The 72089-nt window shown below is 36.3% G+C and overlaps 1 protein-coding gene and 2 pseudogenes across 2 annotated transcripts; all 3 read left to right on the forward strand.

The window, feature by feature from the left end:
- Positions 1-12180: 12180 nt before the first annotated feature.
- LOC143573206 (cytochrome P450 CYP749A22-like) lies at positions 12181-16102 on the forward strand. The gene is made up of 6 exons (XM_077058148.1): positions 12181-12454; positions 12567-12740; positions 13642-13691; positions 14602-14834; positions 14927-15308; positions 15377-16102. Exons 1-6 carry the CDS (start codon positions 12181-12183, stop codon positions 15803-15805), a joined length of 1542 nt encoding a protein of 513 aa, XP_076914263.1. The 3' UTR covers positions 15806-16102.
- A 7459-nt stretch (positions 16103-23561) lies between these two features.
- LOC143573217 (cytochrome P450 CYP749A22-like) lies at positions 23562-25802 on the forward strand (annotated as a pseudogene). Its single transcript, XR_013142390.1, has 5 exons — positions 23562-23872; positions 23981-24203; positions 24519-24751; positions 24834-25212; positions 25302-25802. The product of XR_013142390.1 is annotated as a cytochrome P450 CYP749A22-like (transcript).
- Positions 25803-28745: 2943 nt separating this feature from the next.
- LOC143572687 (receptor-like protein kinase FERONIA pseudogene) lies at positions 28746-29411 on the forward strand (annotated as a pseudogene).
- Positions 29412-72089: the final 42678 nt, after the last annotated feature.

The raw sequence follows: 72089 nt of genomic DNA on the forward strand, positions 1-72089 counted from the left end.
CATCACGGGTGATACTTTCAACCAAATATCAAATAAAAATAGGTTAAGAAATGGATAGTTGGAGTGTCCATGGGTTGTCATGGATTATTCACCTAACTACACATTTTTAAAATAATCAAAATAAAATATTGGAAGTTTTTCCCAAATTTAGCCACGAATCACCGTGAATTCGGTGTTTTATAAAAGGAATGTAACCGTTGAATCGGTCACGTTTGACCACTTTTGGTTCTGGTCGTATGACATCTTGTTCCGCTTTAGCCGATAAGATCGAGTACCGTGGTCAGGTTATTCTCTAGGTAAGGAATAGCGTCTTACCTTGGGTTTTCGGAACCGTTTTGCCAAGGCCCGACTCACAGTTCTCTCCCCCTTTCAGTGACTAACAGGAAAATGTCATACTCCCATGCCCTATGGTGAGGGAGTAAAAACAAAACACATAAATTCTTAAGGAATTTCCAAAATAAAAGACAATCTACTAAAAATAAAAGGATTTAAAAATATTTTGAAGATGAGGCATAACCTCGGAATTTGTGTGTGTGTGCACAATAAATAAAATAAAAATAAAATAGTTAGCTTAAATAAGATGTAAACAATTAATAGGCACATAAGGCAGTCAGATAAGCACATATGGGGTCCTAAGCATATGTCTAGGACAAATTCTAACGACCTATCTTAAAACCTTCGGCTTTAATACCAATCTGTCACACCCCAACCTAAGGCGGAAATGCCGGGGCTCGAACTGATTGTTCACTGCTCAAAGGTACTGTCATAAATAAAAATATGGCAATATCTATTAAATTAATTATTTCAAATTTAGATGCACAAGTATTCAAACATGTCAATAAAAAATCCAAACAAATACATTTAAATATTTTTCATTTTATTTTCTAAGGTCTTTTTATGCAGTCTTCACCTTAGCTTCAAATCAATTGTTAACCTGCATATGCGTAGAAAATAAAGAGATTTGTCAACAACACATGTTGAGTGAGATGATCACAAGTTTTCATGTACAATAATAATATATAGATAATATATAATAAATGATAAATGTGCAAACAAAATAGTGTGAGTAATAATCAATCAAACCATAAACAAATAATGTGATTGTTGATGCCTCACGAACATGGGCTATGGTTATTAAGACAGCGTATGATCATACTAACATGCTAGACTTCTGATGGACCCCTCCGAATCATGATAGAATATAAACCCTTAAACAAATAGCAATTAAAATTTAATTTAATTACACACAATAATTATGTTTGCGAGTTTGCGTATATATGATATAAAATATGAATAGGTACGCATATGTACCCAAAACGTTTAAAACAATAAAGTAAAGGGGAATGGTCACACTCAACTTATTGTGTAGGCGAGCGAATAGAAATAAGAATTAACGATGAATAATTAAATGAATCGTCCTCTAACGTGTCGAACGAAGTGAGTCAATTAAACCTGAAATCGTTCCAAACGGATGGTTAGAACTCCAGTTATGAGAATTTAAACGTTTAAGCGAGCCGAACTGACCAGAATATGAACAGTGCCAAGTTTTGGTCAGTAGCCTTAAAATCTCGATACAAAAATAAAAGTCTTTTGGACCGAAAGCTGGTTCCTACCAGAAGCATGCGAAATTGATTGGTCAAAGATGTTGACTATTATGCCCTTAAACGGGTTTTAGTCAAATTGACCCATCAATACCCCTCAATCTTATAAATTGATTTAGCTTTATTGACTAAGTAATATTAATAAATGATTACAGCAAATAACTTACCCAGAATGTGTATGAATCGATCAAAAAGTGAAGTCAAAGGTTGAGAATGCTTGAAAGTCAAACACGAACACTTGTATCTTGAGTAATGATGTGCATCGGATAACCCTATAACAATGACCCTCACAACTAAGCTTTAATAATAAAACGAAAATCCTAAAACCACACACAACCGGCAAGTGTACCGATCGCAAGTAGTATAGACCTAGGAAGTCCGAGTATCGAACACGTGGACACGTAAGACGCTAACAATCACTAACCCTAGACAAGACCTACCTAAGAATAATATTTAATTGATTTTTGAATTCTTTTAACTTAACTGAACTAACTAGACTGACTGACAAAACTTACCAAAAATAGAAAACTTAACGGGGAACTAACTGTGTTAACTTTGGATGGAGAAAAACGTCTACCTAGGTTTGAATCAAACTGTAGGCCTAACAAGCTAATGGATTGGATGACTTCAAGACACCGGTCCCTAAAGATGACAAGACTAAGGATCGCTCGGGCTCACTGGATCACCTCTCGGTCTCACTCAACAAGCCTAAACTACTCAAAATCACCTAAAACGACCAAACCGGGAAACAATTGTTAACGTGTTCTAATGTTGACTCACCTATCGGTCTCACCAACACTCGACCCTAATGGCCATGAATACTACACAACCTAAGATAGATGAACAATTCAACTTAAACCAAAATAGATCAACTAGTCGCTCAAAACACCTAAACCTGACAAGAAACGAACACGCTCTCGCGCAATCCTTATTCTAGCATGCAAAGGCAATGAGACAACCCTAACTTCCTATCACCTCTCGATATCAAAGAAGGTGTTTAACCGCTGTACTTAATCCAATATATCATTCAACAAAACCCTACGGTGGTGCCTACCGCAAACAAACCCTAAACACAAAGTCTAGAATCAAACAATGCACCGATCAATCAATACAAAACTAATCAACCGAAACACGGGGTTTATGCAATGAATCACCAAAATTTTCAGCCCTTAAACACAACCTATTTTATGTCTAAATCAAACTTTACAATAACAATATACGTCTATCAATCAAACAATCCAACAAGCTCATCAAACACTAACAATTAACATCATTCCCAGGTAGAACTAACAAGTTTAGCCTCTCATATTATTTGGACAGCAGCCATTGATCAATAAAAACATCAAATAAACCATTCCGATCATCATAACAATCATTCAATGACCAATACTAATCATAAACAAGTCAATCTCTCAATCAATTGCTCAACTAGTTAACAATTAAGCAAGAATATCAAAGTGTTTGAACAAAGTAATGAATGGAAGGATATAAGACGAATATGGGGCTGTTCTTGGCTGCCACAACTGATGGTAAACGATCCCGAAGCTTGTTCTTGACTCCTTCTTCCTTCCCTAGCCGCCACAAGCTTCATCTCTAAACCGAAAAAAGATTTTGGTCTTGGTTCCTTCTGCTCACTGCTTTGCTAGCACACTTAGGGTTTTATTTTTTTTATATTATAAGTATAATTTAAGACTTGGGCCTCCATGATGCATATAGGTCGGGCTTTGAGCCTTGTCTTGGAATCGTATGCGTATAATGCTCGTAAGCTCCTCGAAAAGTCCCGGTTTCTCTTCCTTGTAACCCAAAACCTACATGATTATTAAAACTATGTAAAACCTATATAAATCAAGTAAAAACACATAAAATATAATATAATACGTAGATAAAAGGCGCGGAAAATACGTGTGTTTTGCAACACATCATGTAATATGCCAAAAACGACGAAGAATACGAGGGTATGAGATAGGTGACAGCTAGGATATATTATTTAGGCTTTAGGGAAGATTGTGGCAGGGGAAATAAGCTTTGTTTATATAGGATATGCAAGTATGAGTCAAATTTGGTTAATATGCTCGATTAAGAAACCAAATAATGTTTTAATGATCAAATCAGCTATAAAATTACCCGAATTTCGTTCTTGAGGATGGGATAATATATGTGGAGATGTACTTAGTCTGAATTAGTTTTCTTGGGGCTTAAATCACAAGATACGGTCCAAAAATTAGCGATTTATCACCAAAAACGAACTAGGAAACAAAATAATCAAAGAAATCTGCATAGAGGTGCCATAGCACGCCGCGAGGGCCTCTCCTCCTTTGGTCGCGCAGCGCAGAGAGTCTAGGGGGGAAGGATTTTTTCGTTTGGTAGTTTTGGTTCTTGAACTTTCTCAGAAGGTTAATTTTTGATTATTTAAAAGTTTAAGGAAGAAATGAACAACTTTGAATAAATAAAGGGTAGGAAATGAAAATACATCAATGAATACATATAAATGTTTGATTTTACTAATAATAAAGATTCGAATATCGTTCCCTAATCAGGTTAAATGTAAACAAATACGAATAAGGAAAATCTGAGATGTTACAGTTTGTTACTTGCAAAATGAACCTTTTTCTACCCACAAGATTCTGTGAAGCGGATTTTGTCTTTTACCAAAACTAGATCCACTCCTTTCTGTGATATATCGACTATATACAACAAGCCCATTTTCTTGCCACGAGCACCCACGAGATTCCCTTTGACTACTTTCCACTGCCCATTCCCGAACTTAACATCGTGCTCCTGGTCATTCAACTGCCCAAACTGATATCTAAATGTTTCTTCAAACTTGGAATAACCCTCACATCTTTTAAAGTCCAAGAAATACCGGCTGAAGTTATCAAATCAATATCTCCCATCCCCGTAACCTCTAGAATATCATTGTGTGCAAGTCGAACCTTTCCAAAATCCCCAAACTTAAGATTCTTCATCGTTTCACTACTGTGAGTGGAATGAAATGATGCACCAGAATCCATCATTCAATCATTAACGTTACTCTCAACACTGCAAACCAAAGCCTCATCATTAGTGGCCATGTCATATGTGTTTTCTTCTGTAACGTTCACCTATTTCTTACCATTCGTACACTAGTTCCTAAAGTGTCCCGTCCCTTTACAACTCCGTCATCCTATATCTTTACGAGTCTTAGACTGACTCTTTTTTCTGCTCCCACTTCCTCGCTGTTTTTCCCTACCTTTACCTTCTGTGACTAACATATTGCCTGATGATTCACCAAAATTTCTGCGTCCTGAATCTTCTCCCAGAATCAGGTCCCGTATCCCATTAAAAGTAATTTTTGTAGACAAAATACAAACCGCCGTCACTGCATGAGACCAACTTTCGGGCAAAGAGGATAATAACAATAGGCCTTGAACTTCATTATCAAACTTAATGTCGACTGACACTAAGCGAGACAGGATTGAATTAAGATTATGGGTATGCGTTGTAACTGACCCACCCTCTTTCATTCTAGTTGTCACTAGCTCACGATAAGATAGACCTTATTCGCTGCCGAGGCTTCTCATACATGTTGGATAATGCCTCCATCATACCATGCGGCGTGGTTTCCTTCATGATATTAAACGCCATCTTCCGACATTAACAAAGTAAAACAAGCTCTAGCCTTCTTGTCTAACTTCTTCCACTCTACTTCTAACAACTTTTCTGGTTTTTCATCCTCAAGCACTACATCCAAGTCTTTCTAACAAAGTAGTGCTTCAATCTACATCTTCCACCAACCAAACTTTTACCCGTCAACTTCTTTATTGAAACCTTTTTATCATCTGCCATGACTACCACTAACGAAAACCTGGATAAAAACATAGACAGCCACAGCAATGGCATGGGTCTGAACTTGACGGATGTTTTACTGAACTCTATTAAACAGCTAACCTATTTTAAACGCAATGGAAATAACAAACTTTAATCAGAAACAAAAACTTCAAACTAAAACGAGAAAACCTAACAAACATGGCTGGCACCGGTTTTCCGTTTGTTTAATGTCTGTTTTGATTAACAAACTGCTCTTCAACAAAAAATAAGATTTTGATTCAACTGCTATTGGCTCGCACTTTACAAAATAGGATGTTGACCTAATAATTATATCTTACCCAAATTAACCCACTCAAATTAATGACAATGAAACTTAGACTAATACTTTGGTCAATGAATTCCCTTTAGTCAAACACCAAATAAAATAAAAAGAAAACTTTTCTTTCTTACTTTGATGTGACAAACAACAAGCACAAGAACAAGGAAATTGATGCTCCTTTTTCCTTGAAAGCCGAAAAAGAAAGTCAAATAATGCAACTTATTCATCTTCTCTTTCTCAAATTCAAATAAGAATAAAAATGAAATAATCTCGTTCCTTCGTTCCTTCAATTATCAGCAGATGATAGGATCTTTAATATATAAAATATATTAATTTTTCCTACATTTTTAACTGGTTTTTGAGCTAATATTTTTATATAATATTAGTCTCAAGTGGTCCATATTTGAGTTATAAAGGTTTTGAAGAGATAACGAGCTAAAATAGTATATTTAAACTAAAGTTATTATACTAGCTAAACGTTTATATAAATTAAACTAACATAAGTTGGAATAGTTGAAAATTGTCACGTTATTAATATTAAAAGTTAATATATGTCATAACAATAATGCATGTAATCTCAAATTCAATGTACATATATTCTTATTTTCTTTTAATAGAACGTGAGATGTTGTAGGTCATGGAAACCATTGCTTGGTGTGTTGGGCCCGCATATAACAATAATTGGTGCATGAGTTAAACGAAAAGCAAGCCAACCACATAATTACTTTTGGGCTCTATCATACGTCGGTGGACCAAAATGCTTTTTTGGTGTAAGACAAGAAAAAAAAAAGAAACCTAATTGATTGGTATATAATATGTGTGTCGGCAGAAGCTAAGGAGGAGAGAAAAAAAAAGTGGAAGAAGAAAAGTAAGAATGTAAGATATTATTCCTAGACACGATTATTACTGAGGAGAACACGGTTTGACGTGGGTGGTTAAAATCTGTCTTTGAGGAGATCGGATATTATTATTTTTGGGAAGGAAGTCATAGTTTTATTTTTGTAGTTTTTCCACAGCAGCAAGTTTGGACACGAGTATTTGGGTAGAAGACATCACCAAACAATAGGTTTACGAAATCTAGAGAGCAATTATTTGGAGTTCAAGGATTTATTACTTATTCGGTTTCAACTCTTTTATTTATTTTTCTATCAAATTAGTGTCATAAACCCAAATAATTTTGCTTTGTTTATTATTATTATGAGTAGCTAAACTTTTTAGAACTACTTAGGTTTGGTTGATTGACGATGTTTTAGCGATTGTTTTGGGTTGAATAACGAATATATAATTGATTTACTATTATCAAGTTCATATTATATTAATAATATGATTTTATTGCCTTCTGTTTCGATGTAATCCAATAAACAATTTATAATAATATTATATTGATTTTATTCTATGATTGCATGTTAGACTGATTACTTGGTGTTTCGGTTGTTTGTAGTAGACGTCACCATAGGGTTTGATTGATTAGAGTGCTCATCTCAGTAGTTCGTCTCCGTTTAGTCAGACCTAGACATTAGGAGTCAGTTTATCTCTTTGGTATAGTCGATTTAGTTAGCCATTGCGAGACCTCGATCGGTTTTCTAACCGTTGACTAGGTTATTTTGTAACCAGAGTTATTTAATCTTTAATATTGAATTACCCCTAATTCTCTAAGTTTGTTAGGATTATGAGCCTTAGTGGAATTTGTGATTTTGATACGGATCAAGTAATAAATCATTAGGGTACTTAGAAAATCAACCGTGCTTCATCCTTCTTTCTAGACGTTTTTAGGGGTCTTTAATAAAACTGACCGTGTGGACCTATTTTTCCTTGTCATTGTCTAGTTAGATTATCTTTAGAACCTGGTTTCATGTGTTCGTTGTCACTCGAGCTTCGTTAATAGTCGTCAAGATTCCTTACCTAGGTGGTTCCTCTTCATATTTGAGAGCTCCGTTAGTGCCGTTAAGTTTTCCCGTCAGTTTCGTTAAGTTATGTAAGTTAGATAAATTAGTTTAAATTGATTAAAATAAAATAATAAAAAATAATTAATTAAATATTGTTATTAGGCAGTACTTAGTTAGGGTTTAGTTGCGAACCGCTTTATATATATATATATATATATATATATATATATATATATATATATATATATATATATATATAATCATATACACACACATCAGCAGAACCTAACTGAACTCACCTTGCCTTCCTCTTATACTCGAATCTGAAACCTTGTCAGCGGTGGTTCTCAATGGCGTTGTTGGCGGCGATATGCTGGTGGTGGTGCAATGGTTAATTACTCGACTTTCATACTGAGACGAAATTAGGTTAGCGGTAGTTGTCTGCTAGCAAACCCCTAAAACGAAAGGTTTACTACCTATGCTTCTGATTAACTGACTGGTACGATGTTCTTTGTGTTTAACGAACCTAAGCTCCATACCACTTGTTAGGATTAATGCACACACGAAACCGAACGCAAACACGAAAGCAATAAATGAACATAAGGATTTAACATGGTTCGGTCTAAACTGACCCGTCCACAGGTGGCACTAGACATTCTTTATTGAGTGACAATGATTGCAAGTACAAAATATGGTTTAAATAACGACTGGACTAGGGTTTAAACTTATTAAACAAGATATCTAAACTGGCTGCGCTTGGGCCCGGCTTTCCATACCCGTCTCCTCTTTAACTTCATATAATAAACCGGCCTAAACAAGGCCTATGAGCCCAACAAAATTATAACTCTAAATATCAAATAACAGTTCACGTGTGAATTTGTATTAAGTTTCAACTAATTGCAATTTAGTTGAATATGCTAAGAGTAATTGACGGTCGGGTATAAATCATGTGTATATATATGTTATTTCATGTATTTTAATTGTTTATATATTAGGAGCACAATTACTTTGAGTTCTTTTATGATCACAGGTGTTCGAAGCTTAAACGATCTAATTCAGAGCCATCCAGATGAAGATTAAGCAAGCCTCGAGAAGAAGGAAGTATAGGGAAACATATATGGATGATTAAGAAGGATTCGGGAAAGGTTTGGATGAGAAACCCGAAGCCGAAGCAAAAACTGAACAATATAGGTTAACAAGAAAGTTTCTTTTAGTAAAGCGGGCATATCTCGGCCTAGAAATTGAGTTATGGGACCCATAATATATGAATTTCGGGTTTCTCAATGAGACAAATCTGAATATGAGGTTCTTTTTACTTCGCGCAATGCGAAGGGCTTAAAACGGGAAAAAAGAACACCAATCGATATATAATCACTTTTTAGCCCCTATACGACCTATCACTTGTTCTAGGAGCTGTAGAAGAACCCTAGGACGATTTTGCGTCTCCTAGAGCTCTTGGTTCATCCAACCATCACATCCTTCCATCCTTTCATGTTCACTTTATGCTAGGGTTCTTATGTAAACTAACCATGATCGGATTCTTTTTGTTTTAATGATTAAGAACTTGGTTTAGTTTGTTATTAATTTGATCTTGTTTTAACTTAGAAATTGATTGTTTAAACAGTTTATGTTTTTGGTTATCAACTTGTGCATCAACTACCCGGTTGTGTTCATCAGCATTTAGGATTAGAATCTTGTGTCATTGATCTAAAACCATTAGTCATTATATATCAATTGGTTTTCATAATATAAAACTGGTAATTAGGTAGATCGTGTTCAGCTGTGTCAACAATTTGGATAGGGTTTAGCTTGTTATCACAACTAAACTATTAGGTCTAGTAATTAGTGCACAATCAATTAATGAATCCGTGATTATTTTGTTATCGCATTGCTTGAACTTAAAATGAATCACCTTTTCTCATAATAGTTTACAAATATTAAAAGTAATATCTGGTTCACTTTTAACCCGAGCTTGACTACCTCCGTGACCGTGCCTTGACCACCTTTGTGACCCTATTCTTAACCATTCCCTAAGTTGTATGAACTATATCCACTTATTTGTTGTGATTCTTTACAATAATAGAGCGAATATCCTGGATCATATCTTGTTCTCGCTTTTAGAATACACAATGTTTGTTCTGTGAGCCAAATGCCAATTCCTAAACAAACCAGACTTTTAAATATTCAAATAAAAAATATGTTAATTGAATAGGTATCAAAAATATATTAAATAGGTATCTAGTTAAAATGAAAATAAAAAATGCTTTTAATTGCATGTCCACTTCATACGTGAAACACTTCACGTGATTTTTCACTTTGTACAAAAACTATTGTCTATAAATATAGTATATGTGCCAAGCTTTTACTAGTGCTGTGTCAATTTTTGTACAAAACAAGCCTTTGGCATATCTTGCATCTATAAGACATTCTCATCCTATCTCTTAAATTTTTTAAGGAAAGTTTGTAAATTATAATGTGAGGTTTTGAATAGTTATGAGTGTAAATTATAGGGTGGAGAGAGAAAATGTAGTAATTTTTTGTACATTTTGGGAAAAGGTAGTGATTTTTTATAATTATAGGGTGGAGAAAAAAAACTGTAATGATATAAGTATAAAAAATATTATTTAATTAAATAGGTGAGAAAAATGTAATGTTTTTTTAGCATAATTATAGAAATAGAGATCGGGGATAGGTTGAGAATGTTATAATGCATATAGATAAGTTTCCCAAAAAACACGATTAAACAATACGATTAATTAATCAATGGCTAGATTATTTTTTTGGGAGTTTTACGAATTTCTCCTTCTTAAACCTTTAAATTACATATATCCCCAATGTCTAAACCCTAATTACGTATATTTCCTCTTTTAGTATGAAATTACCCATTTACCCTTTCCAATTTACAATAACCTAAGAAACTATTGACAACGGCGATTTCTACCGGCAGCTTCTTTGCCGTTTGATTCCGGCATCCATTACCAACATCCACGAATTTGAAATACAAATCAAGGATCAGAAACCCTAGCTTCAAGATCTATAATATGGTTACGAATTTGAAGAGAAATATATAATTATTTGGATATGAATCAGTGAATCGGTAAGTTCGTATGATTGTTGTTAGTTATTAGATGTTTGCAGTGAATCTATTGATCGGATGCATTATTCAATGTTTTTAGAAAAGCTATTAATGGAAGAAGTCTGATGCGAAGGTTGTCATTTCATTTAAATTTTCATATTTGGTTTATAAGCATGAATGATTTGTTATGGGGTTGCATATAACATGTTTATCCATTTCTTTTGTAAGTTCTTAATTGGTATTTGTCATTTTTTTTGTGTGTTTTAATAGGATCGTTGACCATTGTTTTCAGTATTATACCGATGTTTTGCTTTCGGTACCGGTACCGTGCTGAGCATTTACGGTACCCGCACCATTTTTTGCAAATTTTGGTATCGGTATTTTTGGTACCGGTTCTGAGCTCATTCATTGTTCCGTGAAGCAAACTGTAGTTAGATGCTAATGAATGAACATGTGTAGAAGGTCACACAGATGCGGCGTAACTCCTTAGACATGAAGAAGTTGAAGATGCCTCTATATAGCAAGTTGGCGGCTCCTTATATGCAGCAGCCATTACTTCTATTGGGAATGAAAACAAGGAAGTTTCATTAAACCACCTCAACTTATATGAAAAAATTTAGTAACTGCTTATAAACATGTATATCTTATAATTTACGAGTCTCAATTTTTATTTTGTAGGAGCTTATGCGACAAACGGAACATCATCCCCAAATGATTTGATGATAAATAATCACAAAAAAAGTTGGAGAAAAAGTACATAGCTCGTGAAAGTAACTAATCGAAGGCGGCGTTGCAACACAACTCTGTACTTTGTCAAAAGTTTAGCATTTGCCTTTTTTTTTGAATTTTGAATATTTGTTAGTGAATCTTTTTTGGCTTAATTTTTTAGTACCATAATGAGTTAAATTTTTGGCATTAGCTTGTTTGTTCATTTTGGTGACTGTCCAAAATAAAAGAAGTAAAAAAAAAGATTGAAACAGAAGTAAAAACCGGGGGGAAAAAAGAACAAGAAAATATAATTACCTGGAAATGTGTAAATTTTAAGTTTTAGAAAAAAATGGATTTGTAATTTGTAAGTTTTAATATAAAGAGCAAAATAGTCATTTATAATTTATTTCTAAGAAAGTAAATCAAAATGAATAAATTTGATATTTTTAAATTAAGAAGATATATGTAATTGAAATTTTGGGTTGGGTATATATATAATTAAATTAAGGGTAAAATAGTTATTTAATTAGATAATTTTAACGAAATGGGTAAATATGTAATGTATGTGGTTTAGGAAGTGAAAATATAAAATTGCCTTTTTATTAGTTGGATAAATATGTAATAAGAGAACTTATGATGGAGTTATATATAAATGCCTCTTGTTTTTTTAAGAAAAAATTGGTTAGTCTATTTCAATTCCTTGCTCTCATGATTATAAAATTCATCATAGGTATACATAATTAAATTTCTACACTGCACACCAATACCCCATCTACTTCCAAAATGGTAACTTTCTTAGGAGTTTGGATAGGACTACTATGTTCTATAGTCCTCTTTACTCTTTTCAAGTTCTTTCACAAATTTTGGTGGGTTCCGATGCACATAAAGTATGTAATGAGCTCACAAGGAATAAGCGGACCTCCTTATCGTTTCATCTATGGCAACACCAACGAAATTTCCGATATGATAAGGAAATCCATGAGCTCGCCCATGGAGACATCTCACAACATATTTCCACAAGTTCAACCTCACATTGATTCATGGCTCCACATATATGGTTGGTTGCAAATACCCAGTTTTGTAGTAGCATTAATATATTGTCTGACGCTGTTGGTAGTATCTTAATGGATGCATACATATGTGCATTTTAAATGTTTTTCTTTATGCAGGGAAGAATATTTTATATTGGCATGGTCCTCAAGCAGAGTTACTTGTCACAGAACCGGAGCTTCTCAAAGAAATAATGAGTGTTAGGGAGATCTCGATGGAGAAACCAGACGTAGGGCCTATTTTCAACAAGATACTTGGAGGTGGTTTAGTTTTGTCTCAAGGTGATAAATGGGCAATACAAATGAAGAAAAGTGGATCGACTCACTGGTAGACGATCTACTTTCCTCGGGTGTGATTATGCTATTTCACCGATGGATCTCTGGGATCTGGATTCTTCCACCTACAAAATGAACAGCACCGTAAACTTACCCCTCAGAAAGGGACAGATGGGTCCTCTTTGGGGTAACCCTCCGGTGTGAGAATAAGAATTTGTAGGAGAAGATAATAATATGAGAGTAAGGAAATTGAAGTGTATTGCTTAATATAGCTGAATACTGTGTAATTGAGTTGTCCCTCCTTGTGGAGTTGATGTGGTATTTATAGTGCTAGGGTTTCCACTGATTGGGCTCAGCCTTGTTGGCCTCCTCCAATTGCTTTGCGCCACGTGTCCTTGGGACACCTGGTGCTTTTTCATTGGTTATAATCACGTGGTAGCACATGGGTTTTGCTGAGTTGTCCACCTTTCATTGGCAGCTGTCAACATCAGCATATTCTTATTCCTTAAAAAGATACCTTCTGGAAGGTTGTCTGACGTGCACAATCAAGGTTGCCCTAATCCTGATTTGGATAAGGACGAGGTTGATTATGTGCATGTGTGATATGCGCCTATCCTGAGGATGCGCGAGGTCTTCTCTTTATTCTCACGCGCAGATGTTTCATGCGCAGATGTGATATGCACAAGCATGTGATATGCGCCACGTACGGATGCGCCACGCGCAGATGTGATATGCGTGAACATGTGATATGCGTGAGCATATGTGATGCGTGAGCATATGTGATGCATGAGCATATGTGATATGCGCCATGCGCATAGGTTTTGGCTTTTTTCCTTTCATAATATCTATATTTCAAGTCTCTTGTCTATATGTTGTGGTTTGACCCGCCTCGCTCGGTGTTGAGGCGGGTACATACCTCTTCAACAAAGAAAAATAGCAATTCATGCTTTCAATGGCCAGAGGTTGAAGGTAAGTTCACACCATACATTGGCGATCCATTAATCTTGACAAACGAATGTCTTGTTTAAATAACTTTGGCTTTATAATAAAAGTAAAATTTGAGAAATGAAAGCACACTTATGCCACATATCGATCCCTTTTTAAAAGGATTATTGAATTTAAATACTCTCAATTTTCATCGTTTGTTTGAGAACACTCTCAACTAACGAAATGTTACCCACCACTCCCAACCATCACCTTATTTTCTTATGTCGCTCCCAAATTAACGAAACACTAACTCCGTTAGTTTTCTTGTTGACTTGACATTATTCTTGTTGACTTAGGCATTTTCTAATGGAATCTAATAATAAAAAAAAAATGGGTCCCATACCATCACCAACTCCATTACACCACCGCCTAACCTTACAAGCCTCCATAACCTCCACCACTCACGTCACCATTATCATCATCATCTAACATTATTAAGCGCCACCACCTACCATCACAACCCACCACGGTGGGTCCCATTGAACCCCATGGTTTAGGAGCTTCGTCCTTACAACCCTTGAGGTTCCACGGTGTCCGAAATTATAGTAGATTTGAACTTTGAAGCGTGTTCCACGCATCCTAATGCATATCAATGGTTATTTCAATTTCCCATTTTGTTTTAAGTAAATTTAGTTGTACTAAAATAAATTTCATGATGCTAAAATCACCAATAATAAGCACTCCAGTTCCAACTTCAAAACTGGAATTAGTCTATCTAGTCTAAAACTGACCAACACACTAGCTTTGAAATAAAAAACGATAAGGATTCATACTGATTGTGAATTTGGTAGATAAACCAATTCCAGAAAATGGGAAAAGAGGCATACTTGTTTAGGAAGAAAAAAAGGGGAAAAGGGACTAATAGTCACTTGTCTTATTCATCTGGCTGTAGAACATGGTTCCGACGATGGTTGAAAGTGCCAAAATGATGTTGGAAAGGTGGAAACATATTGACACAAAAGAGATGGATGTATATAACGAGTTCAAAATATTGGCATCGGAAGTCATTTCAAGGACCGCATTTGGCAGTAGTTATGAAGAAGGGATGCAACTTTTCCAAAAGCTTTGGGCGTTAGCCCAATTAGTTTCCAAAACTGCATACAAAACTAGGCTTCCAGGCATTGGGTAAAAATAAGTAATCCACCTTCAGTGTGTGTGTGCACCCGGATAGAAAAATAGAATTTAATAAATGATGATGTATGTTGTAAACTTCACAGGATGATATTCAAAGACAAAGATGACGAAGAATCTGAAAATTTGAAAGCGGGTGTTCATTATCTCATTATGCAGATGATAAAATACAGTGAAAAGATGATACTTTCAGGATTGAATGAAGACAACTCCACTACTGATTACCTCGGATTGTTTTTGAAGGCACATCATGAAAGTGATGGCAGTTACAAGCTCTCCATACAGGATATTATTGATGACTGCAAAACTTTTTATAGTGCGGGCCATGCAACGAGCTATCTGTTACTCACATGGGTTACTTTTCTTCTAGGAATACATACCGATTGGCAAGAGGTAGCACGAGAGGAGGTTCAAGAAATATTTGGTAATCGAAATCCAACATCAGATGGAATAGCAAAACTCAAGAAAGTAAGTTTATTTTTAAAGGGAAACTTAAATTCAAGTTTTGTTTAGTAATTTTTTTACATATCATGCAGATTGGCATGATAATCAATGAAACATTACGATTATACCCTCCTTCAATATCTATAAACCGAAAAGTTCTAAAGGAAACACGCGTTGGAAATCTGGTTCTTCCAGTAAACTTAAATTTACATATACCAATATTAGCACTTCATCAAGACCCTGGGATATGGGGAGAAGATGCTCATCTCTTCAAACCAGAAAGATTCTCAGAAGGGATTGCCAGTGTTATTAACAACAATCCAGGTGCATTCCTCCCTTTTGGTTATGGACCACGAATATGTGTCGGTTACAATTTCGCAATAAATGAAGTTAAAATAAGCCTCTCCATGATCTTACAACGTTATAGGTTCACCCTTTCCCCAAACTATGTTCATGCACCGGTTCAGTATATCTCGCTTCGCCCAATGTATGGTGTTCAAATCATGTTTCAAACCCTCTAAAGCTCCCACTTCTTGGGGCCAGTGTGCTTCTTGGGAACAAGATGACAAATTACTAGGATTTGAATCTATTGATGGCGGAAATAACGGCTCCTAGGGTTTGTGTCGTAGCTAGAGCTTAAGTTCATGTATATGTAAAAGATACTGGAATAATATTTGAATGTTGTGATTGCAATTGAGGGGACCCTCAATATAATGAAAGTTGTCTTTTCTCTATCGCCTAAACTCAACCCAGAATTACAGTTCTCATGTTTGTTAGTAGGAAAATATTCACTCGTTGGTACTACATTGTTGTATGGAAGAGTTGAAGTTAAAAGTCAAATATGCAAACCTTACGTCAGAAGCGTCTGTTGTTAGGAAGAGAGACAATGCTAGGTTAAAGACTTTAATTACTTTTACCATTAGAAGGTCATGGTCTTTATTTTAGTTGATATTTTGGATAACCATTCATATATAATGTGTAGGAAGACCATGACCTAAATATCTTCATAAGCTGCTTCATGATGTCATAGCGTTCTTGATGGGTTTGTTTCTGGAACATGCTCTTGAGTTGCTCAAGCATCTCATAGGAACCAAAATCTTTCAAGCCTTTAGCAAGCTCGTAAGACATGGTGGCTAGCATAATGCAGGTGACTTAACAGAGTTGTCTTTATGCTTGTCAAAATCCTTTCTGGTAGCAACAGTATTGTTTTTTAGGCTCGGTTGAAACAGGTCCATCGAAAACATAGTGCTTCTTTGACATCTTGAGAACAAGTCCCAAATTGCGGTGCCATTCAAGAAAGTTGGTGCCATTCAGCTTTTCTTTCTCAAGACTATTCTTGATGGTGAATGAGGAGTTATTATCAGTTGACATCTGTTAAATAAGCAAAAATAATTTAATTAGTATTTTCAATGTTTTTAATCTTATTATCAATGACCCAATAACATTAATAAAATAGGTACTTGAGAATCTGACGTCCAGTTACTAATGGCAGCTGTAGCACACAACATTAGTAAGTGGTTAGGCAGACAGACAATGATTGCCAATTGTGAATAATACATAATTCTCGGTTATGAGGCCTATTAAGACAACACTTGCCTAGTTTAGCCTCATCTATGCTCACCTTAGTCTCCTGACATGTGTAACACGTAACAGGAAAGTAAAGTAATAGTCGTCTTAGTATAGTCACCTGTGAAAGGGCCAAATCTATCAACAAAACCCTTTCACCTTAAAAGGATAGGCTAGAAATCAAGTGTGGTGCTATAGCTCCAAACACTTAAAGTTTCGCAGTATGTCTCAAGTGTGACTTATAGTAAGATGACATAGACAATTGATTTTAAAATTGGGATTAATTTTAAATATTACCTAATAGAGTAAAAGTCCAGTTTTACTGTATTAATCGGAACAACTTGATGAACCATTTCATCTTTCCGAACACTTAGTTTTATATAACCTATTAAAACTAAGTTTGACGCGATATGAATAACCTTTTTTAAGTTAATAGTTACCTATTAAGTTATTAGTTTTGAAAAATCAAATTTAGTTTAATTTCGTAAAACGTGATTGTTATAATTTCTTTTAAATCCAACTTTGTTTTAAAGACAAAATTTGACAAGTTGTAAAACCCCTTTTAGAACTTGTCATAATATGATTGTTTTAATTTTTTAAAACTCCTTTTAATATATATACATATATATATAATATTACCTAATAGAGTAAAAGTTTAGTTTTACTGTATTAATCGGGACAACTTAATGAACCCTTTCATCTCTCCGAACACTTAGTTTTATATAACCTATTAAAACTAAGTTTGGCGCGATATGAATAACCAATTTTAAGTTAATAGTTACCTATTAAGTTATTAGTTTTGGAAAATCAAATTTAGTTTAATTTCCTAAAACTTGATTGTTATAATTTCTTTTAAATCCAACTTTGTTTTAAAGACAAAATTTGGCAAGTTGTAAAACCCCTTTTAAAACTTGTCTTAATATGATTGTTTTAATATTTTAAAACTCCTTTATATATATATATATATATATACATATATATATATATATATATATATATATATATTGGTGTGAGGTCGGTTATTATATAACATTTATAAAAAAAAAGCAATCACAAAAGCAATAAAAATATGCAAATCTATATGGCCAAAATTTGTTCGATCTTGCTAGAGCCTATTAGCAAGACCGAACGGGTCACGGGGTCACAACACACAAACAACAACAAAGATGGACTTGAGTGCATCCAATCGTCGTCCCGAGCAACTCCCACTAACTTCGTGATTCCTGTTTAGTTTCCATGGTCTTTGTTTTCGCGTCTTCATTTATTACAATATTTATAAAAAATAAATATAATAAAAGAAAAACCCTAACTATTACAACTTTGAACCATCCATATGGCCAAAACCAAAAAACCAAAAACAAATCATCACAAACAACCAAAAACACGGTCAGACCAAATTTACATATTGCATGGCAATCACAAAAAATTCGGGCAAGCTTTTGGTCAAATGAAACAAAATAAAAGTTTGACCAAAATATAAAGTTGCCCTAAAGATTAATATGACCAGAAACTTTGAAACCTGTTAATCTTGTGTTCTAATTCCGATTAAGAGACCGGTACTGACTCGTACGTTGTAACCAAGTCTCTAATACGATTATTGGGTTTCATTGATGATCAGTCAAAATTTTATTATTAAAACCGGTTATGACAAATAATAATTAATCCAGTTAATTAATAAATGCGCGGCGAAATATAAACGAGTAATCAGCACCAAAACAAAAACCCGATAGGATCCGGTTACAAATCATACGGGCACAGTAATAACAACAACCAACTAAATATAATTATATAAACCGACAACATATATTTAATTGTACCTCGGTTAATAAATAACCGGTCGAGAAACCGAGAGTCAACTAGCAATGCTAGGTGACCAAACGAGACCCGACGGTGGCGGTGCATTAGGCAGCGGCAGCGGCGGTGGACTGTAGTGCGGCAGCAGCACACGGCAGCGGTGGTGGCTGGTGAATAGTAGCTGCGGAAGTAGCAACGAGGAAGCGATGGCGGTGGTGTGGGGTTCAAGGAACAGCGGCAGCGGCGGCAGGGTGGCCGGTGGTTGTGTGGGCTTCACAGGACAGCGGTGGTGGCAGCAAGAGAGGCGACGGCGGCGATGTGGAGTAAGGGAAGAGATGGATTATTTTAGGTGGCTTGGGTTAATCTAATTAATAATAGGTTAACTAGTTGATTAGTAAACTAGTTAAGCTAAAACGGGCCACCAAGCCCATCTCTCGTTTCCAAAATCCCAGTCCAAAAAAAATCTCGTTAATATATTTCATACCCGGTTAACTAACTTAAACGGGTTTCACGCTCGTTACCCAAGGTGTAACTCTAACGGGTCAAAACTCGGTCAGCCGCGTTAACTTAACCGAACCGGTCCATAAATCCAACACTAAGAAGGGTGAAATTGAGTCAAACCATACCGGCCTCTATTTCAAATTGAGGTTGTTTCGAGTGAAACTCTCGGCTCTAGAGAAGATATGCATACCAAGCGTAGTACAAAAACAAAAAGATGTATGTATGATGTTTAAATAGACCCGTTCACATATACGAATGCTTCACGTTTACAAAATGAAAATAATTAGCTAAGATTATCAATTTTGTTCCCTTGCGCATTATCGTTCATAACTGAAACTTTAATTTATGATCAAATGCTTGTTAACGATCCAAAAATATGAGTTTGCATAATTGCATTATATTAATACATTAACAAACACTGATATCATCGTATTAATCAAAGCTCATAGGATGTGTAAGTCCCAACAAATTTATATAAAAAATGAAGAAGCAGAAAAACAATAAAGTTGCATAACTACTACACAACCACCCCGGCCTACATAAAAATTGAAAAATTGTCATTAGCGTCACCATTATCATTTTAGTATAATAAGATGTACGTTAAATGATATCAAGTTAGATAAGAATACATATATTGAAGTGAGTGTGGCGTGCACACTCGTTATTGATAATTTTTATTTCATACAATCGCAAACCTTGTTTCAAGGGGAAGTGTCCCTTGATGGTGATTCGGAGGAATCATGACATAGGTTCAGCCACCCACTTTTGCAAATATGCGCATTCCTTCCAAGCATCCAACAACGCAAATATTCGGCTTTATACCTTTTGACCGTTGTACCCCACCATTTCAACCATTCACACCCAGCACCATAATGCCGCCCATCACTTGCCACCCAGACTTTAACGTCCAGATGTTAAAGTCGAGCCGTGTGGACTTGTCATCCCCCAATACCACCCACAACAACAAGCCTTATTAATTGACTGTGAAGTTTAGCCTAACCTAACCATCATTCTTTTCAGTGATTAATTATCGTTTATGGCGTATATTTTTTAGTTAATACTAACAACATAGACGAGGAACAATTTAATTTATTAAAATTAAATTATAAATATCAATATTAAACTTTATAGTAGACTAACATTTCCCACTCGAATGTTTTTATTTCTAGTTAATATTTTGCGGAATTATTAGTTAATATATTTGCATAATAATGCTTTTGGCTTGATTCTCGTATTAATTAATACCTTTATTTTTTTTCACGATTAATAATTAATTTGAAAGTTTTGTTGATCGTTAAAAAATATAATCGATGCTAATAATGTTAACTTGTATATACTTGTTAAAGCATTATGGGTAATCACTAAAGTTAGAAAAACAATAAATAGGTGGAGTAGACGGATTAAACAAGAGAAAATGACTTTGAGACAACTAGGAAAATGAAGTGTAGGTTAAACGGCCTGCTTTTTTTAACTATTTATTCTTAATTTTTAGAATATCATACTTAGATAATACATCTATATTTATACATAGGCTATTTATATATAGGCCAGAAACTCTTGTGCTACACAACTTGAATAAAAGAAAAATTAATTAAAACAGACCGAATTCACCTCAAATCAACAACAAACAAAACATGTACACCGTATTACAACTATATTGCTAGTTTTGGTAACATATTTCAATTGCTTTAATGTATTAATAAGAATTGTAAATTTAAATAACATTTGGTATAATAAATGTGATATTAAATTATTTTTTTTAGCTTAGTATTTATTTATTTTACTACGAAATATGTTTAGTACTTTCGATTTCCTGTATAATATGTTTAGTTTTTATTTGACTTTATTTTATATTACTTTATAATTCTATTTTATATTAGTTACTATTTTATTTGATTTTTTAAGAAAATATAGATACAATTAGGATAACTGTCATGTAAAAATGTTTGTTTAGAATATAAACTCACTATTTGATGTTGATGATCTTTACATAGAGTTATTTAACAGCTTATTACCTAGTGAAATTATCAACTATACTAATATGGTATAAAATATTTTAAACAAGTCAATTGATAATTAAATTAGATATGGCTCAATGGTAGAGCACCCACTTTACTAGTGAGAGGTAGGGGGTTCAATCCTTATTATCATCAATTTATATGGAAGATATGAGGGATGACCCTGGCTTGCCAGGGTTCGAGTCCTGATCTCACATGGTTTTACTGGCTCCTCGCTGTCATGCCCTTTGGCGGGCGTGGGGGTCGGGTTTTATCCGAGTATTCCCTCAATATGTGGACAGCTAGGGGCTCCGTCCGTCCGGACTCGTGGCCGGCTCGGGCTACCTTTAGCCAATAGGGCCGCGTACGGAGTACCCGGTGATGTTCGGTTCACTTGTACATATATTAGTATGTTAACTTAGTCGTTTTACTCGTTAAGTTTAGGAACTTTGGTACTTCATACATGTTTATTGCGTTTCAGGTCACAGGTACTTATCGCGCTTAATTTGGACCTGTACGAGCATGGAATGAAGACCCGGGATGATGTGTGATAGTGTATGATCAAAACTGAAGAATATGGGTAAAAGTTGGCTTCGCATATCATTTGCTGAAATCAAAGTATCTTATGCTATGTAGGGAAAGGACGCATATCAGGAAGTTTTAAACTATGATTTGCTGATTTAGAGTATCATACTCTAAAGTTAGAGTACCATTTTCTGACCAGAGTACCATTTGCTAAAACTAGAGTACCATATGCTAGACCAAAATAAACAACGTGAGTCGCTAAAAAAACCCTATATAAGAAAAAGTTAGGGTTTGAGAAAAGGGATCTTTTGGAAGCAGTTACCAGACCATTTGGAGAGAAGAAAAGGAGAAAACCATCAATTCCAATTATCTCTGCTTCACTTACATGATCTATAACATCAAGATTGAAGACCGAGAGATGACGAATCGTGGCTAATCCTTTCGAGTCATACCCGGGATGTAGAGTATTGTATCTTTCAGTTTTTCTCATGTATTAAGAACGAATTGATTGTAACTATCGTTGATGTTAATCTATGAGTATTGATGTCTAGTATGATTGTGCACAACGTCAGTTTAGGTTTATTTCGGTCAGAACGATTAGTGTGCCAGTTGCTATGATAATTGCTTGTATGATTGTTTTGACCTGTTAATTGCAAGAAAGCATGCGTTTACCCTTAGTTGGGTCACACTGGCAGGAACCGTTTGATAACCAGTGCCGTGTGTTAGCGAGCGTGGATGCCTAAGGTTTAACCGGTTAGTCAGTCTGTAGTTGACATAGGATAGTTTATCTGTTAAGTTGCATGAGTTTGCTGTTAGGTTACGTACTTGGATTCCCGGGTGTGATTTGTCTTTGTTAATTGATTGAAACTTTGATTACTTGTTCGCTTACTATAAAACCGAACTGTTTTCTAGTGTGATCAGCACTTTACTTGAACTACTTCATAATGTTAGGAATCGGTTTCACTGCACACTGACCACATACTCCTCGTGGTTCGACACCCTACTTACCCTAGCTTGCTTAGGTGATTAAGACACTGATTTAATAGTTTTTGACTCGATAGCGACAGTCTAGCATCACCCGGCGTTACTTGGTCGTTTAAAAAAAATTGCATATATAGTCTAGTTGAGTATTGAAATAGATTTTATATATGTTAATATATGTTAAAACAATCATGTTCATTGGATTACATCGAAACAGCAGGCAAGCGGGTAACAAGCTGCGCCGCTACCCCTTTTTGACTATTACAACATTAATAACAGTGACATATACTGAAAAAATTAATGAATTAGCATTAATAACTATTGAGAGCCATATATAATATATTAAAGGATGACTTATAAAAAGCTGACCAACAACTTCGATTCTAAAAATACGGGAGAGTTCTATGATTCGTTTAACTATGCAAAATTATTATTTTTATACAACAATTTTGTATAGGATCCTCGTATTAATTTTACGACATATTGTGTCTTTTTTTTATTTATGATTGTGTTGTTTGTTTATTTTCGACATCGTGTCTTTTCGTTTTTTTTTCTTTTTTTTCTTTTTTTTTTGGGAAAGGGAATGACGGTAGAAAAATTTTGGTTTTTTTAAATTTTTTCGTTTTTATTTATATTTTGAGTTAAGATTTTTTATTATTTTTTAGAGGTTTTGTGTGACCACAAATCCTTCTCACACCTCTCATTGTTGTCTCCCTTTACATTTTAACTTTTCCCTTAATTATTAATAATGCCTAAGTTATTTCTAATCAAGATGGAACACCAAATGTTTGACAAAAAAAAAAAGAACTTAATTACTTTAAGCAAAAAAGGCCGGTTTGAAGTCTCTTTCAATTACTGGTCATTAAAGCTTAATATCCTTATAAAATTCGTCATATCACATAAGCACATAAATTTCCACGGTTCACTACTCACCTTCTATTATCAATATGATGAGTTTCTTGAGAGTTATGGTAGGACTACTATGTTGTATAGTCTTCCTAGCACCCTTCAAGTTCTTTCACAGATTATGGTGGGTTCCAATGCGTGTCAAGTATGCTATGAACTCACAAGGAATAAGGGGGCCTCCTTACCATTTCCTCTTTGGAAACTTTAACGAAATCTCCAACATGATAAAGAAATCCATGTGCTCGCCCATGGACATATCACACTATAACTTATTCCCGCGAATTCTACCTCACATTGATTCATGGTTCCGTATATATGGTTGGTAAATATTATCCATAGTTTATTCAACACTTACATAACCATAGTTCGTTCGATGTGTGCTTGCGAATACACGTCACAGGTATTTTAAAATGCGTTTTGATACAGGGAAAAATATTCTATACTGGCGAGGTCCTTATGCTGAATTAGTTGTGGCGGAACCAGAGCTTCTCAAAGAGATAATGAGTGTCCGAGATATTTCCATGGGAAACCAGACGTCGGGCCTGTCTTCAAGAAGATACTTGGAGATGGTTTAATTATGTCTCAAGGTGATAAATGGCAAAAACAACGAAAAATAGCAACTCACGCGTTCCATGGTCAAAGGTTGAAAGTAAGTTTATACAAACCACAATTTTCAAGGATTTAATAGTTGAGTTACTACCGAGTCAACTCATACATTCTTGAGTAGAGAGTGATTGATGATGTGGTAATAACTCTTAATAGATTATACATGAAGTTAGGGAAAATCTCCAAAATAGGTATTTCCATAAACAAATTTCTAGTTTTAGGTATTATTTGTAAACAATATTCCAACGTATGTGTGCTCAATTTTTTTTGGAACGATAATTCTATTTACTATAACGAATTTTGGAAATAACTATTAACGTCAATTCAGAACATGCTTTTCTTGGTCATCTGACTGTAGAACATGCTTCCGGTGATGGTTGAAAGCTCCAATATGATGTTGGAAAGGTGGAAAGACGCCGGAACCAAAGAGATAGAAGTCCATAAGGAGTTCAAAATATTGGCATCAGAAGTAATTTCAAGAACCGCGTTTGGCAGTGATTATGAAGAGGGGAAGCAACTTTTCCAAAAGCTTTGGGCATTACGCCAGTTAGTTTCCAAAACTGCGTACAAAATTAGGCTTCCCGGCTTAGGGTAAAGCTAATTAATCTACCTTTAGTAGGAACTAGGAAGATACAACTTAGTAAAATGATAATATATGCTCTAAACTTCACAGGATGATATTGAAAGATAAAGATGATGCAGAATCTGATAAACTACAAGCCGGCATTGATTATCACATTAGACAAATGATAAGAAACAAAGAAAAGACCATAATTTATAGAGATGAAGAAGACTCAACGATCGATTACCTCGGATTGCTTTTGAAGGCACATCATGACAATGATGACACTTACAAGCTCTCCATACCAGATATTATTGATGACTGCAAAAATTTTTACAGCGCCGGCCATTCAACAATCTCTGTTTTGCTGTTGTGGGCTACTTTTCTCCTGGCTTTCCACACCGAATGGCAAGAGAAAGCACGCCAGGAGGTTCAAGCAGTATTTGGTAATCAAAACCCATCTTCGGAAGGAATAACAAGACTCAAGAAAGTAAAGATTATTTATCAAACTCTCATTTTTTAGTTCCTTTTTTCTATTGTTATTTCATAACTTCGTATCTTTTTTCGCTATTCATACAGATGGGCATGATAATCAATGAGACATTACGACTATACCCTCCTGCGGTTTACACTATCCGAAGAGTACCGAAGGAAATGAGAGTTGGAAATCTGGTTCTTCCGCCAAATATAAATTTACAAATACCAATATTAGCGCTTCATCAAGACCCCGGAATGTGGGGAGAAGATGCTCATCTCTTCAAACCAGAAAGATTCTCAGAAGGGACTGCCAATGCAGTTAACAACAATCCAGCAGCCTTCGTCCCTTTTGGTTATGGACCACGAATCTGTGTAGGCTCCAATTTCGCGATAAATGAAGCTAAAATAACTCTCTCAATGATATTACAACGTTATAGATTCACCCTCTCCCCAAACTATGTCCATGCACCGATTCAACATATCTCGCTTGAACCAAAGTTTGGTGTTCAGATAATGCTTCAAGCTCTCTAAAGCTCCGCTTCTTGTGGCTAGTGTGCCCCTAATTATGAATTGTTTGAATTTAACAAATTTAGTGAAAACTTGATACCCAATGTTGTTCACTTATTCCTTTCACTATATAAATTACAAGATACAACCAGGGGCGGATCTACTTCATAACCAAGGGTAGCACTACCCCTCAACTTTTCGTTGGCAGTGTAAATTTTTTTCATTTTGGGTTGGTTTTCGTATTTCGCCACCCTTGAAAAAAATATTACGTTACCCCTATTTGTTTAAAGTCCAACCAATTTAAAAGTTCATATCAAACAAAGCCCAATTAAGTTTATGGACCAAAGCAAATAAAAACCATTAACCTTTTTTTTCTTTCGTTTGAACGAGAAACGTTAAACATAAACAAGCTCAAACAGAAACAGACTCAATAGAATCATTATTTTGTAAAAGTTCAAATCAAATAAAGCCCAAACAAAATGCCTAAAGCAAATAGAAGTCGTTAACCTTCTTTTTTCTTTCGCTTGAACGAGAAACATCAAACAGAAACAGGCTCAACAAAATCATCATTTTTAGGTTGAATACGGTTTTGGATATGCAAATTCAAGAATTTGGAAATAGATTCAGTGATGTCTTAGCTAGTTTGTTGGAAAATATCTCTTGTTTAAATATATGAGATTTGTTTTCCAAGTTTGACATATCTAAGATAGTGGCATTTTTGGAAATATATCTGAATGATTTTAGTAACGAAGAAAGATGGTGTATTTCGAGTGATCGTACGTACCTTTTATCACACTTAAAAGGAAGATGATAAATTTGCAAAATTGGATGGAATGTGTGACCTTGCTCATGTAAGAGTGGAAACCAGAAAGTGTACCACTTTTCCTTTGATTCCTCAAATACTGAAGCTAGCGTTGGTTTTACCGATTGCAATCGCAACCGTTGAAATGTGTTTTTCTTTATACGGAAAAAAAAATTTTAAACGTTACCCCTGAGATTTATATCTAGATCCGCCACTAGATACAACAATAAGATATAAGTAATGAGAAATATATGGAAGAGATGCCTAAATGCCGGTCCAAGATTATTCATCAAAGTATTAAAGAAATCGGGCAGACGATTCCTAAAGTGAAACACAAGCAGATTACTCTTTAGTGGCCTATTCATGTTTCCTTATTAAAAGAAATCATATAGTTGGGGACTAAAGTTTTGGGTTCGGGTTTTTCGGATCGGATTGGTTCGGTTTTTCACGGGTCGGGTTTCAGGTATCGGGTAAAAGTGACAGGACTAATCAATTGTCCCAGCGAGTCACATAAAGTCAGTTATTCCTTAGGATTTAGACATTGATTGTCCAACAACTTTCAAAATTGTGTGTATTGTTTATATGTTTTCTAACAGTTTCATATGGTTCTATATATTGAGAAAATATATGTATGTTCAGGAGAATAAACCGTGGTTAAGTCTGCCAGATCTAGAGTCCGCTAGACAAATTAAGTGTAACGTCCTGGGCTATGAAGAGACGTGCCAGTGAGCCTGAATACCCACCATTTCAAAAAAAAATAGCGGGGGGAGGGGGGGATTTCGTGGGTGAGACTAGAAATTTAAATATATATTTTCAAACAATTAGAACTATATAAAAGTACTAGATTTTATCCCCCGTATTACGGGGGTTGTTTTACATTATTCGTTTTTAATATTTATATATGTATATACTTGAGGTTTGATGATAAAATGGTTTCACAAATAAATGATATGTTATAATCCAGTTTAAAAGCTATCTGGGTTTAGTGATACCCATTGCCCGTTTATTTTCTTTATTATAAAATTGTTTCTTAATTATAAATAATATCTTTTTTTTAATAAAACAGGATATTAATTTTTAGTATATCCCTATTTTATAGGATTTTCATATCAAATATTTTATGAGATTAGTTTTTAATAGAATGAGATGTTATAACCCGTTTAAGAGTTATCTAGGTTTGGTGAGACCTTTACCCGTGAATTCGTGTCAAATGCGTGAGAAACCTTCATTTACAAATAAATCAATCTGATCGCTTGAGAGAATGGTTGTTTTCACATTTTTCGTTTTTTAATATTTATTTTTTGGATTTTAATTTTCTTTATTGTAAGAAAGTTAATAATATACTTAGGGTTTGATGATGAAAGGGTTTCATAAATAAATGATATGTTATAACCCTTTTAAAAGCTATCTGGATTTGGTGACCCATGATCCGCTTATGTTTTTTACTATAAAATTGTTTATTAATTATAAATAATATCTTTTTCTTTTTAAATTGGATATTAAATTTTAGTATATCCCTATTTTATAGGATCTTCATATCAAATAATTGGTAAGATTAATTTTTAATTTAATGAGATGTTATAACCCGTTTAAGAGATATCTGGTTTTGGTAGGACCCATACCCATGAATTTGGGTTAAATCAATGAGAGACCTACATTTAAAAATTAAGCAATCTGGTGACTTCCATAAAAAGGGGACGACCACATCACGACATGTAGGATTTTAGGGGTTTCGTTTATATATATTATAGATAGACTGTATTTATAAAATTAGAAAATTAAAACTATATATAATTGAAAGGTTGACGTTGTGTAATTATTCTTTAGTTTATTTGGTTTTCAGGTTAAGTTATTTCTTTATATTAGTTGAGTCAGAAAAAAAAAATGATTGCTGTTTTGTAGAAGGTTGTTTAAATTTTTAAATAAGATCCAGTAGCTTCTCTCATTAAATTAGCTAACAAAAATATTATACTTCTAGGTATTTATGCAGTTGATCCAGTATTTTCTTGAGTTGAATATTTATCTGTTAAATCTCAAAGTAATTCAGATTATATTTGTTAATTTCTTCAGCAAGCTTCCACCGTCGTTACGTTACCGTAGACTTTATGACGTGAATTTTCACTTTCATATCTGCCACTGACAATTTCTCGGCGGACCTAATCATTGGAAAAGGATCCTTTGGTAACGTGTAAAAAGGCACGATTGTCCTCGCAAATGGAAACACAACCATTGTTGCCATGAAACGAAGGAGTTCAAACTCGAAGCAAGGTTTAGACGAATTTTGGACCGAGGTAACGTTAATGTCACGGTGCCAGCATGCTCATCTCATTTCTCTTATAGGTTATTGCGTTGATCAAGACGCCAATGAAATGTTACTAGTTTACGAGTACATGCCCAATGGAACACTAGCTGATCACATTTACAAAAACAAAGAGAAATCCGTTTTGTTGAGCTGGGAGCAACGGCTCAAGATTTGCATAGGCGTTGGGCGTGGATTGGATTACCTGCACACAGGAACTAGAATCAATCAAATAATTATTCACCGTGATTTGAAAAGCTCTAATATTTTATTGGATGCGGATTGGGCCCCTAAAATATCAGATTTTGGTTTGTGCAAAAAGTGTAGCGGCAACCTGCTGCCCGGTATTCGGATCATTCCCATCATTGCTAGCATAAAAGGCATGCGAGGGTATATGGATCCTCACTATTGTAAGACTCACGAATTGTCAACCAACACTGATGTGTATGTGTTCGGTGTAGTGTTGTTGGAAGTGTTATGTGGGAGGCGGTCACTGGAATTTGAAGTAGCCGAGAGGGAAAAGCGGCTGGTGTTGTGGTCAAAGCAGTGTATGAGAGAAGGCATTGCGCACAGGCTCGTTGACCCGGTCTATGGGGGAGCTTGACTAATGAAGGTTTACATGTTTTTTTGGATATTACATTAAAATGCTTGCAAGATCAACCGAAGAAGAGACCTACATTGGCCGAAGTGGTGGGGAAGCTGGAAATTGCTTTGGCATCATAATATGCCACCACGTATTCATCGTCTTCGTCTGTGGATAGTGAAATCTTTAAACATTTTAACCAAGGTACGGTTAAATCTTTAAACATGTGTCTAGTTCTGGTTTTCCTCTAAAATGCAGGATTTGTTGTTGTTTTATCAGTTGCGTATTCAAGCACTTCCGCAAGCTCAAATGTTGACGCGTCCAGGTAATTAATCTTACTTTCAATATCCTTTATTCTCTACAGTTTTCCTAAATTTCAAGTTTTTGATGGTTGACCTTGTGGTGTTTATTAGACAGTCAGTGGAGACAAGGTCAACTAAAAGTGTTACCAACAAACAGGCATGTATTTCCTAATACTATATTATTCTTCTTGTTTTGCATACAAATTACAATGAAAACAACAGTTTTTTATTGAAAACTAGTTGAATGATTCTGTACAGGATCCTAGCTCAGAGTTCACAATAATTAGGAGACATAGTGAGTTGAAATCATCTTCCGAAAACAACGGTTTAGAAGTACCTATAGATGTGAAAAGTACTCAGGTGAAAACTAATGTGTCCATTCATGCATCTTCTAAAACAAATATCAGATTGCCTAATGACCTTTCCCTCTCACATACTCGTTTAGATATTGCATATGCAGTTGGAGTAGTCAGCAAATTTATGCACCAACCTCAAGTCACCCACATGGAGGTAGTAATACGGATTATCAGATATCTCAAAGGAACAGTGGGCCATGGAGTACTCTTTCAACCAAATAAACACCTAAAGGTCCAACTATACACTGATGCAGATTGGGCAGGAGATAAAGATGACAAAAGATCAACATTAGGGTACTTTACTCTGGTCGGTGGAAATTTAGTTACATGGAGGAGCAAAAAACAAAAGGTGGTGGCACTATCTAGTTCCGAAGCCGAATTCCAAGGAATTGCACGGGGCGTGATGGAGGTTCTATGGATACGCAAACTTTTGACATAAATTGGGTGCCCCAACCGAAAACACTAGGATCAAGTGTGACAACAAAGCTGCAATGCAAATTTCAGAAAATCCGGTTCAACACGACCGTACAAAACACGTGGAGGTTGATAGGTGCATCATCAAATAAAAACTTCAAGCTAAGATTATAGAGCTTCCGTTTGTTCGAACGGAAGACAAGTTAGCAGATATATAAATAAAAGCCGTCAACAGAAGAATATTTAGCAAATGTCTTGACAAGTTGAGTATCGGAAACCCCACTACTCAACTTGAGGGGGGGTGTTAGAAAATAATAAAATATTGAAAGTTATGACATCATTTCCCATTTGTGAGATGTCAACAGCAAGAGAAAGCTAAGATGAGTAAGCCGTTAGTAACCAAATCAAAGGGATATGTTATTCCTTTTTTGTTTCTTATTTCCTTGTGTATGGTCAACTTCCATCTATTTATTTGTAAACTCTATTTCATTGTAAATATAGAAAACAATACAAAAGAAATAAAAAAAACATTCTCTGAGAATTCCATGGAAATCACGTAATCCTGAACTAATATATATTACGCTCATTGATTATGCTTGCAGGTTACTCTTTTAGTAATAGTTTAACGTCTAGAAGACTATGTCTCACATAAAACTCAGAGTCTCAGTCAATATGCATGTGAAGGATCGATGACGAACTCCACAACGGTCACAAGATGGAGCTTGTAGGGTTTTGTAAAATCTTTTTTAGCATCACTGCAATACTTAGTGTGCTTTACTAGCGTCCGCATTCAACTAGTACCTTTCTTACCATGTGCGCGGCTGTCGTCACTTGCATACCCCTCTTCCTGGAATGTAAAGTCCCTTTTCTTATGAGAAGCGTGACTCTAATCATACGCGACCTTGCGGGATGGCACCCGCTAAGTTGGACGACCTCTGTCACGACTTCCTTCTTGCTGTCAGCTGATTGTTCGACAACCTCCATTTCTGGAGTAACTTGGCTTCGCTGAATGGCCGGTGGAGGTGATGGTGAATCATAGACCAGAGTTCTAGCTTCCAATTGATTGTTCTTCACCATTCTGTCATACTCCTCTTTCAACCTCTATTGTTCTTGATGGTACCACTCATCCAGGGTTAACACAGCTTTTCCAGATCTAGAGTGGTGACGAACTCGCGTTTCGTCACCTTCGAACCTTGGGAATTCTCCGGCTCTATCTTCCAGAACCGAAGTTTGAGTGTTCCCGGCGAGGTTCTACCAAAGTTCTTCCGGCTTCGAAGACCGGTTCTTTGAGGACTTCGGTTCGTCTCCCTTTCGAGTGGCCGTCGGCAATTGTTGGTTCTGACTCATCGCTTCAGATCACAAAAACTTCAAAAACTTCCAAAAAACCACAAGATCTAGCTAAAAACCGGATGGCACCAATGCAGAAGCACATAATCGAACTGGATAGTCCGAATCTACGTTTCCCCAAGTGTGAGTATACTGAACACCGTAAGTCTCGTTACGGGAAGGACAGGATGGGGGTCTTCCCGTAACCACCATCTGGCGTAAGAATAAGTATTGTACTATCGGAATAAAGTACGAATACAAGTAAATTGCTCTGATTACGTGAGAGTGAATGAATACCTCAAGGAGATTATTCGAGTATTTATAGCCGAAGGTGGAGGCAGGGTGATTGGTGAAGTTGTCACTGTCAAGATATTTCATATATGCCTGAATAGACACATGTCAAGCGCTTATAGGATATGACAGCTGATATAACGTTAAATATATATAAATCCCTTGTATATTTTAATAATTATTGTTTGGTTTTTATTAGGATTTGTATACTACTAACTTATTTGAATAATGTAGGTCCCGGGACTTGTTCGTGGTTAAAGAGGGCGAAAAATGGTAAAAAAAACGAGCTAAACTGGGGAACCGGAGCATCAGGAAACGAATCGAACCAGACCAGGCCGGACCCCCAGGCAAGAGCGCCGTGCAACGGGGAGGGCTAGGCCCGCCGCGCGACGCGGTGACCACCTTCCAGAATGTTCTTTGACTAATTTAGGGTTTGGCCTTGTATTTTCCTATTTAAACACCCCTAAACTCAACCTTAAACATAACCTGAATACCCTAGTTGGCCAGAACGAATTTGGGAGCTCAAGAGAGGATATTTCCGAGGGTTGAAGGCTAGGAATCAGCCGGCGAAGTTCTTATCATCCAAGAACGAAGACCACGGGTTTTATCGCCATTAATCTTCCGTTCTTATTTATTTTCGTCATGATTTCCTTTATTATCATTTTGTTTAATTTTATGATGTTAGGCTAAACATTATAGGCAGCCTAGGCTTATGATGAACCTATTTTGACGTTGTGTTTTGATTTCGGTATTATTTATCGTTATGGTTTTATGAACTAGTTAAATAGTTTAATTATATTAAATTGATGCATATGTGTGTTTAGGGTTGTTTGTTGAGTTTTATTATTCCATAGTTGCCTTGATTATTGTTTGTCACTGTGATAGGTTGCTATTAGGTTATCTACTTTGTGTTTTTTACTATTTTATAATTGAGTTCGAATAAGATCATAGGAATAATATTATTTAATTAGATAAACCTAAGTGTGCTGTTAACCTAAATATATGTAAGGTGATAGGTTGCTGATAGATATTTATTATTTAATCTTGCTAGATTTAGTGCTTCTTAAGGAGTCCGTCTAGGTTTGATTATTTATTATTGTCTGTTGAGTCAATTGAATATATTAGACTGCCTTTGATTTCCGCGCTGTAAGGTAGGATTTCGTATAAAGGAACTAGTTTGTAATTAATTAGGTGACCGCAAGGAAACTTGATTTGTAATGTTGGCGTGCATTAAAACTTATTAGAAACCCATATGTATCTCTTTAGAAGGGTCAGGGGTACTGTTTGGGTTTCCTCTTAGGTGTCTATTTTACGATCCCAGTCCATAACTAAATATTTTCCCGATTAAGTAACAACTGAAATTTAGGGGATTCTAGCTTAGATAGTTATCTTATCATCATTTGAATTAAGTTCAAGTTATAAGTTTAGTCGTTTTTAGTTTTCTTAATTAGTTTAAATTATTTTAAGATTAGTTTATTAGTAAAACCCCCTTAAACAAATAATAAATAAATAGTCGTGTCTGTAGTTGAGTCTAATTTAGCTAGTTTATGTAATTTAAAGAGTCCTGTGGGTTCGATATCCGGACTTACTCAGCTGTACTAGAGTCGATCGGTTCACTTGCCGGTTAGTAGTTTGGTTAAGTTTAAGAGTCTAGAATTTATTACTTAGTGTCTAGATTATCGTAATTTTAGTTAATAATATTAAACTACTTTTAGCACATCAAGTTTTTAGCGCCGTTGTCGGGGACTCTTGGCGATTTCATTATTTGCTTTGATTAGACTTACTTGCTATATATGTGCTATTTGTATTTTGTTTTGTTTTTGAGTCATAGAAGTTAGGTTAATATAGTTTAGTTAATTGTTAGTTTTATTTAGGAGTATTTTAGTAGGATTCTACTTCGTTTTATTTTATTTTATTTTAAGTCGTAGGAGTCTAATTGTCCGTATCTTTTATTTCTTTTGAGTCTTGTAAATATGTGTGAGATTTGTGGTGGACCCCATTTTACGCTTATATGTCCTCAATATGTGGGGTGCTTGGCACAATATTATACTAACCCTCATGTGCAGCCGCAACAAAAGTTTTGGCAGGGACCTCCTTCGTATAATTACAATGATCTGTATCAGCAGCCGCAGCGTTATCTGGGTCAATTCGATGATCAATATTCTAGCAGCAACCCTGTTAGGAGTAGTGTGTTCGAGAAGGTGAATAAATTGGAAAATATATTGACTCAATATCTGGCCTCAGATTCCCAACAGAAGTTAGCCGAGCATGCTATCATCTTGTAAAATCAGCAGAGCATTATTACAGATCTCCAACGTACATTAGAGGGCATTACTGTAACGCCCGCAAATTTCGTTAATCGGCTCGATTGGTTATAAATGTTTGTTTAAAAGCCGGGGTTTCATATTTTTAATTTAGGAGCCTTGTAATACGTTTCAAAAGTCCATTTATCCATCCTTTTGCTCAAAACATCACCTCTTATTCCTTGAAGGCTAGTTTAGTATGTAACACCCGCTAATTTTCGTCTAACGACATGCACGTTGTTGAGTTTGTATATTTATCGGGATTGATCCGGCATTCTTCGGGGACCTCCTTGTCATTCCCGAAAGTCAAATTATCTAACCTTTCGTCCAAGTCTTTACATATTACAAGTTGGAGAGCCTAGATGTAACTTTTTAATATAACAAACCCTAGCCTCCTTCCTTGTCCCTCTAGTCCGATCGGCAGCAGCTACAACCCTCTCTCCTTGATTTTTGTGCATATTCCGGCCATCCTCCAGCCTCCCAAGACTAATTCCAGGTTGATACTAATCATAATACAACTCTTTTTCTTCATTAAACCCTTTGTTGATCATATTAGGGTTGAGTTTTGATTAAAACAGTTGCTGACAGATTCATACTCGTTTATTGTTTTGCCTGTAACTTGATGAAAATTTATTGTTTATGATCGATTCTTCCTTCCATGATGTTCTACTTTGAGTCTAGTTTCCAGAAAGGTATAATTTGCAATTTTTGGACGAGATTTGAATGGTTTTATGATTTTATAAAATTGTGTGTCAAAGCTGATGCGGGGTGACGGATTCTGGTCTGTTTTCCCGACATCATAACTCCTTTTTGACAAGTCCAAATTGGTTGATTCCACTTCTGAAATTTCAAATTTTGAGTTAAGAATTCAACCCAATTGGAATCATTTAATTTGGTTTGAAAATGATTTTTAAACAAATAAAACACTTTGGCTGCGCACTGAAATAGCTGCACGTACCTTTCTGTGTTGTAGGAATGTTAATGATTTTTATGTGCACTATAAAAATATAATAAAAATATCTTTATAAACCTAAGACATTTAGTAAACCCTGGTAAAAATTTCATAATTTATTTGTATGGTTTTCCTATGTAATAAAATACATCTTTGCATGCTAAAATCTGCATGTTATACTCGTTATTGATTGATACGTTCGTTTTAGGCTTAACCGGTGGCTGTCCTTTTGAGCATCTTTCGGGGCTGTTTTCATTGAAGTTCTTGTTCCATTATCTTCCTATGCGTTTGAGTCTTGGGAATACTTAGGGACTCTCTAGCTCGTTGTGATTGGGTGCCCCGTATCAGGTGAGTTCATGATGCCCCTTTTTAATATTTTTATGTTTTGGGCTAGCATACACACCCTATTACAATTTTACCCGATTTTACTCGTTACAAATATTTGGATGGTATTACATAGCCTCATTCGTATTTGTGCATTTATGAAACTATGTGTGAATTATATTCTATGCCTTAAGATATTTTAGACTCGTTTATGGTCGTATATTCCTTAAGGTTATACATATTACTTGGGGTCTAGGCTCGAGGTTGCTATTAGGCCTAGTATCAATTCCTAGATTATCCATTATTTATGGATTGTATGTGATGATATTGTTTGGTTGAATATTTGAATTAGATGTTTGTAAATGTGTATGTGAATGTGTATGTGTTGGTAAATTGTGACCGAGTCAAATATATTACTTGGGGAAGACCCGGGGTGAGGAGGCCAGTGTTGCATGTTTATGTCCCGGCGGGTCAAATATATTACTTGGGAAAGACCCGGGGTGAGGAGGCCCGCCGTTCTGCTAAACCGTGGTCCAAATATATTACTTGGGGAAGACCCGTGGTGAGAAGGCCCGTATCACGTGTTTAGGTTTGTTAAACCATGACCGAGTCAAATATATTACTTGGGGAAGACCCGGGGTGAGGAGGCTCGTGTTGCGTGATTTTTGTTTTATTAAAGTGTGACTGAGTCAAATATATTACTTGGGGATGACCCGGGGTGAGGAGGCTCGTGTTGCATGATTTGGTTGGTTTTTGTTAAACCGCAGCCAGGTCAAATATATTACTCGGGGAAGACCCGGGGTGAGGAGGCCCGTGTTGTGTGTTTGACCAAGAGAAAAGTATTTATCTAATTACTTATGGTTTTCTCCAAATCTTTTTATATTTATTAAATAAAGCTGATTTATGGATGTTGCTTATAAAACTTGAACTCACTCGGCTCAAGCTGACTTTGTGTGTATGTTAGATTGATTTTCATGTTAAGAGAAGGATGCTTACCGCTTGTACGTGTTGGTTGCTACTCGGAGAGTTAAAGGCATTTCTAGTTGAGGACTTCAAATAAAACAAACGATTTATTTATAGTTGATTTTGGGCACATGTCCCCTGTTTTGGGGCTTTTGATACTTATTAATTTTCGTTGTTTATTACTCTAACTGGTTTTAATAAAACGAATTCCTTTGGTTTTTAGGATTCCCGGGATTCGGGGTCTTACAATTACTAGGAGATTAAATGAAGAAAAGGAAGAAGAAAAGAGATTGACGTTATTGGAGTATGTTGATGAGTCAGATGAGGGGATCACTCAAGTATCGGAGACGAAAATGGACAGTGAAGTCCCACCTCCGGTTCCACAGGTTACTATTGCTAATTACTGGAGTGACTCTGATGATGAGATCGATGAAGAAGAATGGGCAGCTTATCAGAAGTCATTAGTGAAAAAAGAAGTGATTGAGGAGCAAGTGGATTTGGGAGACTCACTTGAGTTGATGTTTGATGTTGAAGAAGAGATATAGGAGAAAGTGGATTTGAGAGATTCACTTGAGTTGTCGTTAGTGACGAAAGAAGAGACAGAGGATGAAGTAGATTTGGGAGATTCAGTTGATTTAATGTTTGGTGTTGAGGAAGAGGTTAAGAATAAGTTATGTGAGTTGGATGAGTTTTTGGATTTAGAGTTAGAAGGGTTGGCTGAGTATGATGAGATAGGTGAGTTTGATTCAGAGGGTGACTTAGCATTTTTTGAATCCCTGCTAGAAGATATAGAAGTGGTGGTAGTGGAAGAACTCCATAGCTGGCCCGTGACACTTATAATAAATGTCGCTCATAAATCAAAACCACAGGAGAAGGCGAAGAGAAGAACATCTGCAAAACAGAATAATTTGCAAGTTAGAAGATGGTCTGCAGGAAAGAAGAAGCCATTGAAGTTCAAGAACAACCAGTCTTCTAGATACATGTCATGCATCCGGTTCATGCCAAGTAAGTTTAAATTTTGGTAGTCTGACCCGTTAATAATTTTTAAATCATTTTTCAATTCCACCGAGAAATTTTCAATGTTTAACAAGCACCAGGTGGAACTGAACGGGTTAGATAGGGTCCAGGTGAAAGAGAAACCTCTTAATTAAGTTCAAGTATGGGAAGTTCTGCGGAGTTTGTATAATTGTCGAGTCACTAACGTAGTCTTTTGTAGTTTTTCTTTGTTTTTGTGTTTTTAAGTTTTGTAGGTTTTGATATAGAAGATCCCTATGAAGTATAATGCAAAATTCAAGTATGGGGATGGAGCAGCCGAACTGTATACTTTTTATTATTTGCTGCTATATATTCATGTTTTATACATAGTGGGTGGGTTGATTGGTCTAGTGAAATACTTAAGTGTTTAATATCTATCAAAGTGATAAGATATATATTTAGATATTGTTTGTTTGTTTTTGCCGCTTCCGTTCATGTGTGAGAGAAAAAGATACCGTTTGATGCGTACGTTCGGAGTTGGAGGGCATTCATGGATGAAGACTTTGGCACCAAATTTTCATGCGCATATTTCTAGCTAATTCTTTTACATTATTTATCTTGCGTGTTTATTTTTATTCTTTTAGGTTTTTAGTTTTTGTACTCCGATTTTATTTTATTTTTCGTCCTTATCCTTGCATTGAGGACAATGCAAAATATAAGTGTGGGGATAGGACACTTGAGTTGTAGTTTAATTTTATTATTAAAAAAAAAGTTTTGAAAAATGTCCCTTGATTCTGTCTCTTTTTACATTTAAATGGGAGATGAGGATATTTATCGGGAATCGATTTTTCAAACTACTAATAATATGAGATAATATAAAAGAAGGCGTACTTAACTTGGGATGTGTCGGTAGGCCCCACTAGTCTTGAAAGGTTTTCCATTGTATATTCTTAATAAACCTAATTAATCATAGATTTTGTGGGTTCTCATCCTAGGGGGGGACAGTGAATCTGAAATTCAATAAGGTATAGGGAGTATTACCATAAGCTCATTACCCTAAGATGGTGAGAATTGAATGCACTTTAAAATTAGCACGTCACTCTGTTTTATGAAATAAATAAAGAGTAGTGGTGCCCGCAAATGTCCAATTTTATACGAGCTTTAGTCTATTAGTTATATATTTATAGGTTAAATATGCCTAAGTGCACAATAAATAAAAATAATAATAATAATAATAATAATAATAATAATAATAATAATAATAATAATAATAAAATAAATAAACAAATAAAATTAAAAAAAATAAAAAGTGAGAAAAGTTATGTAATGAAAAATGTCAAAGAAGCATTCTCAAAAAATAGAAAAAGAGGCCAAAGTGCACATACTAGACGAGACTAAGAGTTTACGTGTTACCAAGGGGATGACGAGTCTAAGAATACACTATTGGGGCTCGAAAGTTTCTAGTCAATATATATTTTCTTAGGGCATATATAGGACAAAGTCCAATAATATTTAGGGCATGCTCGTATGACCACACTTGACCTATCATCCATAATTCCATCTAAGTGCATTTTCTTCTTACCATTAAGGGGAAGTTATCTTCCGGTGATATGTTGAACCAGTTCGCTTCAACTCTATTATTTTTAATTGTCTTTACTATGCTTGATATGGGGTAGGTGGATCTTAACTCCAAAGGTGTGAGACCCATAGGTTTTTGATATCACATGAACTTAAATGCTTAATGTGTGTGGGGGCTTGATAGGCTGGTGGCTGGGTTTAAGTGGACAACAATATCGGCAATCGTGGTTTTTACGTTTATCTAAGCTTTAAAATAACCTTATATGTTTTTAAGACTATATTTCTCCGATGATGATCCCATTGCAATTAGACTTTTTCAGGGACGAAAAAGGTTAAGTGTGGAGATATTTGATATAACGTTAAATATATATAAATCCCTTGTATATTGTAATTATTATTTTAATAGTTTATGTTTGGTTTTTATTAGGATTTGTATACTACTAACTTATTTGAATAATGTAGGTCTCGGGACTTGTTCGTGGTTAAAGAGGGGGGAAAAACGGTAAAAAAACGAGCTAAACCGGCGAACCGGAGCATCAGGAAACGAACCGGACCGGACTAGGCCGGACCCCCGCGCGACAAGGAGGGCTAGACCCGCCGCTCGGTGACCACCTTCCAGAATGTTCTTTGACGAATTTAGGGTTTGGGCCTTGTATTTTCCTATTTAAACACCCCTAAACTAAACTTAAACATAACCTGAATACCCCAGACGGCCCGGACGAATTTGGGAGCTCGAGAGAGGATATTTCCGAGGGTTTGAAGGCTAGGAATCAGCCGGTGAAGTGCTTATCGTCTAAGAACGAAGACCACGGGTTTTCTCGCCTTTAATCTTCCGTTCTTATTTATTTTCGCATTGATTTCCTTTATTATCGTTCTGTTTTATTTTATGATGTTAGGCTAAACATTATAGGCTGCATAGGCTTATGATGAACCTATTTGACGTTGTGTTTTGATTTGGGTATTATTTATCGTTATGGTTTTATGAACTAGTTAAAAGGTTTAATTATATTAAATTGATGTATATTTGTGTTTAGGGTTGTTTGTTGAGTTTTATTATTCCATAGTTGTCTTGATTGTTGTTTGTCATTATGATAGGTTGCTATTAGGTTATCTACTTTATGTTTTTGACTATTTTATGATTGATTTCGAATAAGATCATAGGAATAATATTATTTAATCAGATAAACCTAAGTGTGCTGCTAACCTAAATATCTGTAAGGTGATAGGTTATTGATAGATCTTTATTATTTAATCTTGCTAGATTTAGTTCTTCATAAGGAGTCCGTCTAGGTTTGGTTATTTATTATTGTCTATTGAGTCAATTGAATATATTAGACTGCCTTTGATTTCCGTGCTGTAAGGTAGGATTTCGTATAAAGGAACTAGTTTGTAATTAATTAGATGACCGTAAGGAAACTTGATCTGTAACACTGGCACTACTAGAAAATGAGGCTAATGCAACATTATAGATGCAACCTTTTACAATTTTGTTGCATTCGACTCTAATGCAACTTCAATAAACAAAAGGGATGCATTAAAAGGTCTAATGCGACTGTTTACATAAAAGGTTGCAAAATCTTATTGAAATTGCAACCTTTTTACTTAAAAGTTGCAAATTTTATTACAACCTGTAACCTTTTTCTTGAAATGTTGTAAATTCCATTAAATTTGCATTTTTTGTTAGAAGGGTTGCAACTTTTCCTTGCATGATACATACATATACGGGACCAACTCTTGTTGAAATTAAAAATGATAAAAGTGAATATCGGTATTCTGTCATTCGGGTTTGTTATACATATAAAAATTTAAAAAAAAGCGTATATTTATAAGTGTTTAATTAGTTATTTAAGAAAAACACAATTTCATGCTTAATTAATTTAAAATGATCCCATCATAAAGCTTTAAAATGATTTGGTTCATCAGTATTATAAGAGTGAATCTAGAGTCACAAAAGCTTTAAAAATTATTCAGATCAATGGAGGAAAACTGATAACAGGTTGTTTAAGGAAACAAATCTGATTGAAAAACCTATTATTAAGAGATCCATTAGTGCACCGTACAAATAGTTCACAAGAAATAATTTGCAGGAATGCATATATGGAGTAAACTTGCAGCTTATTTAGATGTATTAATAAGCTGAAATTGCCAAAAACCATTAACTGAACATTTGACATCTAATGGCACATGTTTCACACTACTCCACAAAATGCACGCAATCAAAGAGTTGACACCTCCAAATCAATTAACACGTGATTACTGAATTACCATTATTAAACTATGCTAATGAATACACCTGGCACCTAAATCTTTTCAGCATCATGGTGGGATTCACGACATGAAGAAATTTGGTCAAATACATTGGAGCTTGTACGTATTACGCAAAGCAGAGGATTTTATCCAAGACTAGCAACTTAAGAGCGTCTCCTCGGCTAATTACAATCCATAATTAAATAAATAAATATATAACTTACAATCAAAATCACTTAACAATTCTTACCTTCTATCTTTTCTTTGAAGCCATTATCCTTAAAATGAATTATTTATCTAGTAAGAGATTTGTTTGGCTAATACTCAACTCTACAATCAAAAGAAAGATTTGTCAAGACATGTATGAATCATATTAATTTATACATAACTATTAACTACTAGTTTTGAGAAAAGTATCTAACAAGCATAATCAAACCCTAAATACCAGTTAAAACAAACCAAAAAGCAGTACTTGAAGCCCACCAAAAGTTAAAGCTAACATTTTGAACAAATCATATTTTAACCATATAAAAGGGTTAAAATGGGTCAACACTAGAACATGGATCGTTTAGCAGTTCACAGGTTTGACGCAAAACTCATCCAAACACTTTTATACCAAACCCAAACCAGAGAATTTCGTATCAGGTCTTTGTCGTGTTTTTGGGACGTGTCAGGAATTCACGCTCTTGGTCTTGGAACTACTAAAAATTACTCATTAACCAATTAGTCTATTATTTGTCTAGCCACCTACAGGTATTCTAAATTTTCATAAAACTCACTATGTATACAATTATTAGTTAGTTAAAAGGCAACTTGACGAATTAACCAATAGCTTCTTACAACTGTGTTCAACCCATCAAAAAAACATGGTGTTTGCCTAAATGAATGTATAAAACCCATCACAAAATCCGTTTCACTTCTCACACATAATAGACTCTATTCTACTTTAACCTTTTACAAATTTCAACTTCAAATTTCATGTCATAGCCCATGCCATCACAAATTTGGACAAATATTAAGCAGAAAGGAAATGTTTTTTTGACTTCGCATACCTGATGACTCTGTTCTAATTTGGAAAACCTTATAATTGTATGGCTGCTAGTATGAATCATAGATGTGTTTTAAACCACGTGATTGCATAACATAGTACCAACTGAAATATGGTCTCACAAAACAAGCTTCTAATCTTTATGGCACATTCTTCTTTATTCACAGCAACACTAACATTCGTGTGTTTTCCATTGTAAAGTTTCCCTGCACAAATTCAGCGAGCCCAATATCCAGTTTAGGTCAGAAATGAAAAGGACTATAGATAAAAAAAAAATAACGAATGCAATATGAAGTTGAATAATCACAATTAAGCGAATCATTAGCTTTGTTTGTTTCTGAGTTAGATAAACACTTGAAAACAAACCCTTTGCTTATCTCGGTTTTATGGCAAATAACTTTCGTTAAAACCAATTCTCTAAATCACCAAAAAATTCCTCAAAAGTCTTTTCATCCACCGATGTAGCAAGATTCTTGACAAAAAGATTTGAGGCGTTAATCTATCTTTTAAAAAGACTTCTCTTTTAGCTATCTTCATGGCCTTTCCAACAAATCTACGATTTTGATTTCGAGGAGTAGTTGCGTAGAATGGAATTTTGGAGCGGAGAATTTGGATATTTGTTGATTTGAGGAGGAGGAGGAGGAATATGAATTAGCACGGAGGGAATTTAAGAAAAAGAGGGAAATTTATGAGTTTGGAGGGAATCATCAAATTGAGAGGGAAATTGGTAACCAACAGTAAATGAAATAAAAGTTGATTTAGTATTTTTTTTACTGCCAACAAACAGAAAATTTCCTAGGTATCTCATGCGGGTAATCTAATGGCAAAAGGCCACCGCAAATTGGCCTAACTCAGTCGTAGCATTATGGAGCCCTTAAGCGTCTCCAGTTTATCTCCAGCTCCGGGGAAAACCCACCCACACGAAGGCCCACTTGTGGTAAAACACGAACACCTACAAAATTGAACCGAATATCACAAATATCCCGGTATCCTTCATTGAGTCACCTATGCCCACCCAAAATGTTGTCTGTGAAGATCGAACATGGGTCTCCATTGATTTAGTTTTTAATAATTAAGATACGTTATGTATCTATAATATAAATTTAAACTTAAAACTTGTACAATTAAATATGATAAAGAAATAAAAAGGAATGTATTTTCATGTACATGTATGTTACGATTAGGGTACCCGGAGTCCTACAAAGATGGAGGTGGTACCGAGTGGTGCCGCTGGAAACACCGTCCCGCCCTCCATGTCCCAAATAAAGCAAGCATCGATCGGGGTAATGGTGTCAATGCTCCCAACTCACAACAGTAATATTACTGTTTGAGAATGATCAAATTTATAAATTAAAAAATACTTTTATATATATATATATATATATATATATATATATATATATAAAGCTCGTTCAGACTTGCAATTCGGCTTAAGCTTGTTTATTAAATGAACATCAACAAAAGCTTGAGCTCGTTCAATCTCCGTTCAATTCGAGTTCTTACAAGCCATTCTTGAGTAACTTCAAGCGATTTGGCTCATTTACAACCCTAAATTCAGTTTTTCTTGTCTCTTTAATTCCCTCCAAAATAAAATTAACTTCTCTCCAAGGAAAAAAGATTAAAAAATTGACATCTGAAAAAGTTAAATACCACTTTCACCTCCAAAATTTAAAATTTTTCCCAAACCACCAACTCATTCTCCCTCTTTCTTTGCAGTTCGCACCATTGGGGCCTGCGTTAAACCGTTGGAGTTCTTTGGATCATTAACAATCAAGACAACTTCTTGGTAATTTCAATCCCTATATTCGTAAATTAGGGCTTCATACAGATACTATTTATTGCCTTTACATGACCCCCTCATTCAATTTCTAAATTTTAAGTATCAAAACGTCAAATAAAATTCCAGGGCCGGCCTCAATCATTGGAAAAAGATCGTTGCTTACCTGCTCCCTCAAGTAGTTCAGGCAAGGCAACTGAGACGAAACTTAAGAAGGAAATGGACTTCTGCCTTCATTAAATAAATCAAGTAATTGTTTTAATTATGATTTGGTTTATATATTTGGTGACTGTAATATTCTTTAACTGTGATTTGGCTTATTTGCCCTTCAACAGGATAAGCTTCTTGATTTAGCTCTTATACAACTTAATATATTAAAACAACCAGGTGTAAGATATGATGATTTTGAACTTTAACTAACATTTTCAAATTCTCTAAACAAGTGGAATTAGGACATAAAGGAAAACAGAAACCAGTTTGCTAAATAATAAACTTACATAGCTAAGTAAAATCAAAATAACAGATCAATGTTCTTAAGAAGATCACTTCAAAAAGCCTTTGTTAATTTTTGTTGTAGATCAACTTGTATAGGTGACCCCAAAACCTTTTTTTAATTTTGGATAAAATGCATGAAACAAAACAGTTAAACAAGGACAAATGGAGTAGTAAAGCTTCACGCATTATATGGTTGCCTTTTTATTTTTCAACATAACCAAAAGAAACAATCTGAATATTTACCATTGCTAAACCTAAAAACATAACTTGCAACTCATATAAGTGACCATACCGGTTTGGGTCAAAACGGGTCTTCAACATATTTACTTATGAATGGGTCAATTCAACATATAATTTTATCTCTAATGAATCAAATTAAAAATATGTTAGCAAAGGAAACAAGTCGAAGGAATCAAATATATCTGATTAATGAGTTTAAATGTTACCCATAATTATAAAGTATTTATAATAATATTTATCACTTTAAGAGTATATAAATATATTTTTTTGGACAAAGTGTTTGTGGCGAACCATTGACCAATGTGTACCCACACTATGTGTTTTGATCCGTTACCATTCCCACCCATTTTGCCACCTCATTATCTGATACCGTCTTTTGGTCCGACTTTGCACAATGATACGATGATATGAACATGACATGGAGCTCTTCTTTGCCTCTTCATGGGATTCTATGCTTGTATTAACAGAGAAGATGTGAATTCAAATGCTCTTGATGGTTAAATCTGGTGTGGTGGCATAAAAAAAAATTTTAATGAGTGCATTAATTTGGTGGCGTAAAAAAAATATTTTTTTTTCTTGTAGCAATCAGCAGAAGCTATAAGGCATGCACTAATTTCTATTGTGGTAGATTATATATTTCATGGCATCAAATATGTTGGTTTGTGATTTCTTATGAAGGGAATTTGTCTTTTTTTGTTCAGAGTTGTACTTACGTATACATTTTTATACAGGCATGGTAATGCTTGCTTGCCTTCCATCGCATACATAATTTAGCAATTAGCACAATAAAGTTATGGTACCTACTAAAGACTTTGGATTGTTCTTCCAGGTTTCATCTAGAACTCTATGCAATCATTTTTTTTCTTTAAAAGTGCTACATGCTAATTGTTTTCACTAATTATGATCCTGCACACTGTAAAGTTTTATGTCTTTTATACTCAAGTTAGGATACTTTGATCTCGCAGGCAACTATCTGATAGAGAAACTGATAAATGATAAATTCAGTTCATGGTTGGTGAACTTACTTTAAGGTATGCCTTTATTATAATAAAAACCTATGTATATCATAAAGAAAATTGCTCGCTATTTGGTATTGGTGTTATTTAAAGGCAATAGTCACTAACTGGCAACAGAGGCATGCGATTCCATGTATTGAAATCTTATTAGATAATAATTAGTTTATGGGGATCAAGTTGAAATGGATCACCATTGAATGTATATTTCCTTTGACGTTACCACTATAATGAAATCTCAACTTTTGTTGAAGGGTGGAACTGAGTTGTTGAATCAGTGGGAGAACGAATGGAAAAAAGTTATGAAGTGGGAGCCTTGCTGACTTGTTAAAAAAATGAGTGAGTACACATTATTCGAATTAAATAGATTCATTGTGTGCCTCTGTGTTTATTTTTAACTTGATGCATAGTTCACATTTGTCCCGCCTTAGACTTTTGAATAAATAAATGTAGGTCCTCTAGATGGATCTCAATACTTAACTCAAATTAATCCGTGTTGTTGGTTAGCGGAAATCATCAACGACACTCGGATCTCGATCTTAGTTTGTTATGTAAAAGAGAGAAAAAGGAGAAGTGGAAAGAGAACTTTTTATTTTCAAGAGTTGTGAAAGAGTTGGAGAGTTGGAGAATTGGGTTAAGTGGCCCTTTTATAGGGTCCTCATTTCTCCAATACTTACAAAATAAACGTACCGAGTATGCACTACACCGACTAAAAGCAAACTAAAACGACATATAAAATCCTAAAAATAATATATAATATTGGCCCTACAATCTCCCTCTGCGATTGAGTATGTCGAGGAACATTCGTCAAGTTATTTGCTTCGTCTTTATTTCTTGAAACTTAGTACTTGTCTTGATCCAGGATCTTGAACCATATTGGATCTTGAACAATTCTTTATTTTCTAGCCTTGTAGACTTGAATTTCCATCTTATTTCTGGGAAGGATCGGCAACAGCAAATTTTAGAAACATCAGATGCGGGAGGCTAGAAATCTAATTTTCTTTTGTTGACTTTCTTGAGCCGACTGGTTTCTTTCCTTGTCTTCGAATGTAATCAGTTCATTTTTAGCTTCAACCACCAACTTTCACGTTCTCGTTTTCTTTTAAGCGCTTCAGCATCTGCAACTCCAAGCAGACTTGATCTTGATCTACCTATCTGTGTACACCTGCACAAAACTTAGAACGAATAAGATTCGTTCACAGACCCTCTTGGGGTCAAAGAAGAATTCGTTCACAGGCTCTCCCAATTTCAGTCCCTCAACTTGTAAGTGATTTGTTTAAGTCCTAGGTTTCCAACAAACATTGCATGAACGACCGTGACAACAAAACACATGATTTTGAATAAAACAAGGTTTAATAAATTGTGTACGAACACAATAAAAACTTAAAATCTTTTTGGCGTTTTCATATAATTTAAAATTACGAAAACATATACATAATATTTTGAAGTTGAAACTAAAATAAAACAAAAATAGGAGTAAATATGAAATTAATATATTATATATCAATAATATTTAAATAATTTTCTAACGATTTTAATATTTTTATGAGAAAGATCACAACATGGAATCATATTAATTTGCAAAGCCCTAGATCGTGTTTCCATTTTGATATTATTATGTCACAATTTCATCACCGACTGTTGATATCGTCCATTTGTTTAACCTGACAAGTGTTTTGATGCCAAAGTGATACGTTTAAAGTACAATTAGGCACGGTGCTTATGTGGTCCCCCACTTAATCAGACATGTTACTGATTCCATCATATCTCGGGCTTACTTTGTGTTGATATATCACCTCAACTTGACTTAAACCTTTCTTATTTGATCACAGTACCCTTATTAACATACTTAACACTTTATGCTTTATTTTTGCACACTTGACTCAATCTAGAAAGTTTAAAAGAAAGCAGAAGATTCAGAGCCTTAACAATCAGGTCTTGTATGGCTACAAACAGAGAAAGTCCAAGGCTTGAATCAAAATAAATAAAGAAATAAAGCAGAAGTTAAAATCCTAAGATAGACTCTTTTTTTTTTACTCTTTTTCTTGATTTTTCTTTTGTTTTTCTGTTTTCCTTTTTCTTTTCTTGACTTTTTACTTGACTCTTTTCTTGACTCAATAAAAATTAAAAATGACACTGATTTTTTATAAGACAACTGTGATAAGGTAAAGAGAGGCTTGGGTATGACATGTTTAATTGCATTTCAGCCTTCATTAATATGACTTTAGTTGGAGTCGGCAACCGCTTCATAACGTGTAACCACTAGCAATTGCAGATATTTAAGTTTATATCACTATGACACTTACTCATTTGTCAAGCCTATCTACACATCAAGCAATGATCTTATTGGCTTTTAATCTACTCTTTTCATGTGCTAGAATCGTTAGAGATAATTTCTTATCATTTTCCAATGGTCCTCTAGATGGATCTCAAGACTTAACTCGGATCAATTCGTGTTGTTGGTTAGCGAAAATCACCAACGACACTCAGATCTCGGATCTTAGTTTGTTTATGTAAAAGAGAGAAAAAGAGAAGTAGGTGAAGAGAGAAACTTTATTTCCTTGAAGTTGTGAAAGTGGGTTGTAATGAGTTATAGTTATGGAGAAATGGGTAAAGTGCCCTTTATATAGGGTCCCCATTTCTCCAAACTTTACATAATAAACCTACAAAATAAACGTACCGAGTACCTAATACTCCGACTAAAAGAAAACTAAAACGACGTACACAATCCTAAAAACAATATATAATATTGGCCCTACAATCTCCCTCTAGGATTGAGTATGTCGAGGAACCTTCGTCAAGTTCTTTGCTTCTTCTTTATTTCTTAAAACTAGTACTTGTCTTGATCCTGTAGCATTGAACCAGATTGGATCTTGGACAAATCTTTATTTTCCGTTCTTATCTTACTTTCTGGGAAGGATCGGCAACAACAAATTTTAGAAACATCAAATGCGGGAGGCTCGACATCTAATTTCTTTTGTTGACTTTCTTGAGCCGACTGGTTTCTTTCCTTGTCTTCAGATACAATCAGTTCCTTTTTAGGTTCAACCACCAACTTTCACAATTCTCGTTTTCTTTTAAGTGCTTCAACATCTGCAACTCCAAGCAGACTTGATCTTGATCTACCTGTCCATGTATAACTGCACAAAACTTAGAATGAATAAGATTCGTTCACAGCCCCCTCGAGGGTCAAAGAAGAATTTGTTCACAGACCCTCCTAATTTCAGTCTCTCAACTTGTAAATGATTTGTTTAAGTCCCAGATTTCCAACGAACTTTTCATGAACGACCTTGACAACAAAACACATGATTTTGAATGAAATAAAGTTTAACAAAATATGTACGAACATAATAAAAGTTTAAAATCTTTTTGGCATTTTCATATATTTTAAAAATAATGAAAATATATACATCGACATTTTGAAGTTGAAACTAAAATAAAACAAAATCAAAATAAACAATAAAAGATAGGAGTAAAGATGAAATTAATATTATATATCAATAATATTTACAGAATTTTCTAACGATTTTAATATTTTTGTGAGAAAGATCACAACATGGAATCATATTGATTTGCAAAGCCCTAGATCACGTTTCCATTTTGATATTATTATGTCACAATTTCATCACCGACTGTAGATATTGTCCATTTGTTTAACCTGACAAGTGTTTTGATGCAAAAGTGATACGTTTAAAGTACAATTAGGCACGGTGCTTATGTGGTCCCCACTTAATCAGACATGTTACTGATTCCATCATATCTCAGGCTTTCTTTATGTTAACATATCACCTCAACTTAACTTAAACTTTCTTATTTGATCATAGTACTCTTATTAACATACTTGACAATTTGTACATTGTACACTTGATACTTGGTGCTTTGCACACTTAACTCGATCTAGAAAAGTTAAAATAAAACAGAAGATTTAGGACCTTAACAATCAGATCTTGTATGACTACAAACAGAGAAAGTCCAAGGCTTGAATCAAAATAAATGAAGAAATAAAGCAGAAGTTAAAATCCTAAATGACTCTTTTTCTGATTTCTCGTTTTGTTTTTCTATTTTTCTTTTTCTTTTCTTGACTCTTTTGTTTTCCTTTTTCTTGCCTTTCTATGAGGCTTTTCTTAACTCAAATGAAAATTAAAATTGACACTTATTTCATAAGACAACTGTGATCAGGTAAAGAGAGGCTTGGGTATGACATGTATAATTACATTTCTGCCTTCATGAATATGACTTCACAGAATCATGCAACCGCTTCATAGTCGTATATCCACTAGTATCGGCAAGAATTTAGGTTTATATCACCCGACACTTACTTGTTTGTCAAGCCTATCTACACATACATCTGTGAGTGATGTTGTAGACTTTTGATCTACTCTTTTCATGCGCTAGGATCATTGCATATCAATGTACTATCATTTTCCAATGGTCGGATCAATTTATCAAAATTTTAAAAATTTAAAATATCCGACTCCCTCTAAGCAGGAGCTCCCTCTAAACGGGACAATTCCTTTTAGATTTTCTTAAAAGTAATATAAAATCTTTTTGGTAAATCAAATGATTTGTTTTTGCTTTTCTTAAGATGAATTGAAAATCTTTATGGTGAGCTAAACTTAACTCATTTTCTCCCTCTAAAATTGTGACATATTTGAAAAATATTTACAATTTTATATACAAAAAGATAGATAGGTTGTTTTAATCAAAATTTATCATGCCGAGCGATTCGACCAGAAATTCAAATCGGGCATGATCGATGGCTTTAGTGAAAATGTCAGCAAAGTTGTTGTCAGATGGACTGTCTTAAGCAAGCATTATCACATTGTATGACAAAGTTGAAGAGATTCAAACTGAGATCCAACAGCTGATGCTGGATCCATCACTTGAGAGAAGCAGTTGGACGAGGTTGGTTTGAGAAACGCTCGAAAAGTTGTTGTTGAACCATTTAAACAAGGCCTCCCTTACATGAAGATTGTCCTCTTATGTCGCTTATGAAAGACTCGAATCCGCTGTCAAATGGTTTAACATCAAATAGCAAGAGTTCGTCTCCCATCATATGCCGGGTGCAATCACTATCTAAGTACCTAATACTTGATAGTCCTCCTTGATTGACCCTGCATGCACTAAACGTTCAAATAGACATGGGTTCCCGGGATACTTTTGTCCCGGGAAGATCAACCGTAAATCGACCAAACTTGATTTTATTTCCTGAAAACCATTTATTTCTTGGTGGAGCCTCACTTGATGAAGAACAGTCCTTAGGAATCCAAACAAAAACTTGTTCCGTGATTTTGTCAGTTTTGGACTTTTCTTTTCTTGATTTTGAAACTATTTTTGGTGAATCCTCAGACTTTACAATCTTAGGATCCTTTTTGATTTTATCCTTTTTGGATTCCAAAAGGGTTTCTTTTTGTGTTTTACTTTATTAACTTTGGATCTCACATCCATTTCACTGGGTTCACTATCAGCTTGATCAGTCCTTGAATCGGGGCTACTGAAAGCTCCTTTTAGGGACTGACTAAGCCGCCTTTGAATATCAATTTGTTGCTTAAACCAGTGCTTGCAATGTCTTGCAAGGTGAGAAGAGTGACCACACACAAAACAACACTTTCTCCTAGGAGTGCCAAAGAACTCATCTGAACTATAATGTGGTTGGTGTGGTGGGAAAGGTGATCCTTGGAAAGGAACATGATTATAAAACACATTTGTGTAATATGGATCAACAAAATTTTGTTGATAATGACAATAGTAGTTGTTGTCACAGAAGTTGTATGGCTAAGGATTTCTAAATTGATTGGTTGTTTGAGAAAATGATCGTTTATTTGGTGGAACATATTTACACGAAGTACTTGCCTTTTCATTTTCAAAAACTTTGCTTTTACTTGAATTATCCTCAGTCTCACAACTTGATGATGAACAACTTGATATGTTCGCCTCAACAGGCCTACTTTCGTTGACACATTTTTCAAAAAAAGTTCCATCACAAATGGTTTCATAATCTGAGTCAGAGAAAGAACATTCATTTTCATTGCAAACGTTTGTACAACTATCATCACTTGAATTTTCACAAAATACATAATTTGACCCTGACTTTAAACTTCCCAACATGGATTCACAAACTTTATTACAAACTGGATTGTTATTAGTTTTGGTTAGATCCACACATGATTCAAAACGTGGTTCTAATTTTCTTTTTAGCTTACAACCCAGGTTAACCATCCCACATTCACCACCAATACATCACCTGCTACATAAGACAAATTAATGTCAGATTTATCAGATGATGAGACTGGAGCCGCAGTTTGAGAGCCAGCATGAACAAATTTCACAGGCTTTGGTATTCTACCAACCCCGTATTCCATTTCCTCGTCTTGAAAAGTATTATAGCTAAAGTGGGGCAAGCTAGTGTAGTTATCATTGAATGGTGGTGGTACGGCAGTGTAATCATACCCCAGCCCCGCTTTAACTTTAGAACTTCTCTGGGCTCTAATAAGATCATCTAATTTCTCAGATGATGCTTCAAATCTTTCAACTTGCTTTTCTTTTTCCTTTTTGTCAGAAACTTCAAGTTTTAACTTTTCAATTTCATTTTTTAAATTGTTAATTATGTTCTTGTAATAGATGACATTGTGCTCTTCTTGAAAGATTTTAAGTTTAAGATTTGCAACATCATCATGATGAGTTTTAATCTTTTCAACATAGATCTTGTCAGCTTTTACATATTCAACATTTAACTGACGAAGTTTTGCATTTTCTTTCAAAACTTCGTCTTGATGATATCTATAGTATATGACTTTGTTGATGCATGCTTGAGAACAAAGATTGTGATTTACCTCATCAGCTGGTGATGTGTCAGGAATGATTGGACATGCATGACTACTTTTACCGGCAGCACTTGTCCCAACTTTATTACTTGTCCCAACTTTATTTTCTTTGGACTGATTGTTCATTTGAAGCTTATCTTCCATTATTTCAAAAGACTTGATAGTAGAAGCCAACTCTAATAGTGTCATGGTATACAGGTTTGTGGTTCTTTTGATGGTAACCACATTGATGTTCCATGTGTAAGGTAGTGAACTCAACAACTTTATGTTGATCTCAAACAAACCAATGATGATACCGACACTACTCATTTTGGTGATGAGTGACTCAAATCTGTTGATGAGAGAGGCAACCGATTCTCCTTTAATGTGTGTAAACATGTCGATTCTCCTTTTAACATTTTCCGGCTTTCTCCCATATCCAGATTTCCTCCAAGTTTAGGTTCGTAAGACATTTTTTTTTTTAACTCGATAGAATTTTTTTTTTTTTTTTTTAGGGAACTTGAAAAAAAAATTTTAAGTTTTTTTTTTTTTGCTACAGTGTCGAGTCGCTATAGTGTTTCGCATGAGTTGCTACAGTACCGAGTTGCTACAGTGTTTCGTATGAGTTGCTACAGTGCATGCGAAATTCTTTTTTTTCGCATGAGTTGCTACAGTGCCGAGTTGCTACAGTCCCCCCCCCCCCCCCCGTACGAAGTGCTACAGTACCTCGGCGATGCAATTGCTATAGTACCCCCGGCGATTGCTACAGTACCTCGGAAGCGACTGCTACAGTACCCGATGCGAATTTTTTTTTTTTTTATTTTTGAGAATGTAACACCCAAACTTCCAAAAAGTCAAAAAGACTTTAGTCTAAAAATCAATAAATCGGCCTAGATCTGAGTTTTTAAGCCGAATCTTAGCTCGGACACAAAAACTTAAAACACTAAAAACTTAGATTTGGTGATTCTCGTGTATTTCCAAGGTGTAAGGGACTCCAAAAGAGATGAGTAACACGAAATCAACCTCAAATCCAACAAAAACTAAGATCAAAACCCGAAAAGTTTGACCCGAAAACCACAAAAAGTCGAGCTGAAAGCTCTAATACCACTTGTAGGTCCTCTAGATGGATCTCAAGACTTAACTCGGATCAATCCGTGTTGTTGGTTAGCGGAAATCACCAACGACACTCGGATCTCGGATCTTAGTTTGTTTATGTAAAAGAGAGAAAAAGAGAAGTAGGTGAAGAGAGAAACTTTATTTCCTTGAAGTTGTGAAAATGGGTTGTAATGAGTTATAATTATGGAGAAATGGGTAAAGTGCCCTTTATATAGGGTCCCCATTTCTCCAAACTTTACATAATAAACCTACAAAATAAACGTACCGAGTACGTAATACTCTGACTAAAAGCAAACTAAAACGACATACACAATCCTAAAAACAATATATAATATTGGCCCTACAATAACAATGATGAACCTTACATGGAATTACCTGCTTTAAACCAAATGTTTTAACGTACAAGGAAAAGGACATAAGTGAATATATGATTGCATGGAAAGGAAACTTGTAAGTTTGAATTTTTATGTTACAATATGTTTCTACTGTTGACACTATACTAGTTTTTATCATGGCTGTTGGGCTATCTTTTCGAGTTTTGGGTTAATCGGCTCTTTTTAGAAACGTTAATTCCTAGAAATCAACATTTTCATCGATTATAGTGTCATGCGCTCATGCACGCTTAGTTTCACGAGTTTGGTCCTAAATCAGACCATAAACAGAATAGAAACACGCATAGTTTCATAACGGCTTTTGACAAATATAAAAAAAATATAATTTTGTAAACTCAAGTAGTGTTATTGACACATAGGTCATGTACAGTATTGTTTCTGTAAGATTATTGTTTAGCAGTTCCAAATGTTAACTTAAGATACAGGATTTGACAAGTTTACGATAATATCATATACAAGCATCATGCTTCTCTATGTAGCCTCATGATTTCATCCAATTCAGTGGTTTCATTCAGTACGCTGCAGGTCTGCATGCTGCAGCTTTTCTGTTGGCGGCTGCATTTTTAAACATATAACACGAAAACAGACCCTACATGTTTTAACATTCACCTATAGCATGATTTCAGGTATATTAAATTGTTGTGACAATATTGCAGGAACAAATGAAGAACTACAAGCCTATAAACGATGGAAATTCTATGGTAGATCTTGTTCTGGTTAAATGAACAAAGAGAACAATGATATCACCAACTTTATGGTAGAGGCATTACAAATACAAAGATAAAAAGAATAGATGGTACTTGCACATGATTCGAAAGTAGTTGATGGAATCATTTAAAGCAAACTTTGAGGTTGAGAAAACCCATTGTGAATGTACAAAGAGATCGAAGAGGATCATGAAAAGGAAAGCAGGGTCGATGCTATTCGAAAAGTTATTGACAATCGGTCACAAAACTTGGAATCTATGACGCGGTAGGTTATGAGTAGATTGTTTTAGTTTATTTTTGTTATTGTAATCGACAATTTATGTTATCTATATTGTTATTTGAGTTTGGACAAGTATGTCGATGTACACCATTTGACTATTAATAATATTTGTTTTGTTATTATTTTGTCGAAATTAAGATTGAATGCATATTAGTTTTCATCAATTGAGTTTATGTTACAAAGTTGTATTTTGATGTAAAAAAGGTTGCATTTGTTGTAATTGAAATTCGTAATAATGTTGCATTTACAAAAAAAAAAGGTTGCATTATCTTATTAGAAAGATAATAATGGTTGCATTAAGTCAAGAAAAAGTTTGCATTTTTGTAACTAAAATTTAATTAAGTTGCATTTGAGTATTAAAAAAGTTGCATTAGAATGTAAAAAGGTTGCACTTAAAAAGGTTGCATTAGGATGATAAATGCAACATATTCAAAAAAGGTTGCGTTAGGCCTTGAAAAGGTTGCATTATGTCTAATACAACTGCTTCTAATGCAGCCTTTGAAAAAGGGTGCATTAGGTATAAAGCAGCCTTTTTAAGGCCTAATGCAATATTTTACCGGGGTTGCGTTAGCTTCATTTTCTAGTAGTGTGGGTTGCGTTAAAACTTATTAGAAACCCATAGGTATCTCTTGAGAAGGGTCAGGGGTCCTGTTCGGGTTTCCTCTTATGTGTCTAGTTTACGATCCCAGTTCATAACTAAATATTTTCCCGATTAAGTAACAACTGAAATTTAGGGGATTCTAGCCTAGGTAGTTATCTTATCATCATTTGAATTAAGTTCAAGTTTAGTCGTTTTTAGTTTTCTTAATTAGTTTAAATTAGTTTAAGATTATTTTGTTAGTAAAACCCTCTAAAACAAATAATAAATAAATAGTCGTGTCTGTAGTTGAGTCTAATTTAGCTAGTTTACGTAATTTAAAGAGTCCTGTGGGTTCGATATTCGGACTTACTTAGCTGTACTAGAGTCGATCGGTTCACTTGCCGGTTAGTAGTTTAGTTAAGTTTAAGATTCTAGAATTTATTACTTAGTGTCTACATTAGCGTCATTTTAGTTAATAATATTAAAATACTTTTAGCACATCAACAGCCCAGCCACGTTAGGGACAGTTACCAAGTGTCCAGGTGTCATCCTTCCATTGGCGGATGTCGCTATCAGGGAATGTTGGGGAAATCTTCTAGAAGTAGTTTGTTACAACTACTCTTCCATATAACGTGAGGACCTTGCACATGTGGAGTCCTCTGTGTGACCCGCGGGTTCCTTTCGCGGATGCTCAATGGTAATCCACGGATTATGTTGAAGTCTTGCGAGGTGTATTTCTTGATTCGCAGATAGCTTTACTACCCTACACCTATAAATAATAATAATAATAATAATAATAATAGGTGTTTGATGTGTCATAAAGGACAGTGAGATGAGAGAGAATGTAGTGGAAAAACAAACCCCAGTTATTTCTCTCACTTTGCTTGGTAAGTTGGTAGTTAGTTAGTTCTGATTTAACCTCCAGGGTTTACGCGGTTTTGTCGCCTCATAGGGTATATGTTTTCTTGCAGGTCGAGGAGTCGTCTTGTATGTGTTCTTGAGTTGAGTTGAGTTTGTTTTTTGAAGTCTATTCTTTTACATTTACACTTGTTGTGTTGTTAAGAAATTTTTCAGCATGCTTCCACGGTCGTCACCGGAGACTTTATGCCGTGAATTTTCACTTTCCGAGATCAAATCCGCCACAGACAATTTCTCTACGGAGCTAATCATCGGTAAAGGCTCTTTCGGAAACGTGTATAGCGCCACCATAGACACCACGAGCACTGTTGCCGCGAAACGAAGGAGTTCAGAATCGAAGCAGGGAGTAGAGGAGTTTTGGGCAGAGATAAGGCTACTGTCGCAGTGCCGACACGCTCATCTCATTCATCTAATCGGCTATTGTGATGCCAAGGATGCCAATGAAATGATACTGGTTTACGAGTATGTAGGTCCCAAGTCAGGTGGATCTAACAACGTCTTTGGATCAACCTAACTTAGTGCTAGCGGAAATCACACTAAGCAACCAAGTGGTCTCGGATCTTGAGTTTATTTTCGGTTAAGGAAAGGAGAGTGAGTGAGAGAGAGAGAGAGAGAGAGATAGTGTTTTTGCAAAAGGTTTTCTTTGTATATCAACTTTCAACAACTTCAACAACCTTGCTTCTCATGGCATGCTCCCTATTTATAGGGAAGCATGCATGAGAAGTATGATATGTCAAATGCCTAATGGGTTTCTTTACAATGGACCGTGGCCCAACAATATACAAAATGACCCGTAGGCCCAAACATATAACTTAAACAATACAAAAGACTAAATATACAAAATGGGACTAACAATCTCCCTCTAGTCTTTAGTATTGAAACCTGTCGATGTCGTAAATCAGGCATTCGTCCTCGGTCGGTGGAAGTTCAATAAGTCTACGCACGAACTTGTTGAAGGCTTCCACTATCCGGTCGGTATTCTGACGGCCTATATCCTCGACGGTTCCCAGCGGCTTCTTGTAGAGCTCCTTCACATCTTCAATGTGGAGTCCCATAAGCTCATGCTTGTCAAACACTCTGATCTCGTGCATACCACGGCAGTAAATAACGGCCTCGCCGGTTTTGTTATCAAATTCCCAAGCAATGAAATCTTGGAAAGTGTTGGGAAGATAAGGCTCGCCATGACAGATCTCGTGACATTCTTTGGGCACCTTGTATCTCCACATATTGCGAGGCTCTCCGGTAGCAGGGTCTATTTCTCTTGGGTTCCGGTATCTATGACCCTTATTTGGCTCGAAGTCTTTGTAGTTGACTTTCGATTGACGCCGCAGGTAAGTCGGGACCCAACTTTCCAGCATACTCCCAGTAGCACAAGGACCTAAAGCTTTCTGAAAGTAATTCAGATTAAGCTCAGGTAGAGTCTTCAGCTCGTGATGAGTAAGATAAATAAGATCCCCGCTGTAGCGTCTGATGGCCCAAACTTTATTTCGTTGATCATATCTAGCATATACGATCAGCGAGTCATCGTGATATGGATAGTTAAGCGTGCGGGCAGACGCACAGTCCGTGACGATATGTGTCTTACGCTTCTTCTTTGGTGGTGGTGCAGGGACAGGAGCTGTTGCAGGAGCCTCCGAAGCTTGAGCAGGAGGAGTATCTGGATTTGGCGAGTAATTGATGTCATCTTCTTGTTCATGCACCGCCATTTCCTTTTCAGTTCCCTCTATGAACTCCTCAAAGCTTATACCTGCATTAATAAAGTCAACGATTACACCTGTATTGTCTGTCGGAGAGATGAGATCTTTGTATAAGCTGTCAAGTATCGAATCATCCTCTCTGACTTTACTGGCTGAGCCAGGGTTAGCAGGGTCTTGAGTATCATGTTGAGATTGTGGAGGTGATTGAGCGTCAGCTCCACCTCCACCTCCTGCCGTCCCGGCTCCTCCATCTCCTCCACCACAGTTGCCACCATCGTTATCATCATCAAAACTGTCATGTACGTCATCATTGTCGTCATCTTCTTCATCCTCTTCGTCTCCATCATCCTCTTCGTCTCCATCATATCCACCACCAGCGCCGCTAGATTGGCCGCCCTGTTGTACTAACCGACCAACAGTCGCCTCTCCTTCTGACACAGCAACCGATACTCCTCGCATGGCCACGGAAGGACCTGCGGCTGGTTGCGATCCACCAACTTGAGAAGTCTCACCAGACCTTCTACAAGTTCTAAAAACAGCATCAAGTCTATCCTCCAGACCATGAAATTCGTCTTCCTGAATGCCCATCAGGTTTGAGGCCGCTTGGTATTTGCTCACCATCTCTTCATTTGTTTTGAGCTGTAGCTCGTTCAGACGCTCTTGATCTTTTAATCTTTCCTTGATGGCTTCCATGTCTGATCTGAGCAATTCAAGAGAGGTGGAGGAAGCGAGTTGATTTTCCAAATCAGCAACTCGTGAGTTTGTAGCTTCCTTCTCAACATCCCACCTTCTTGTGGCATCTTCAATTTTCTTGTTAATGCTTGTTCTGAGAGCACTAGCACTTGGTAAATTTCTTTCAAGTGTGCCCAATCGATCTCCAAGTCTAGCGTGATCGGCTCTCAAATTAGCATTCTCGGACGCCTCATGATTCATCAAAGTTTGAATATTTTGGATGCGGGTGTGGAAGGTATTGGTCAATAACCGTTGATTTTCAGCAACTTCATCACTTGCTGCTTTTTGCTCTTCCAACACCCGTATCCTTTCCTTTAGGGCCGCCTTCTCCTTTTCTTCCTCTAGAGCCCTTTGCGTCATCTCCTTGATAAGCTTGAGGAGGGTAATCTCTCGTTCTGCCCCTTTGGCGTTTGATTCCTCCAGTGCGACGATCCTATCTAGGATAGGATCAGCGTATACTGGAGGTGTCGCAGACATCCCTTGTGAGATCGGTTAGGGAGAGATAATGGTGGATGGTAGGGTTGTGGTTGTTATGGGTGGTGAGGTGGTTGGCAGGGGTAGGGTGATGGCTTGAGTAAGGATTTGTGAGGCTATAGTGGTGAGTGATGTTGGTTGTGTGGTAGTTGGTGTGATGGTTTGGGTAGGTGAAGTAAGGACGGTTTTGCTCCATATGCTTGTAGTTTGAATTGGGGAGCTGAAAACTGAGGAAGTGAATATGGATGATGTTGGCTGTGAAGGTGGTGTTGAGGCTTGGGTAGGTTCAGGGTGAGGTTGTTGTTGAGGTGGTGAGTGTGGTGAGGAAGGTATTTGGGGTAGGAAAGTTGGAATTGGTTGGTCTGTAGGTGAGGGTTCAGGTGAGGAATCAGGTGAGTCATGGAGTAGGGTTTTGGTTTTCTTGGCTTTGGATTTCTTTCTGGTTTTAGTTGGTTTGAGGGCAGGGATTTGTATTTTGGTCACATCTAAGGATTTGAGGGCTTGATCTAGGGCTTCTTTGGTAATTTTTGGTTGGTCTGTGGGCTTGTCTTGTGAGGGAGACGTGACATGAGACTTGGTTGACTTCTGGGAGTCTCCATGTCTCCTCAAACGCTTTAGGGGCGGCTGGTCTTCCTCCTCCTCCTCAAGCTCTATTGTTTTGCCCTTTTGTGCTATCTTTCTCTTCAAATCGTGTTTGGCCTTTGTTCTATCTTCGGCCGGCTCATCGGACAAATCTTGACCTCCTTCAGCTACCGGTTCTGCATCACCTTCTCCTTCTTCAGATGCCTCATCCCCAGCAGGCTCTGTGTCTTCAAACAATCCAAACTTGGGCCCAGGTCGTGGTCCAGTGTATTGATGACCTCTGCCCTTGGTGCTCAACAGCACGCCAAATACTGACATCTTGATCTCGTGAACGTGAAATGGCTCGAGGTGTGACTTCTTGTCTTTTTCCTTCTTGTCTCCCGGCCGTTGAATGTCTGGGATCATATCATCCAATAATAACTGCACAAATCTTGGGTACATCAACCATGTGGCCCCACTCTTGATATTTGCGAGCATGCACAAGAATATACGTCGTGAGTAATTAAACTTCTCTTTGTTGGTCAGTGCGTACATGACTCGAACCCAATCTGTGCTCATGCTGTCAAAACCACCTCGAATATCTGTGAAGCAGTGTGTAATGATGTGGAAGAGGAATCTCCAATACGGTGACAGATGGCTCTTCTCTAAACTTTTCCATTCCATATCATACCCCATTTGGGTAACGAATTCTTCCAACATCTTCTTATTTCCTCTCTCATATTTGTAATCAGACTGGTCGTTGATCTTTAGCACCCTTCTAATATCCTCCTCTGTGATAGTTAATTCTTGTCTGGCAACTGTCGTGGTGAAGGACATAGAATCATCAGCAACTTTGGCGAATGCCCAGAAATCTAAGATCCACTTGTAGTAGATTGCTGGATCTGCGATGATGGCATATGAAAGGGGCGGTTGCCTGAGCCCCTTGATCATAGGAGTAAAAACCTTGTCACCCTTTGCTTTAGGCAACGCTAGAGTACAAAAGTTGTTATGACCCTGAAATGTAAAAACAATAGAGCATGAGAATCATCATTAAGTCAGACCAAGACAAACATAATAATAATAATAAACCAAGTCAAATGACTTGGTTTTGTTTTGTTTTACTGAATTAATTTACATAGTACTTTCTTTGATTAATTTTCAAAGAATGATCGCGAAATGGAATCATATTAATTTGCAAAGCTCTATATCGCGTTTCCATTATGAAGTTATTGTGACACAAGTTCATCATTGACTGTTGATATTGTCCTTCTTTTCAACTTGACAATTGTTTTGATGCCAAAAGTGATACAATTTAGGTACAATTAGGCACGGTGCTTATGTGGTCCCCACTCAATCGGACATGTTACTGATTCCGTCATATCTCAGTCCTACTTTGTGTTAACATATCACCTCAACTTGACTTAAACCTTTCTTAGTTGATCACAGTACACTTATTAACAGACTGACTTACTGTACACTGTACACAATACACATGACACTTTGTGCTTTGCACACTTGACTCGATCTAGAAAGATTAAAATAAAGCAGAAGTTCAGGCCATAACAATCAGGTCGGATAATACCATATTATCGCGTAGAGAAAGTCCAAGGCTTGAACAAAAGAAAGAAAATAAAACAAAGCAGAAAACTCAGGGCCTTAACGATCAGATCTTGTATGACTACAAACAAGTCCAAGGCTTGAGTCGAAAATAAATGAAGAAATAAAGCAGAAGTTAGAATTCCTAGGACTGACTTTTTTTCTGACTCTTTTTCTTGATTTTTCTTTTTCTTTTCTGACTCTTTTGTTTTCTTTTTCTTACTTTTCTTGACGCTTTACTTGACTCAATGAAAATTTACATTGACTTTCATAAGACGACTGTGATCAGGTAAAGAGAGGCTTGGTATGACATGTGTAGTTACATTTTTGCCTTCATAAATATGACTACACGGAATCATGCAACCGCTTCATACTCATATATCCACTAGCACCGGCAAGAATTTAAGTTTATATCACTTGACACTTACTTGTTTGTCAAGCCTACCTACACATCAATGAATGACCTTGGAGCCTTTTGTTCTTTTCTTTTAACGCGCTAGAGTTATTACAAACCAATGTACTATCACTTTCCATATAGTCGGATCGAATTCTCTATTCTTTTAATTATCTGACCCCCTCTAAGCAGGAGCTCCCTCTAAACGGGACAATCCTTTTTGAATTTTCTTTAAATTATAAAAATAAAATCTTTTTGTTAAGTCAAATGACTTGGTTTTGTTTTACTGAAAGTAAATTTAAAATCTTTTTGGTGAGTTAAGGTTAACTCATTTTCTCCCTCTAAAAGTGTGACATATTTGAAAAATATTTACAGTTTTAAACTAAAAGATAGACAATAAAAATTTACTGAAAGGAGATCATGCCCAATGACTCAACGAGAAACAAAAATCGGGCACGACAGAAAGCTTTTGTAAAGAGATCAGAAAAGTTAAAGTCAGTGTGGACTCGTTTTATGTCGACAAGCTTACGATAATAACAATCATGAATAAAATGTATTCGGATGTCTATGTGCTTAGTCTTTGAGTGCTGGACCGGGTTTTTGACAATAGCAACGGCTGCCTCATTATCACATTTGATCGTTGATCCATAGAAATTCAAACCGTAATCCAGCAGCTGATGTTGGATCCAAATCACTTGAGAGCAGCAGCTGGATGCGGCGATGTACTCGGCTTCGGCTGTGGATGTAGACACAGTGAGTTGTTTCTTGCACTGCCATGAGATCAGCCGATCTCCCAGGAATTGACATCCACCAGATGTGGATTTTCTGTCCAAGTGGCATCCTCCATAATCACTGTCGGTGTAAGCATGAAGTTCCAAGGGAGAATTCTATGGGTACCAAAGACCCAAACGTGGTCTCCCTTTCAAATATCTGAAGATACGTTTGACAGCAGTCATGTGGGATTCTTTTGGGTCAGATTGATATCTGGCACACTGGCAAACAGGGAACATGATGTCCGATCTGCTTGCAGTGAGATACATCAGGGAACCAATCATTGACCTATAAAGATGTTGATCGACTGGCTTTCCTGATGGATCAGGAGCGAGAACAGGACGAGTAGCGATTGGTGTCATAAAAGCAGTTGAGTCCTTGAATCCAAATTTCTGAACAATGTCATGAACGTACTTTTCTTGGTGAATTAAAGTCCCGTCCATCTTTTGCTCAACCTGTAAGCCCAGGAAGAAAGTCATCTCCCCTAAGGAACTCATTTCAAATCGCTTTTGCATGATCTCAGAAAACTCCTTGCACAGAGTCTCATTCGTGGACCCGAAGATAATATCATCAACATACACTTGAACAAGAATCAAATCATCCTTCACTTTCTTGACAAAGAGAGTTTGATCAACAATGCCTCTCTTGTATCCATTCTTTACTAAATGATCAGCCAGTGTGGCATACCAAGCACGAGGAGCCTGGTGAAGACTATAAAGTGCTTTGTCAAGTCGGTAAACGTGGTCAGGATAATTTGGGTCTACAAAACCTGGAGGTTGGCTCACATAAATTTCTTCTTTTACTTTCCCGTACAAGAAAGCAGTCTTCACATCCATCTGATATACTTTGAAATTCATATACGACGCATAGGCCAAAAAGATACGAATTGCTTCCAATCTGGCCACAGGTGCATAAACTTCATCGTAATCAAGTCCTTCTCGTTGCCAAAAACCTTGTACGACCAATCGGGCTTTATTTCTAATGATCACCCCCTTGTCATCTTTCTTGTTACGGAACACCCATTTTGTTCCGATTGGTTTCTTGTGATTTGGTTTCTTCACCAGCTTCCAAACGTTTAGCTTATTGAACTGCAACAGTTCTTCTTGCATTGCTTCAACCCAACTCTGTAGTCCTTGGGCTCTACCTGTGAGATAAACCAGGCAAAAAGACATCCGTTTATGTTACCAGAAGTGCTGCGCGTTTAGATGCCAGCGGATGGATCGCCTATGATGTTCTCAGTCGGATGTCGGTGATGAATTGGTAACTGTGGAATTTGTTCGACACTCTCGACTGGCGTTGCCTCAAGCTCAATGGTCAGGCACTCTATGGGATGAAAAACCGTGGTCACATCGACAGCGGCATTTGGTTGGGGGTCTCTTGCATCTTCTTCTTGATCAACCAAATGTTCCTGAGCGATGGTGCCTTCCCATAGGTTGTCGTAGAAAGGTACGATGACAGCAGGTACCGATGATGAGTCAGTGGTGCGAGAAGTTCCAACAGGAACGGTGTCATTTTACACATTCTTTTGAATAGCTTCCTTAGTAGATCCATGAACATCTTCTTCATAGGAAGGTGTAGGAACTGATTCAACTATACTTGGATCACGAGCTGGGGAAGTTTCCATTTGGTGGGTTTGTTGATCCGCCGCTTGAATGGCCTGGTCATTTCCCACATTGTCAGCTGACATAAATGAGTCGGTGTCTGAATCATCTGCGTCTTCGACAGCGGGCATTTCGGTAGATTCTGCAGAAGTTTGCACATTGACTTCCGGGAAATGTTGATTAACCCCGTGTGGACCATTGAGTGCGGGTGCGGGTGCAGCAATCTGAATATCTGTCAAACCTTTCATAACGGCGTGCATCAAGATTGATTGATCAACAATTGTCGGAGATGGTGCAGAAACAACAGGAGACATCACTGGTGCAGACGGTGGTACATACATTCCTCGAAACTGCCTGAACAAGCCTTCATAATCAAACATCCAATCAGGACCATTGTGTGCATCGGTAGGGTTTAGTTCTTGCCAATCGATGTTGTAGGACTCCAAAATAACTCGGGATTTCTTGTTGAACACACGATATTGCGCTTTTGTTAGCGGAATAACCTACAAAGTAGCACTCATCCGCCTTTTCAGCAAACTTTGAAGTTGTAGCAACATTAGATTGAAGCACTGTGCAAGGACAACCGAATGTCTTGAAGAAATTAACCCTTGGCTTGTTTCCATAAAGGACTTCATAAGGTGTCTTATTCAGTCTTTTATTCAACAACACGCGATTCTGAGTGTAGCACGCAGTGTTAATGGCTTCCCCCCAGAAGAATAAAGGTAGTTTGGAGTATGACAGCATGGTTCTTGCAGCTTCAACTAGTGTACGATTCCGTCGTTCAGCCACCCCATTTTGTTCAGGAGAGTAGGTTGCACTGAACTGATGAAGAATCCCCTTGTTGTGACAGAATTTGTTGACAGCCTTGTTGCAGAATTCCGTTCCCTTGTCACTTCTGATGCACTTTACTCGTTTGTCCGTCTGATTCTCAACCAACACAATGAATCTGATAAGAAATTGAGATGTCTCATCCTTGTGACCTAGCAGAAAAGTCCAACTGAAACGCGAGTAATCATCAGTAATAACCATACAATAGGCTTTTCGACCTATTGCCATTGGTTGAACAGGACCAAAAAGATCCATATGCAACAGTTGAAGAGTGGAGTTCATGGAATTGACCATCTTAGGGCGGTGAGGGAGTTTGTGCTGTTTGCACTTAGAGCAAGATAAACATTTTTCAGCACAATGAAATGATTTTACAAGCAAGCCCCTCACATGATCACCTTTAACCAACTTATTCAAGTTCTTAAAGTTTACATGCCCTAGACGTCGATGCCATAAGGATGAGTCGTTCTCCGAGGCCTTGGACATCAAACAAGAAGCAGTACGCATGGAATAATTGCTTCTCATGTCCAGAATGTATGCGTCATTGTGCCTCGGAGTACGTAACATGATCCACTCTTTCGGGACTTTAAAACCTGGTTTAAGAATAAGACATTCATTTTCAGTGAAAAGAGTTGAAAATTTCTTATCGCAGATCTGAGAGACACTGAGTAAGTTGTGATTGAGTTGTTCCACAAGATTGACTTCGTCGAAGGTCAATGTGCCATTGGAGACCTTGCCTTGTTTCGTGATTTCTCCTCCTATGTCACCAGCAAAGGAAACATGTCCACCATCGAAGGGCTTTATATCGAACAATAGGGACTCATCTCCTGTCATATGTCGGGTACAGCCGCTGTCCAAGTACCAAATACTGTTGACAGGCCTTCCAGGCTGACCCTACATACATGAGCAGCTAGTTAGTAGAAGGGTCCCGAGACGAACTTGTCTCGGGAAAAGCAAACAGAAAATCACCCAATTTTATTTTATGATTCTTGAAAATGTAATCTTTTGGAGAATCCGAATCTGAAGTGCAATCACTTGTTGGGATTCCCTCGGTTCATAAAAGATTTTCTTGATTGCTTTTGTTTTGACTTGGGTTTGATTGTCAAATCTTCTTTGTTTGCTTTTGAAAATGGTTTAGAGGGGTTTTTAGAGTTTTCAGCTTCTGACCCTTTGGCTAACCGCTTCCTTTCTCTTTGTGTAAGCCAAAAAGGTTTCTTGGGTTTGTCGGTTCTTTTAATTGTTGAATCCGTCTTACTGGCTGAGGTACAAGTTTGATAAGACATTTTCTTAGGTTGAACGTTTAACCTAGTAAATGTCTCACCAAACCTGCTTTTGGCGTCTTTTTGTTGCTTATGCCAGTTCTTGCAGTGTCTCGCAAGATGAGACGGATTACCACACACAAAACAAAATTTTCTTTTGTTACAATCATAGACATGTTGATCACTGAAATATGTGGGGTGAGGTGATGTGGGAGAGTTAACGGATTGAAAATCTCTATCTATGAACACATTTGAATGATTCGATGCAAAGTAATTTGACTGCCAAGGTTTATGACCAGTATAGTAGTAGGAGCTATCAAATTGAACATAAGATTGAGAACTATTTCTATTAGTAGTATTATGTGAAAATGAAGTTTTCTTTGAAGGCATATATTTACACGACATGCTTGGTTTTTCATTTCAAAGACAATTTCTTGTTTTCGTAAGTCCTCAAAATCATGATCAGTTGACAGGAAACTAGACCTTGTTTGTTCATTAACTTCAGTCACATTTGATTCATCAAAAATTGTTTCACACTCAGAATCAGATGAGGAACATTCACTTTCATTACATACTTCTTTACAATTTTCTTCACAAGTGGTTTCACAAAATACAGGCTTTGATTCCGACATTAAACAATCCAACATTGATTCACAAACTTTGTTACAGACAGGGTTATTAATGCTTTTGGTTAGACCCACACATGACTCAAAATGTGGTTCTAATCCACCATGTTGCTTAAGACCCTGATTAACTTTCCCACAATCACCATTGTTTATATTTCCTGCTTCACAAGACCATTGACGTTAGTATTATCAAATGATTGAATTGGAGCAACAGTCTGAGATGCTGCGGGAATAAATGTCACAGGTTTTGGTATCCTACCAACACCGTACGCCATTTCCTCATCAGGAGAAGTATTATAGCTAAAGTGGGGCAAACTGGTGTAGTTATCATTGAATGGTGGTGGTACGGCCGTGTAGTCGTACCCCAACCCCGTTTTAACTTTAGTACTTCTCTGGGCTCCAATGAGATCATCTAATTTCTCAGATGATACCTCAAACCTTTCGACTTGTTTTTCCATTTCTTTCTTATTAGTAACTTCGAGTCATAATTTCTTAATCTCTTCTTTTAAATCATTGATTATGTCCTTATAGTAAGTGACATTATGTTTTTCTCGAAAAATTTCAAGTCTAAGATTAGCGACATCATCGTGATGAGTTTTGATCTTTTCAATGTAGATCTTATCAGCCTTTACATATTTAGTGTTCAACTGACGAAGTTTTGCATTTTCTTTCAAAACTTCGTCTTGCAAGTATCTATAGTATGTAACTTTGTTGACACATGCTTCTGTGCAAAGATTTCATTTTACCTCATCAAGGTGTGATGCACAAGAATTGGCAGCAGAAGATGAAGAGGGTTCATCATTTGAAGTGAAACCCATGCTAGCCATATTTAGAGGATACTGCAACTCTTGAAACTGTTCGTCCCAATTCATATCGGTGTGGATTTCTAATTGAGAAACAAGGGCTCTTGAATTTGAGCTTGAGCTGCCCTTGTGTGAACGATTCCCGATCCTTTGAACTGAGTTGTTTGCCCTTTGATCCTCAGGCCTCTTTCCAGCAGCTTTTGCGTCCTCTTCTTCAGTTACTTATGTCACCTGTATATCGTTTGCTGGTTTGGGAGGATTTGTGCATTCTCTAGCAAAATGACCCATCTCTGCACAGTTGTAGCATCGAAGCTTGCTCTTGTCAAAACCAATTCGCTTTCGATCCGAATCATTGAAGCTGTCTTTTCCGTAGGTTTTGATGAAGTTGGTGGCCCTTTGCACAGCCATGGCCATCTGATACTTGATGTCCATTTTCTCAAGATCCTTTTGATTTATGTCTTTCAGATCACCTATTTCAAACTGAGCAAGTAACAAATTCCCTTGCAACAGCTCTTCATGACAAGACAGAAAAGCTTTAACGAGTGTCACATTTGAATCATTTGGCATGGGAATTGCTTCACAATAGCTGGATGGCTTGTTTGCTTGAGGTTTTGTTGCAGAAATTCCATGTGCTTTCAGAGCTTGAGCAACTGCACTGTCAACTGCTTTTTGAAATGAACTTGAACTGGATGGAGTTGATGGGTTGCTGGTAGAGATGAAAGTGGTTGATTGTGAAGGAACAGTTGGTGAGTACTTGGGATTGGTCACGGGATATACATTTGGTTGGGTTTTGCTGACAAAAGCTGTTGGCACACTTGAGGATGTAGTACTTACTCCGGCTTGATTCAGAGAATTCATATGATTGTTCATCCTCATCTGTTCATCCATTTCGAATGATTTGATAGTGGATATTAGTTCACCATTTGTCATCCCATTTAGATTTGTGGTTCTCTTGATAGTTATTGTGTTTACACTCCAACTGTAAGTCAAAGAGTTCATCAACTTGTGATTCACCTCAGTGTTGGGAATGTTAACACCTGCAGCTCTTACTTTGACCATGAGCTTCTCAAACCTTTTCACTAAGTCTAGCACAACCTCACCTTGACGATGGTTGAACATGTTGAATTCTTCCTTCAACAATGCTTTCTTGTTTTCTCTAATTTCAGCATTTCCTTCAACCATCTCAACAAGAGCTTCCCATAATCCCTTGGCACTTCTGTGTTCTCGTAGTGTTTATGTGATTTCATTTGACAGACAGACTGTCAACAACAGAAATGCCTTCTTATCTTGTGCTAATTTATCCAAATCATCTTGATCATAATTCTCTGGTGCCTTAGGCTGTTCTCCAGCATCAGTGCGAGTTATTGGAACATGAGGACCAACTTCAAAACATCTCATTAAATCTATTTCAGTTAATGAGATGAAGTTCATGAACCTCCACTTAAAATCAATGAAGTTATCATCTAAGGTCATGAACTTAGGAGGTTTCTGAGGGGTTCCCACTTGATTCTCTAACAGCAAATAACCCTTCAATAATTCTGAATCAGTACTGGCCATGGTGTAGAACTTAATCTTCCAAACAGTTAACTTTTTCGCTTAAAAGGCTTCAAGCGAAGCGAAAGACTTTCAAGCGAAGCGAAAGGATTTCAAGCGAAGCGAAAGACTTTCAAGCGAAACAAAAGAAATTCAAGCGATGCGAAAGACTTTCAAGCGAAGCGAAAGACTTTCAAGCGAAGCGAAAGAAACTTAAGCGAAGCGAAAGGATTTCTTAAGCGAAGCGAAAGGATTTCTTAAACGAAGCGAAATTGTCCAAAAAGCAAATCTTCCTTGAGATCTGTTTCACCCACTTTTGTCAGTTCAAGTATGATGTTTGGTACAATGCCTGAACGAAGCGAAAAATTTTCTTATCAACCCAACAAACTTGGAACCCGTAAGTACCACCTTATGAAGTTGTTGCCAATTCTTTTTGTATTTTTGATAATTTTCTTTGTCAAGAACACTTGAACACTTATTTTCTTCTTTTCAAGATCAAAACCCAAGGTTGTGATCCAAAAACCCTCAACTAGTGAGCCGAAGCTCTGATACCAATTGTAGGTCCCAAGTCAGGTGGATCTAACAACGTCTTTGGATCAACCTAACTTAGTGCTAGCGGAAATCACACTAAGCAACCAAGTGGTCTCGGATCTTGAGTTTATTTTCGGTTAAGGAAAGGAGAGTGAGTGAGAGAGAGAGAGAGAGAGATAGTGTTTTTGCAAAAGGTTTTCTTTGTATATCAACTTTCAACAACTTTAACAACCTTGCTTCTCATGGCATGCTCCCTATTTATAGGGAAGCATGCGTGAGAAGTATGATATGTCAAATGCCCAATGGGTTTCTTTACAATGGACCGTGGCCCAACAATATACAAAATGACCCGTAGGCCCAAACTTATAAGTTAAACAATACAAAAGACTAAATATACAAAATGGAGGCCATGCCCAATGGAACTCTAGCGGATCACATTTACAAAAGGAATGAGAAGTCTGTTTTGTTAAGTTGGGAACAGCGGCTGAAGATCTGCATAGGTGTTGCGCACGGGTTGGAGTACCTGCACACCGGCAGTGGAATCTGTCAGATAATCATTCACCGTGATTTGAAAAGCTCCAATATTTTGTTGGATGCTGATTGGGAATCTAGATTATCGGATTTTGGTTTGTGCAAGAAGCGTAGCGGCAGCCTGCATGGGGCTCCGGTTATTGCTAGCGTAAAAGGCACGCGTGGGTATATAGATCCTCACTATTGCAAGACACACGAGCTATCGACTAAGACGGATGTGTATGCGTTAGGTGTCGTGTTGCTGGAAGTGCTTTGTGGTCGGCGGCAATTTGATTATGACGCAGCCGATGGGCAAAAGTGGTTGGTGTTGTGGGCTGAGAAATGTTGCAGAGAAGGAGCTCGGAGGTTGATCGTCGACCCAGGTCTACGGGAGAGCTTGGCCGATGATAGTTTACGCACCTTTCTGGATATTACACTGAAATGCTTGCAAGATCAACCGAAGAAAAGACCGACTTTGGCAGAAGTGGTGGTGAAGCTGGAAATTGCTTTGGCGAAACAAGATAACACGTATTCGTCATCTTCTTCTGTGGATAGTGGGATCCATAAACATTTCAACCAAGGTACGGACCGATAAATGGCACTGATCTGTTGCTTATTATGTTTCATTTGTCATATGGTGTCAATAATGTTTTGAAGTTATCTTTTGATCATTCAATGGATGTGATCATGTAAATTGGGCAGACCAAAACCAATTGTGTATGAACTTTTCTAAAGTGGCATGCGCAGAAAGGGGAAGATTGCGGTTAAAATGTCCGGAACATTTAATTTGAATCATTGTTTTATGAGTTTTTGTTTCTTTTGTTTTGTCAGTGGCCTATTCGAGCACGTCTGCTAACTCGGATGTAGACCCATCCAGGTAATCTTGCAATTAATATCCTTTAGCAGTTTTACTTTCCACAACTCTCCTCATGAATTCAAAGCTTTTGATGGTCTCTAATTATTTTTCAGAGATACATTTGAGACAGGGTCAAGTAAAAGTGATACCATCAAACAGGCATGTCCTGTTCCATCTTATTTATTTTGCATACAATGACAACAGCAATCTTTTATCAAAAACTAGTTGAATGAATCTGTGCAGGATCCTGGCTCAGAGTCCACAATAAATAAGAGGCATAATGAGTTGAAATCATCATCTGAAAACAATGGTTTAGAAGTACCCGCAGACCTGCAAAAAACTCAGGTGAAAGCCACTACGTTCGTTCCTGTAACTCTTAGAAGAAATTTTAGACGCTTGGATAACAAATATGAGGGACTGCATATGATAATGAACCCATACAGGTGCAGACATTCTTCTCTTTTTCATATTAAAATTAATAAGTTGCTGGCTTATCCTTGAGAGTATTTTCAACTTTTCTTTGTCAGCGT

This window comes from Bidens hawaiensis, unplaced genomic scaffold, assembly GCF_021521415.1.
Source record: "Bidens hawaiensis isolate Kalapana, Puna unplaced genomic scaffold, B.hawaiensis_p1.1 tig00001382_1, whole genome shotgun sequence".
NCBI lineage: Eukaryota > Viridiplantae > Streptophyta > Magnoliopsida > Asterales > Asteraceae > Bidens > Bidens hawaiensis.

Bases quoted from the DNA above. Each gene is read 5' to 3' on its own strand.
- LOC143573206 (XM_077058148.1), top strand. From the start codon at position 12,181: ATGGTAACTTTCTTAGGAGTTTGGATAGGACTACTATGTTCTATAGTC. The intron at 12,741-13,641 runs CAATACAAATGA...GGTACATACCTC, and splicing joins GTCTCAAGGTGATAAATGGG to TTCAACAAAGAAAAATAGCA. The intron at 15,309-15,376 runs GTAAGTTTATTT...CATATCATGCAG, and splicing joins GAATAGCAAAACTCAAGAAA to ATTGGCATGATAATCAATGA.